General features: G+C 43.0%; 3 protein-coding genes, 1 long non-coding RNA gene and 1 pseudogene across 11 annotated transcripts; 2 read left to right on the top strand and 3 right to left on the bottom strand.

Annotated features, from left to right (window-relative positions):
- Nucleotides 1-2,080, top strand: part of LOC140636427 (V-type proton ATPase subunit d 2 pseudogene) — a 9,287-nt pseudogene extending 7,207 nt beyond the window's left edge.
- A 20,365-nt stretch (nt 2,081-22,445) lies between these two features.
- Nucleotides 22,446-28,075, bottom strand: LOC140637235 (HLA class II histocompatibility antigen, DM beta chain). The gene is made up of 6 exons (XM_072833523.1): nt 27,587-28,075; nt 26,661-26,942; nt 24,906-25,190; nt 23,346-23,462; nt 23,155-23,190; nt 22,446-22,804 (listed from the first exon to the last, which is right to left on the bottom strand). Exons 1-6 carry the CDS (start codon nt 27,639-27,641, stop codon nt 22,788-22,790), a joined length of 792 nt encoding a protein of 263 aa, XP_072689624.1. The 5' UTR covers nt 27,642-28,075; the 3' UTR covers nt 22,446-22,787.
- Nucleotides 28,076-36,344: 8,269 nt separating this feature from the next.
- LOC140637234 (HLA class II histocompatibility antigen, DM alpha chain) lies at nt 36,345-53,538 on the bottom strand. 3 transcript variants are annotated; one of them, XM_072833519.1, is made up of 6 exons: nt 53,310-53,534; nt 39,788-40,364; nt 38,218-38,502; nt 37,323-37,601; nt 36,965-37,091; nt 36,345-36,610 (listed from the first exon to the last, which is right to left on the bottom strand). In XM_072833519.1, coding segments are annotated over exons 2-6 (798 nt in total). In that variant the 5' UTR covers nt 39,894-40,364; nt 53,310-53,534; the 3' UTR covers nt 36,345-36,609. The 3 variants fall into 3 exon arrangements, with proteins under 3 accessions (XP_072689620.1, XP_072689622.1, XP_072689623.1); XM_072833521.1 differs by lacking the exon at nt 39,788-40,364 and having other exon boundaries at nt 53,310-53,538; XM_072833522.1 differs by lacking the exons at nt 39,788-40,364; nt 53,310-53,534 and adding an exon at nt 39,040-39,142.
- On the bottom strand, nt 46,468-53,291 carry LOC140637237 (uncharacterized). The gene is made up of 2 exons (XR_012034471.1): nt 53,075-53,291; nt 46,468-49,824 (listed from the first exon to the last, which is right to left on the bottom strand). It is a non-coding gene; the product is annotated as an uncharacterized lncRNA (long non-coding RNA).
- On the top strand, nt 53,342-65,380 carry BRD2 (bromodomain containing 2). Of its 6 annotated transcripts, none has more exons than XM_072833515.1 (14): nt 54,850-55,218; nt 55,351-55,423; nt 56,340-57,649; nt 59,255-59,558; nt 60,164-60,301; nt 60,800-60,938; nt 61,040-61,254; nt 61,347-61,721; nt 62,219-62,347; nt 62,544-62,795; nt 62,912-63,177; nt 63,780-64,084; nt 64,399-64,521; nt 64,633-65,380. In XM_072833515.1, the coding sequence occupies exons 3-14, from the start codon at nt 57,621-57,623 to the stop codon at nt 64,767-64,769; spliced, it is 2,412 nt and encodes an 803-aa protein (XP_072689616.1). In that variant the 5' UTR covers nt 54,850-55,218; nt 55,351-55,423; nt 56,340-57,620; the 3' UTR covers nt 64,770-65,380. The 6 variants fall into 6 exon arrangements, with proteins under 6 accessions (XP_072689615.1, XP_072689616.1, XP_072689614.1 ...); XM_072833517.1 differs by lacking the exons at nt 54,850-55,218; nt 55,351-55,423 and adding exons at nt 55,716-55,955; nt 59,813-59,904; XM_072833514.1 differs by lacking the exons at nt 54,850-55,218; nt 55,351-55,423 and adding an exon at nt 53,342-53,792.
- Nucleotides 65,381-70,523: the final 5,143 nt, after the last annotated feature.

Below are 70,523 nucleotides of genomic sequence, written 5' to 3'. Positions count from 1 at the left end.
GGTAATAAAATAAGTTTTAAATTAATTCTGTCTAGTTGTAACATAATCAGGTTTGTTAATTATGTCTAGTTCTTTGGGCAATAACAATTGACTTTGTTTCAGTGCTTAGTATTTTTTAAAATTCATTAGTTTGCTCATCTCTTTGATTTTTATTTTAATGTACCTTAATCATGACCTATTTTAAACATAAAGATTAATGGATATCCATTGCCCAAGCACCCAACTTTATTAAATCTTAATATTGTGCCTTGTTTCAAATCTATTTTTTAAGATGTTAATGTCTATAATATAGTTGATGTCTCTGGACCCTTCCATTTCTTTTTTTCCTTTGCCAGATATGACGACCCAGCATGAAGTCAATTTTATCATTACTATGCATGTTTTAATACTTCCACTAAATATTTGTGAATCCTTAGACATTATAAAGTATTGTTTTATATAGAGTTTTAAGTTTTATAAATTGATATCTATGTGTATTCTACAGCCGTTTTTGTTGTTGTTGTTGTTGTTAACATATTTTTTAGTCTTATGTAGGTTGATCAGTGTAGTTCAGGTTTATCCACTTAAAGTGCTGTAGTGTGTACTATTGTATGAGTATGCCACAACTTATTAATCCATTCCAATCGTAATGGACTTTAGGTTGGTTTCTGGATTGTGGTTTGAGTGTGTGTTTGTCTTGCTTTGGCTTGGTCTCACTTGTTTTTGCTACAATAGACATTTATGTACATGTCGATTTGGGTATAAGAGTTTTATTAGGTTAAGTTTTGTTAAACATTTTTCTTAAATTTCAAGGATAATTTAGAAGCTAGTATTATCAACAGCAAAGAAACATTTATCTGGATTTTGGCAATTCTTTAGTGCCATTCCTTTTTTCTTCCCGTTTGAGTAACAAACTTTTATCCCATTTACTTCCATATCTATATATCCATCCCTCATTTCACCTAGGAATTGGGAGATGCCTGGAATAATAGTCACCTTTTCAAGTAATAATAGTAACAATTTAACAATAGTTGTTTCTGAGTGGAAGAATTCAAGGGGAGTATTTCCTCTTATCTTGATACTTACCCTGTGTTGCTTGAATTTTTAGTTAACAGGCAGGTATCACTTTTTAATAAAAATAGTACATTATTTCAAAAACTAAATCCATGAGTCTGAGTTAGAGTAAGTGATATGGTAGCTGGGCTGAACTCCTAAGTGGTGGCAAAAATGAGGGAGCTGAAAATTCAAAAGGATAGAGGAAAGGTAGGAATTTTCTGGACCCTGAAATCAATGGCTATTGCCACACTTCTCTAAAAGTTCTATGTGAATATATAGGAAAAGAACCCTGGGAACTTTGGTAACTGCTCCAGAGAGAGGCTTGTTGTTTTATGAAAACCTGTAATAACTCCTTATGGAAAAGAATAATCACATATCATTTGCTATGTATTGGAATAACTGCCTCTACATAGTGGTGTGGTCTTGCGCAAGCCTTTTCTAGTTTGTCTAAGCTCTAGCTTTCTTTATCTATGATAGGATATGAGACTATATCTGAGGTGACTTCCATATGTAAATCTGCATTGAACCATTCTACTCAGATACCCCATTGGTTTGCTTAAAGGATAATTTTGTCCATTATTAAAAGCGTTGTTTCACCAAAATAGTAATTTACTGAATATTCATTGGTTTTAACTTTATTAACTTTAGTAAATGGTTCATCACAGAGTTCCTTTAAATGCTAAGATTTTCGAGTATTATTTCAACCATTCGGAAGACATTTTTGAATATCCACCATGAATCTGATGCTATTTGAGTTGCCAGAGATACAAGAATGAGCAAGACAGATGCAGTCTCTTTATCACAAAGCTTATAGTTGAATGCATCTTATTTAAAATATGATTCAAGCGCCCCGCCCCGTGGCTCAGCGGTTTAGCGCCGCCTCCACCCCAGGGCGTGATCCTGGAGACCCAGAATTGAGTCCCACATCAGGCTCCCCGCATGGAGCCTGCTTCTTCTTATGCCTGTGTCTCTCTCTGCCTCTCTCTCTCTCTCTCTCTCGAATAAATAAATAAAATCTAAAATAAATAAATAAATATGATTCAAGACTTTAAGGAACACAGCCAATCCATAAATCAATAAAGAGAAAAATTTCCAATATCATGTCATTGACAGAGATGAATGTATATATATTTAAATTTTAAAACTTTTTTTTAAAGTAGACGGAGGTAGGGGGTTTGGGGGGGGTGGGGGGTGGGGATAAGCATAGTAAAATCCTTAAATTATTTTTTTTAATCCTTAAATTAAAAAAAAAAATCATTGGCAAATTTTAGCCCATAGATGTCAGCAAAGACCCACCTGTGGGCAAGAAAACATTTTGCCAGAGGATGTAGTGTTTAAATTTGTCTTATGTTTCTTTCCCTTCTGTTATATTCATTTTTGTGTTCTCTGTAACTTATTTTTTAAGATTTTATTTATTTATTTGACAGAGAGAAAGAGAGCACAAGCAGGGAGAGTGGCAGAGGGAGAGAGAGAAGCCCCCCTCAGCTCCCCACTGAGCAGGGAGCCCAATGAGATGCAAAGCTGGATCAGAAGGTAGATAGATGCTTAACTGACTGAGCCACCCAGGCACCCTGCCCTATTCTCTGTATCTTAATAGCCTATAGCATGTACCCAAAGCAATGTTTCCTATTATTTCATCTATTTATTGAAAATATATCATTTTCTTAATTTCATTCAATTAATTTACTAGTTCTGGTAATCTAGGTTTGCTCTTCTCTCTACTTTAAAGGACCTTTTGTCTGTAATATAAAACCTAGTGCTTGATTGTATACAGGCACAAATTGTTTTCTGAAACATTGGTTTCCAAAATGGAGTATGCACACTACAGTGAATGCACACAAAATCCTTCAGAGTATGAAAAGGAAATATTAGGATTTCTATTTATATATATTTGGCAACTTTTAAGCTTTCTATTTGTGTATGTTATGGTATGTATAATCAAGTCATATTACTAGTACATACGGATAAGTTATGATAATTTATAAATAAACATATGGATATAAGTACCAAAATATTTTTTACTGAGAGAGCAGTCTTAATCCATTTGGGTTGCTATAACAAAATATCAGAGACTGGGTAGCCTATGAACAACAGAAATTTATTTCCCATTGTTCTGGAGACTGAGAAGTTCAAGATCAGGGTACCAACATGGTTTCATTCCAGTGAAAGCCCTCTTCCTGGTTAATAGCCAGCACCTTCTTACTGTGCCCTGAAATGGTGCAAGGGCCGAGAGAATTCTGGGAAGGCGTCTTTCACAAGAACACTCATTCAGGAGGGCTACATCCTCATGACCTAAGCACCTCCCAAGGGCCTCACTTCTTAATACAATCACATCAGGCAAAAGGATTTCAAGGTGTGAATTTGGGAAGACACACACTTATAGACCATAGGAAGGGCTTTATGCTTAAAAAACAATGTGAACACCATAGTGCAAATGTGTGTTTTGTCTTGCCTACATAATCGGAGTGTGGGTTCTTCCAGCGAGTGATGGTGTCTTCTCTTACCTTTTCCAAGGGACCTTGTGCATGTAAATGCTAATATTTATGGGACTCCATTGACATACAATTCAGTTCTTCAAACCATCAGTCTGAGGACCATCCTCTGAACATGCTTTGGAAGCATTTTCATTAAAGCTAAGGCTATCTTAGAAAATGTTAATTAAAAATTAAAACGAGGACACCTGGGTGGCTCTGGGATCAAGTCCTGCATCGGGCTTCCTACAAGGAGCCTGCTTCTCCCTCTGCCTGTATCTTTGCCTCTTTCTCTCAGTCTGTGCCTCTCATGAATAAATAAATAAATATTTAAAAAAATAAAAATTAAAACGAAAAGTATAACAAAGACATTTTCCTTTGTACCAGCAGAAAGAAGACTTAACGAAAAACTTCATTAGTAAAGGTAGAAGTCATACTGTAAGATAGCAGGGCACCTGGGAAGGATTTAAGCGGTGCCAGCAGCCTTAAATCAAAGAATGTCTGGTTGCCCAATTAATTCACGTTTGGTGTAATTTTTTGTTGATAAGAATAACTCATAACGAACCCAACCAGCTTACCTTTGATTTTTACACCTCGGTGTACAAAGGAATTTCTAGGATATAGCTTAGGTGCAAATTCAGTCTCACCCCCAGGGATTCTGAGTCAGCAGGTCAGAGGGTCCAGCATTTTCATCAAGTACCCCAGAAGACTCTAAGCTGGTTATCAGAGACGCCACTTCAAGGAAATGTCCTAGACAAGCGCATTCTTCCTTCTCAACCAGCCATGAGAATTTGATTAAAAAAAAAAAAAAAAAAAAAACAGATCTAAGGGGCTCCTGGGTGCCAGCTAAGCATCCAACCATTGATCTCAGCTCAGGTCTTGATCTCAGGGTCATGAATTCAAGCCCCACATGGAATCAAAAAAAAAAAAATAAGCAGATCTAAGAATTCATTTAGCAGTCTGTTACTCTCACCACCTCTTATTGCCAACTATGATCAGAAGCATGAAACAGTATTTGTTCTTCTTTCAGAGGTTATCACATTGCTAGCTGTGAGATGGTCCAGATCCCTCGGGACTGGGCATGGCCTATGATCCTGGCACCCCAAGGCCAATCGCTGTTCCTTCGTGTGTCAGCTGGGCATTTTATGATATTTACTTAATAAATCATTACTCAGTCCTGAGCCTCCTTTCCTTCTGACCCAATTCATGTGGTATGGTTGATCCATTAGGTAGCCCATCTTCTGGCTTTCCTGTTTTCCCAATGGATGTGGACAAAGGAAATCCTGGAGCAGAGTGAGATGCCTCTCTGTGAAAATAGCAGACTCTCCTCTCCTAAGATCTTTAATAAAACATGCCCCAAAAGCCCTTCCCCTATATTTCCCCTTTCAGTGAATTAAACCACTCTCCACCTATTGTCCAAACCAGAAACCTAAGTCCAATCAGTTTTCAAGTCCCATCAAGTCTTTTGCTTTGAGTCATTTCATTGATTTTTATCTCCTTTGCTTCTAATTGTAATGGTATACATGAGTACTAAGTAGGAGGTTCAAAATTGGAGAGATGGGATTTGAATGAATGTTTTTGTATGTATAATAAAAGCCATGATAGATAGAGGAGAGAAGATAGAGGGAAAGTAGGACAAAGTAAAAAAAATGTCCATGAAAGCACCTCGGAAAATTCAAAGCATTACACAAATGTAACATTTTATTATTAACCATGATTTCATTTTTGTTCCAATTCTGTCCAGAGAAATTTGGATGCTGTAAAAGAATTTTAAGGCTTTGGTCAAAAAACACTCTATGGTCTTCTAATTACTACTTGTTTATTTATAATAACATTTCAACAACAAAGTAAAAGTTATTTTATAGAAAAAAAACCTGCAATGCCCACCCTGTATAACTCAGCTATGGTGTTGGGTTCAAATTAATATGCACACTCAAAAAGCCATATGAGGGCAGCCCGAGTGGCTCAGCGGTTTAGCGCCGCCTTCAGCGCCGGGCCTGATCCTGGAGACCCGGGATCGAGTCCCATGTCGGGCTCCCCGTATGGAGCCTGCTTCTCCCTCTGCCTGTGTCTCTGCCTCTCTCTCTCTGTGTCTCTCATGAATAAAAAAAAAAAAAAAAAAAGCCATAGTGAATACTAGACCAGAACTTAGAAGGGTATAGGACATAAAACAACATTCTTGTTTATCAGCCTGATAGCATTAAACATGTCTTCTCAGGAGTCTTTACAATAATCTAGGTATTGATTATTGTCCCCATTTTGTGTGGACATGCTTGGCTGTAACAGACAAAACCACAGGGGTGGATAGGACCCATCCCAGGATAGAAAATCCTCACAAATTACAGGAACCACATCGTATAAGCCTGTGAATTCACATTCAAGCCAGCAAGCACATTCAGTTTCAAGAAACACCATACACAGAATCCAAGGTCTGTGTTTCCTGACAGGTTTTTATACTTTTTTTGTCACATAAGCCCACAAATTTAATGCCTACTCCATCTTCCTCATGCAGATATAGTTCACCAAAAGGGGTCATTTCTACATTTAAAAGTGTTGCTTTGTAACACAATTGACATTCCTTGTTTATCTAAACCCAAGACATTCCAAAGAAACAGTAAAGATAAGATAAACTCGAGTTCATCTTCCTGTGGGAGAAAAAAAACTGGTCTAATATTGCTATTAACCCTTGGGCCCCCCAACAAACCTGGTTTGTTCCCCCTCAAAAGCTTATTCCAGTGAAGGCACTTCCTGGTAGCAGCTCCTGAGCAAGCAGGGGGAAGAAATGAAATGGGTGCCCAAACAGGGAAAAACCTATCTTTTTTAACCTTCAGATACAAAGAACACAATGAATTCAACATGTATTTGATGTAGATCTTGTGCCAAACATTGCCACAGAGGAAGATTCATCTGCATCCAAGATAAACTGAGGAGAAGAATGGGAGCAGAGGCCAATGGGAAGATAGGAAGCCACAGGACCAGCTAGAGATGGCTGCAGCAAATTGCTTGGAGGGCTCTGATATGTGCTAGGGAGACTTAAAAGAGCTAAGTTGAAAGAATTCATAAATTCTACAGACGCTTCTAAGTTACAGAAAAGGAAGACACAGCCAAATACATCTTAAAGACCACGAGGCTAATACCATCTATCAGGGTGCTGTCGCCTCATCATACAGCTTCCCTCAAAACTAACCAGTATCTTCCTAGAAAGGAATTGCTGAAAGTCTTTGTCCTGAATTCTGCAAAGTAAAACATCCCTGAAGATGCACCCAGAAAGGGCTCAATGGAGTACACAGTCAGTGCTCAAACACAAATATATCTCTCTCCTACTTGATGCCACACACACTCTTACCTCATGAATCTCCACATCTCCTTTCTCTCCTGCCACTGGAGCAGAGACAAATCAGAATTCCCACTCACCAGCCCATCTGGCACCAGGAAGAGAGATTCTTGGCACAGGCATGACAGCACACAAGTCCTGGCCACAGGTGTAAGACTCTGGTGATCAGGAAGCTTCTGACTGCCAGCCATTGGACGTCACCTGTCACTTTGAGAGCCAGAAATGAAACTTCTATTTCCTACTGAGATGGCAAATAAATAGGTTCAGGCTCTCCCTCACCCAAAATTAATTTTGCTAAAGCTATAGAAGCAAAGGGAAGCAAGCATTTGGAGAACCAGAAACAATGGCCACAACAAATATAAAATGTTTAGAACTTGCCAAGAAAGAGAGAACTGCCATCTTGAAACTGTGCGTGTAGGGAGTGGGGAGGGCTGCATTCAGGGATAGAAACAGCATTAGGAGGACAGACTGCAGGAAGATCTAAATTTTAGAATATTTTAAATTCAACTCTTATCTCCTTCATAATTGTCTTGAGACATCACTGCCTCCCCTTTACACATAAACAGAAATTAGAGCAGCACCTGTGCCTTGCTAAGTCAAGGAACTAAAGAAAATAGGTGTTAGCCTGGGGTATTCACTTCTTCATTATTTGCTACCATGGCCCCAGCTCCCAGAGAGCCTGCCTGTTCCCAGTTGTGCGATCCCTTAGAACTGACTAGTAGAGCGTCTGCAACCATGGAGAGTCAGTGTTTCTGAGTTCTCTGCCAGGACTGGATCTGGAAGGACACAGACCTTCATGGTCAGACCTTCATCCTTTCCCCACTATACATCGACCATACAAACTAGCTGTTATCCCCATGGAGACATAAGCTCAGAGACCAACAGAATTAGACCGCTAAGGACTAAACCCGCTATAAAACAGAAATAAATCAAACACCATATACTGCCTAATGCAGAAGTGAGAAAAAGATGAAACAAGAACTTAAAATTAGATGGTAAATACACCAGCGCCTGGGTGGCTCAGTTGGTAAGCATCTGGCTCTTGATTTCAGCTCAGGTCACAATCTGAGGGTCATGAGTTTGAGCCCTCGACAGGCTCAGTGCAGAGTCAGCTTGAGATTCTCTCTCTCCGCCCCCCTACTCATGTGCACAATAAACAAACAAACAAATAATCATTGGGGGCACCTGGGTGACTCAGTCAGTTAAGCATTTACCTTTGGTTCAGGTCATGATCTCCAGATCCCGGGATTGAGCCCCACGACAGGCTTCCTGCGTTAGTGGGGAGTCTATTTCTTCCTCTGCCTCTTCTCCATCCCTCCTGCTCTTGCACACACACTCTCTCCCTCTCTCTGTCTCAAATAAATAAAATCTTTTTTAAAAAAGTAAAATAAATAGGGGTACCTGGGTGGCTCAGTGGTTGAGCGTCTGCCTTCAGTTCAGGTCATGATCCAGGAGTCCCAGGATGGAGTCCCACATCAGCTCCCCACAGGGAGCCTGCTTCTCCATCTGCGTATGTCTCTGCCTCTCTCTGTATGTCTCTCATGAATAAATAACATATTTAAAAAAAAGTAAAATAAATAATTTTAAAAAAATAAAGAAGTGTGTGTGTGTCTGTGTGTGTGTGTGTGTCCAGATTTTAAAATCTTCACTTGGTTGTAGGATTGGTATTTGGGTGAGAGAAGGAAAAAAATCAAAAAGACATGGCTCAGCGGTTTAGTGCCGCCTTCGGCCTAGGGCCTGATCCTGGGGACCCAGGATTGAGTCCCAGTCAGGCTCCCTGCATGGAGCCGGCTTCTCCCTCTTTCTGTGTCTCTGCCTCTCTGTGTCTCTCATGAATAAATAAATAAAATCTTTAAAAAAAAAAAAAAGGACATGTAATGGATGTGTTAACCAATTTGATTGTGGTAAACATTTTGCTATGTATACATATATTAAATCATCACATTGTACAGGTTTTTATTTTTTTAAGCAGGCTCCACACCCAATGTGGAGCCCAACATGAGGCTTGAACTCACGACCCTGAGATCAAGACCTGAGCTGAGATCAAGAGACAGAGGTTCAAATAACTGAGCCACTCAGGACCCTTATACTGTATAGTTTTTTTAAAGTTACACACTGTAAGGGGCATCTGGGTGGCTCAGTCTATTGAACATCTGACTCTTAGGCTCAGGTCATGACCTCAGGGTCATGAGATCAAGCCTGACATCCAGCTCCATGCAGAAAGTGGAGTCTACCTGAGATTCTCTCTGTTCCTCTCCCTTTCCCTCTGCCCCTCTCCCTTGCTCATTCACTCAAATGCTCTCTATAAAATAAATAAATAAAGTCTTTTTAAAAATATTACACTGTGCAGCTTAAATATATGTGATCTTTATTTGTCAATCATATCTCCATAAAGCTGGAAGAAAATTTTAAAAATAAATGCATTAAAAGAGAAAATCAGAAGGACATAGAGTATGCTAAAGAATCTGGAGTCGGGGCAGCCCTGATGGCTAAGTGGTTTAGTGCCACTTTCAGCCCAGGGCCTGATACTAGAGTCCCAGGATTGAGTCCCACATGGGGCTCCCTGCTTGGAGCCTGCTTCTCCCTCTGCCTGTGTCTCTGCCTCTCTCTCTCTCTCTCTGTCTCTCATAAATAAATAAATAAAATCTTTAAAAAAAAAGAATTTGGGGTCAATACATAAATATTAAGATATTTAAGAAATTTATAAAGGCAAGTAAACATGAATATATGTCTTAAATTAAAGCCAACCATCATAAGAACTGAATCAGTAAATGTAACTTCCAATCTAGCAGGAAAAAAATCAGTCTATCAAATGGAAAGTGAGAAAAAGAAGGAAACAATATACATTAAATACAAACTCTGAAATGAGTTATAAAAATAAGTCTCAATATATCAGCAGTTATAAGAAGAATAAACTATATATATATTTAAAAAAAAGAACAAACTACGAGTCATTTAAATAAATGCACTTAAAGTGGGAAGATATGTAAAGGTTGAAATTAACAGGAGGAAAAGATTTACCAGGTGGCAAATATGACCTCAAAAAAGTTGGGCAACAATCTCAATACACAACAAAATACATTTCAAGGTTTTAAAAAAGTGCTTTGATAAAGGACCAAAAAAAGATTCTTATATAATTAAAAAGAAACAAGGAACAGTAATCATAAATGTATATAAAATAAAAAATACAGCCTCCAATTTATATAGCAATAACTGAAAGAACTACAAGCAGAATTGATTTTTTTAATTGCAGTGGTAATTTTAACAAACCCATGTCAAAAACGGATATATAGAAAAATAAGCAAATATCTTAAAGACCAGAACAATACAAGTATTTAAGCTCAGTTATTAATCAAGCCTTAACAAATAAGAAAATGAATTCTTCCAGATTACAAATGACTAAAGTAACAAAACAAGTGGCTGGAATGATTCTGGATTGCAGGGCAGGAAGCAAAGGGAGCAGGGAGACTATGAGGATCTTTACTGAGAAAGTTACTGAAATTTGAATATGTATTGTGGCTGAGAATCGTATTATATCAAAGTTTAATTTCCAGGGTGTTACCATTCTCCTCTATTTATACAAAAGAATGTCCTTGCTAAGAGCAAGAAACACACTGAAATACTTAACAGGAGAGGGGTTTGATGTCTGCTACTCTGAAATAATTAGAACAAAACATTAGAGAAACAGAAACAGAAAAAAAGACAGCAAACATAGAAAAATATTAAAAATTACTGAATCTAGACAAAGTGTCATAGGAATTTTTTTGTACTATTCTTATAATTTTTCGTAAATTTGAAATCACTGCAAAATTAAAAGTTTTAAATTTTCATAAACAGCGTTTGAATTAAAACCAAAATTATAAAGAACATAATAATTAGAACTGACCAGAAATTAAAACACTAGCTATCAAAATTTGTTAGATACAATTAAGGCAGAACTTAAAGGAAAACTTTTTACCTTTAAATATACTTTTCAGGAAACAAACAAACAAAAAAACCTACGTAATAAAATTACCTAAGCATTCAATTCAAAATTTAGGTAAAGAGGAATAGAACAAACCCAAAGAAAGGAGGAAGGAAATAATAACGTTAAGAATAGAGATAACAAAATTGAGAGCTAAAGGCAATTAATGGAAACAGAAGCTTGCCTTTGAATATATATATATATATATATATATATATATATATACACACATATGAAAAGATACATATATCTTTATATATACATATATATATATATATGTTGTATGTGTGTGTATATATATATGTTGTTCTGGAAAAGAGAATGAAAAACAAAAGCTGCCCAACTATTGTATAAAGGAATTTTTATTACAAGAATAAATAAGGAAATACAAGAAAATGTCCATGCTTTTATAAAAGTAAACACAACACCCTAAGTAAGATATTAACTAAACAAAACCAACAGTAAATACATAACTATAGGATAATCAAATAGGGTTTATTATAGGAATGCAAAGATAAGTTTCACATAAAAAAAAATCTCTCTCAGTGTAATCCCCATATTAGGATATTAAGAGAGAAATGTATGTATAATGTAACAAATCAATGATGAAAAATGATTTTTTAAATTTCATAATCTACTTATGATTTTTTTATAAAATAAACTCTTAGACAACTAGGAATAAAAAAAATTATTTAACTTAATTTAGTAAAGGTTGTACATAAAAACCTACAGTGAGGATTTCTGGGAAGATGGAGTAGACCTATTTCTCCCTATTCCTCTCACTAAGTACAACTAAAAACCCTGGACATTATATATAACACAAACATAAGAAGACTCTGAAAGGTAGAGATAAGAAGGCAGACCATATGGGACACAGGACCTGGAGGAACGACACAATGGTGAGCAATTTGGGCTTTCTTTTTCCTGATACATCCCAAACTTGGAGCTGAAGAAACTAACAACTTGGAAAGGCCAACTGGCATAAAACAAAGAAACAAAAAGTCCCAAAAGCCTGATATGACTAGCCCAAAGGCTGATATCACTAGCCAACAGTCTAATTATCACTAGTCAAACATCTGATATCACTAGCCAAAGACCAGGACAGAGGCAACCTATCAAGACCAGAAACTTTTACAAAATAAACTGCTCTGTTCCAGGCAAACACCGTAGAAATAACTATGGCCCCATTCCTATTCACACCAGAAAGGCAGAATGGGATACCTAGGCTTCCACCCTTCTAAGACTATAACAGGGCACCAAACATCACCCTGCAGTAGTATCCAAAAAAATCAGTTGGACACCAAGAATTCATTTCTTCAGACCAGTAATGAGGGACTCTCCCCAATACGTTAGAGGAATGGACTGTAGGAGGAGAACTCTTACCCCTGTCCAACAATGATGAGAATGGCCAAAGTTCTCCAAACACAATGAAAATTATAAAAGAGGAATCTTGAAACATTGAGAAACAAGAACAAGATAAGCAAAATATATGGGTAAATACAATAAATCTTCTCCTCTTGAGTTTTCTAAGTTACATTAGATGAAGCAAAAATTATAACAGTCTGATATGGTTCTAAATGTGTGTACAGGAAATATTTAAGACAATTATACTACATATGAGGGAGGAGAGAGGTAAGGCTTCTACACTCCACTCAAACTGGTAAATGATGACACGAGTAGACAACAGCTAATGTATGCATAATGTAATACCTAGAGCAGCCACTAAAAAATGTTATACAAAGAGATACGCTCAAAATGACTGTAGAGGGGCAGCCTGGTGGCTCAGTGGTTTAGCACCACCTTCAGCCCAGGGCCTGATCCTGGAGACCCGGGATTGAGCCCCATGTGGAGCCCCTGCGTGGAGTCTGCTTCTCCCTCTGCCTGTGTCTCTGCCTCTCTCTGTGTGTCTCTCATGAATAAATAAATCTTTAAAAATTTATTTTAAAAAAACACTGTAGATAAATAAAAATGGAATTATAAAGTGTTCAAATAAGCCACAGAAAAGCAGAAAAAAATAAACAGAAATGACACAGAGAGAATAAGTAGAAAACAAAAAATTAAGTGGCAGAATTAAGCCCTAGCATATTGCTATGAATTGAATTATGTCCCTAAAGTCATACACCGAAGCCCTAACCCCCAATGTATTTGGAGATAGGGCCTTTGTGGAAATAATTAGGGCAAATGAGTTTGTAGAGTAGAGCCCTGATCTCATAAGATTAGTGCCCTTATAAGAAGAAATATCAGGCAGCTTATTCTTGTTCTCTCTCCCACTCTCCCTCTTGCATATGAAATAAAACCAGAAGGCAGCCATATGCAAGCCAGGAAGAGAGAACGCTTACCAATCATGCTAGCACTCTAATCTCAGACTTCCAGACTCCAGAAATATAAGAAAATAAATTTCTTTTGTTTAAGCCACCGAGTCTAGAGTATTTTGTTATGGCAGCCCAAGTAAATGAATATACATATCAACAATTATATTAAATGCAAATGGTGTAAAATTGTCAATTAAAGGCAAAAATTGGTAGAGTGGATTTTTAAAAAGTGAGCCAAAGATAAAATATCTAAAAAACAACAACAAAAAACCCAACTCAGTTCAATTCAAATATATGCAAGTTAAAAGTAAAAGGATAGAAAAAATATATTATTCAATCATTAATCAAAGGGAAACAAGTGAGCATACTACTTCCAGATAAAATAAACTCTAGATGAAAGAAAATTAACCAAGACCGTTTGGGACATTTTATGATAAAAGGGTCAACCTACCAAGAAGACAAAATAATCCTAAATGCTTACACGTAAAAAACTGTGCAAGCTGTAAAATATGTGAAGCAAAAACATAAAATCCACAGTTATAGGGACATCTGAGTGGCTCAGTCAGTTACGCCACTGACTCTGATTTCAGCTCAGGTCATGATCTCAGGGTCCTGGAATTGAGCCTCGCATTGGGCTCCCTGCTCAGCAAGAAGTCTGCTTCTCTCTGCCCTTCAGCACCTCTCCCCACTAGTGCTCTCTCTCTCTTTGTCTGTCTCTCTTTCAAATAAGTGAATAAAATCTTTAACAACAAAAAAGTAGTAATAAAATAAAATAAATCAAAGCCTATGAAACATAGGTAAAGCAGTGTTGAAGAGAAGTTATAGCATGAAAAGCATATATTTTTTAAAAGGAAAAGCCTCCAATCAATAATCTAAAGCTCATACCTCAAGAATCTAGAAAAAGATCAAAGCCAAAGCAAGCAGAAGAAAGGAAATAATAAAGATGAAAGCACAATTCAATGAAATTGAAAACAGGGGGCACCTGGGTGGCTCATTTGCCTTTGGCTCAGGTCATGATCTCAGGTCCTGGGATAGAGCCCCAAGTTGGACTCCCTGCCCAGCAGGGGTCTGTTTCTCCCTCTGCTCCTGCACCCTTGCTCATGCTCTCTCTCTCACTGTATCTATCTCAACTAAATACATAAAATCTTTTTTAAAAAATGAAATTGAAAACAGAAAAACAATAATGAAATTCAATGAAACAACAGATTCTTTGAAGAGATCAACTAATTGAAATTCTGGCAAGACCAACAAGGAAAGAGAAGATAGAAATCACTGATAACAGTAATGAAACAGGGAATGTCAATACAGACTCTGCAGATACCAAAAAGATAATAAGGGAATACTACAAACAACTCTATAAATATAAATTTGAGAATTTAAACAAAATGGATCAGTCTCTCAAAAAAGACAAACTATTACAACTTACCCAATAGGAAACAGGTCATTTGAATAGCCCTATATATTGAGTTTGGAATTTGAAATTTAAATTCCCGAAAAGGGAAACTCTGGGCCCAGATGGTTTCATCTGGAGAATTCTACCAAACATCTAAAGAAGAATTGACAGAAATTCTATACAGTCTCTTACAGAAGAGGAGGAAACACTTTCCAATTTGTGTTATGAAACTATTACCCTAATATCAAAACCAAATGGAAAAGAAAACTGCATACCTATATCCTGCATCAATATAACCACAAAATCCTTAACAAATTATCAGTAAATATGATTCAGGAATATGTATAAAAAAACAGTAAACACTACAATTATTGAGGTTTTTCCAAGGATGTGAAGCTGGTTCAAAATATTCAAAAATCAATCAATGCATTCTATCATATTATCAGGCTAAAGAAGAAAAATTATCAAATCAACATAATTATATCAATCAATGCAGGAAAAGCATTTGATTAAATTTAATGCCCATTCATAACAAAAACCCAGGAAAAGAATGGGAATAAAGCTAACATTCTCAAAGTGTTTTTTCAAAAAAGAGAAAAAAAAATGAAAAAGGCCTACAGCTAACATTATACTTAATAGCAAAATACTGAATGTTTTTCCTGTCAGACAGGGACAAGGCAAGATATCCACTCTCACCACTCTTATTTAAGATGGTGTTAGAAGTTCTAGCCAGTAAATAATGCAAGAAAAGAAAAATGTAATCACATTGGAGAAGGAGAACAGAAGCGGCAGCAGCTCAACCTAAGATGGATTATGGACTTAAATGTAAACGATAATTTTTTTTAAATAGGGGAAATCTTCAGGATGTAGAGCTAGGCAAAAAATTCTTAGAGTTGACAACAAAAGCATGATTAATAAACAGAAATATTAATAAACTGCACCTCATCAAAATTAGAAACATTTGCTCTGTGAAAAACCTATAAAGAGGATGAAAAGACAAGCTACATGATGGAAGGAAATATTTGCAAACCATGTGTCCAAAACAGAATCAGTATCTAGAATATACAACAAATTGAAAATTCAACAGGAAAAAGCAAACACTCTAATTAGAAAATAGGAAGAAATGAAGAGACATTTCACAGAGTAGGATACACACATGGCAAGTAAGCACATGAAACAATGTTCAACAATAGCCATTAAGGAAATGCAAATTAGAATTGCATTTGAGATATTGAAATTGAAATTGAGATATCACCACACACCTGTTAAAATGGCTAAAATAAAAAAACAGTGGCAATACCAAATGCTGGCAAGGATGTGGAAAAACTGGATTGCTCATACATTGCTGGTATAGCCACTTGGGAAAACACTTTCGTAGTTTCTTTAAACATTCAACTCCTGAATGATTCAGCAATTACACCACTGGGCATTTATCTTAGAGGAATGAAGACTTATGTCTACACGAAAACCTGTACATAAATGTTTAGAGCAGATTTATTCATATTATCTAAATACTGGAAACAATCCAAATATCCTTCAACCAACTGTGTTATATCCATACCCTGGAATACAATTCAGAAATAAGAAACTGTATATTTGCAACAACCTTGTATAATCTGTAGAGAAATATGTTGAGAGAAAAAAAACCAATCCCAAAATGTTATATACTGTATGTTTTCATTTATAAAACATTTTTAAAATGACAAAATACAGAAATAGAGAACAGATTAGCAACTGCCAGAGGTTAAGGAAGTTGTGGGGCAATAGGGAAGTGGGTGTGGCTCTAAAAGAGCAATATGAGGGATCCTTGTGATGATAGAAATGTTCTGTATTTTAACTGTATCGGTGTATCCCAATTGCTATATTGTACCAATGCTTTACAAGATGTCATCATCAGAGGAAACTGGGTAAAAGATACATGGGATCTGTTTGTACATTTTTTTTTTTTACAACTGTGTGTGAATCTATAGTTATCTCAAATAACAAGTTTAGTTTTCTTTTTTTAAAGATTGTATTCATTTATTCATGAGAGACACACAGAGAGAGGCAGAGACACAGACAGAGGGAGAAGCAGGCTCCCTGCAGGGAGCCCATTATAGGACTCAATCCCGGAACCGGGGATCAGGAGCTGACCCTAAGGCAGACACTCGGCCACTGAGCCACCCAGGCATCCCAATAAGTTTAATCTTTTAACAAGCCTACAGCAAACATTGTAATTAATGAAGAACATTTAGTTGCATTTCCTTTAACAATAATGCTCATTGGGATGCCTGGGTAGCTCAGCAGTTGAGCTTCTGCCTTTGACTCAGGGTGTGATCCCAAGTCCGGGGATAGAGTCCCATATCGGGCTCCCTGCGTGGAGCCTGCTTCTCCCTCTGCCTGTGTCTCTGCCTCTCTCTCTCTCTCTCTGTCTATCGTGAATAAAGAAATAAAATCTTAAAAAAAACAACAACACAATAATGCTCATTGTCACTGCTTCTATCTGGCATAGCCTTAGAGTTCCTGGTCAATGCTATGAAAAAGAAAACTAATTAAGAGTTTTAAGGATTTGAAGGGATACTCTCAGAGTTTGCTGATGATGCTATTACCTATCTGGAGAGAGAGGGAGAATATCAACAGCAAACAAACCACTGAAACCAGCAAGAGAATCCAGCAAGATTGTCTCATGTATGACCAACCCACAAAAATTGGTTAACTTCTAATGTTTGCAAATTCTACATATGATAAGGCATTAATATCCAGAATAAATAAAGAACCTCTGTAACTCAACAGAAGCAACAAATAAAACCACATGGAAAAACAATTTAAAAGTGGACAAATGACATGAATAGGTATTTCTCTAAAGATGATATGCAAACGGCTGACAAGTATATATAAAAAGATGTTCAACATCACTAATCGTTAGAGAGATGCAAATCAAACCCACAATGAAATACCACTTCACACCATTAGAATGGCTACTATCAAAAAAAAAAAAAAAAAAAAAGCGGGCACTTGAACAGATATTTGCATACCCATGTTCATAGCAGCATTATTCACAATGACCAAGAGGTGGAAGCAACCCAAATGTCCATCGACAGGTGAATACATAAACAAAATGTGCAATATATATACAATGGAATAGTATTTGGCCTTAAGAAGGAAAGAAAATCCTGTCCCATGCTACAACATGGATGAACTTTAAGGACACTATGCTAAATGAAATAAGCCAGTCACAAAAAGACAAATACGGTATGATTGCACTTATATGAAGTATCTAACATAGTTAAATTCATAGAAACAGAAAGTGTGGTGATTACCAGGGCTGAGGAAAGAGGGAAATGGGGAGTTGTTGTTTAATGGGTACTGAAGTTCAGCTTTGCATAATGAGAAAGTTTTGGAGATTTGGTGCACAACAATGTGAATGTACTTAACACTACTGAAAGGTACACGTGAAAATGGTTAAGATGGTAAATTTTGTTATGTTTTTAATACAACTTTGTAAATGTTGGTTACACTTCCCTACACCAGAAATAGCTGCTTTGAAAATAAAATTACAAAATATAACCAATCACAATGACAGCAAAGTCCATAAAATTTCGAAGAAGTAACTGAGCATACAAGGACACGATATGAAAAAGTAAATTTCAAAAAGCATAATAAAGAGCAAACAAGTTGATCTGAATACATGGGGAGATACCCTCTGTTTTTGCATTGGATGACTTATATTTTTAAAAAGCCAATTATCCCCAAATTGCTGAATAAATTCAGGATAACCTCAATCACAGTTCTAGTTTAATTTTGAGGAACTTGAAAACCTTACAGTAAGATATATCAGAAAAAATAAAGATCCACAGTTACATAAACCTTGGCTTAGGGCAGGGGAGACTAGAAATGAGTATTTTCTCAGGTCCCCGAGCAGTAATATTAGTCTTCTGTTATTACTGAGGTCTTGTCCCTGCATGAGGCCTGAGGCCGAAGCCCAGGTTTTGCATCTTTCTACCCCTACCACCACCCAATGCCACAACTTTGGTTTCTTTCCTTCAAGTCAAGTCAATGTGCCAATTGTCCTACACCTGTCCTTCTTAAGATCCACATTTCTCCAAGCCAAGGTCTGTCCCAAGCGCTGGCATGTAGGATATCACAGTTTCCAGAGCTCTGTGGCTTCCCTTTGCTTTCAGCCTCGCTCTGAGAGCAGAGGGAGGCAGAGAGCGAGGCCAGGTTTTAACTCCTTTAGCCCCCTCTCAAGGTCACCTTAGACTGGCTGTGTTCCTTGACTGAAGGGCACTGTTGCCAGCAAGGTAGTGACACTGAATCCTGATAACCCCTCTAATCTCTTGCCTTTTTGGACTTTGGGGTAGTGACAGGTCAGCTGCTACCTCCAGTTTATACTGCACTACCCTCTACCTACTTCTTTGTAAATACTTCTTTGTAAGTAGACTCTCCTTGAACTATCTTATTCTGAGTGTGCCATTTGTTTTCTGTTGACGCTCTGGGATAATGAAAGTCATTTCTTTCTTCATTCCCTGCCTCTGACCAGCCTGGCCAAGGGCTCATTTGCAATGGAAAAGTGCAAGAGAAAGGTTCTGGAGAGTAGGTCTAGTCTCCCACTGGGGAGCAATCCTTTTCGGTTTGGGGCCTTTCTGCTTTCTGTAGCCCTTGGGGATTGGTGTGGCAAAAGTAATTTTCCTAAATAAACATTGAGATCAGATACCAATCTTTTTCTGGCCTTTTCACATGACTATGTACATGAATAAGGAGACAAAGAGAATCTGGAATGCAAGTGCATGCTGTCACTCAGGAAAAAAGCACTGAGGATACACCCTCCCATGGTGTACTTGAGCTTTATTCCATTGCCTTTATTTTTTTTTTTTTAATTTGAGTATAGTTGACTCACAATGTTGCATTTGTTTCAGGTGTATAACATAGTGATTGAACTCCTCTATAAGTTATGCTGTGCTCACCGCAAGTGTAGCTACCATCTGTCACCACACAACGTTATTACAATATCATTGACTATATTCCTCATGCTGTGTCTTTGATTCTCATGACTCATTCACTCCATGACTGGAAGCCTGTATCTCCCACTCCCTTTCACCCATGTTGCCCAGCCCCCCAGCCCCGCCCCTCTAGCACCCATCAGTCTGTTCTCTTGTATACATAGGTCTGATTCAGCTTTTTTTTTATTCATGCGTTGAGGCTTTTTTTTAGATCCCACCTATGATTGAAATGATATCAAAAGAAGAACCTCAAGCTTGAGGTCAACACAGTTCTCTGAAGTATTGCTATCTGCTCCAAGGGTTGAAGGGACTCCCTGCATTGTGCACGCCCTCATGAACACTTTTATGGGTGGAGAGTGGGACTAGATGACCTTAAAAGTCAATTCCAACTCCAAGTTCAGCTTTTAAAATGAGCTAGACATTGAGAGAACCATGTATTATACCACCTGGATTAGATATAACCCAATAGCCCAACTACCTCTCTCCCCCCTCTCTCCCTCTGTCCCGGTCTCTGTCTCTCTCATATACACACTCCTCTTTTTGGTATTTGATTATGTTTAACATTCTACTCTCCCCACACAGCCCCAGAGCTGGCCTACCATTACCCTACTTCTACTTTCTATCCAAGCACCACTCATTCTCCCATGTAAGGACATGTAGTTCCTCCCTTTTCTCCCTAATCTGGCTTCTTGGATCCCAGGAGATCTACCCAGCACTTTTTCCTACTCCTTATCTGGAAGGGGACAGCTTTCCAAACAAAAACACACCAAGTTAGGGCAGAGGGAAGCCTGCCAGGAACCTCCAGAGGAGGACTGGAAGCTATCCAATTAGCTGACTCTCTCTTTCCTTCCCCTGGGGTCCTGTCACTTTGATTCCCACTGCTGTGACCAGACCCAGACCCTTTGGATATGCAGCTTCTTCAAAATTAGCCAGGCATAGATACCACCCAAAGCCCTACACAGACCAGACTAGCATTTCAAAAGGAATTTGCTTTGTCAAACAAACAAAAACAAAAACCATGAATGGAAAAACGAAAATGAAACCACATACAACTTTAAACAGCAAGTTTTTAAATCAAGTCAAGCAGAGATGGAAGATTATTTACATGATACACAAGCTCATCCATTACATGCTATATATAAATGCAAAAAAAGGGAAATACAAATCTGATAAAATTCCTAGAGATTAATTTCTGAGCCTACATTTGCCAATTAGCACAGTGCACAGCACTTCCCTCTTCCAACCTTATATGGCCTTGCTCAGAGAATAATCATTTTGGTTTTTTTTTTTTTTTTTTTTTTTTTTTTAATTTTTATTTATTTATGATAGTCACACAGAGAGAGAGAGAGAGAGAGGCAGAGACACAGGCAGAGGGAGAAGCAGGCTCCATGCACCGGGAGCCCAACGTGGGACTCGATCCCCGGTCTCCAGGATCACACCCTGGGCCAAAGGCAGGCGCCAAACCGCTGCGCCACCCAGGGATCCCCAAGAATAATCATTTTGAATTCATGAGGACCGTCCCCTCCCATTGATTTCTCCAGCAAACTCTTTCCAGAACAAATGCTCTGATCACAAGGTTCCTTCTGGGGGAGACCATGGATGTAAAGGAGATCAATTCACTGGTTGTACAAACCCTGAGCACCTACTTTGGACTTAAAGTCTGTAAGAACTTCCTATCTGTAAGTCTATAAGTCTGTAAGTGCTTCCCCCATTCTTCTGTAGGCCCCCATCAGCACAGAAACAGTCCAAGGATGAATAGTTTCTAGCCCCCATGACCACTCCACACACACACACACACACACACACACACACACACACACACACACATACACTCATGGATACCAGCACATAAGAAGGTTCTGCAGTCTTCTGTCTCTTCCCCCAGCTCACCAGAGTCTGACTTTGAGTATTCCTACATAGCTACCCACATGCAAATGTACATCAATAACCCCTCGTTTTCCCTCCACAATATTCCATTAGGCTAAGGTGCTTCAGTACTTGTCTTTACTTCTGGTTTCTCTTCCTTGCCTGAAGTCTCCTGTCCCACTGGGATTCCAAAAACAATGCCACGCCCCAGCTTTCTGTGTCCAGCAGGTGTCGCCCCTCACTAGAAACAAAATGCACCTCTCTTCTACAGTGCAAAATTTGTACCCCAACAGTGGATGTCCCTTGGATTAGGGGTAAAAGGGAATGAAAGCATGGCTCTGAAGAGTGGCGTGCTCACTAGAATAAGGCCATCTACTTACTTCCAGTTAAGGTAGACAAACATCCTATATAGAGAATTTGTTCTTTGATCTTGGACAAGTTATTTACCTCTGAACCTTGCTTTCTTCATCTGTGACATGGAAGGAGACAATCTTTTCCTCTTGGCATTATTGGAAGAAGTAAATGAGATACAAATACAAAGCCTTAGCCCAGCACCTAGGTCATGATAAGCACTTGAGCTATGGGCTCTTCCCCATTTAGGGTATGGAAGAAATAACTGCCCAGAACTCCCATCCCAAGTTAAGCTCTGCCCTTTGAGTCCTATCTGAGGATGTGTGTCAAGGCTGTGATGAGGATCAACAAAATAATACACATAAGGCACTTGGTCCAATGCGTGGCCCAGAAAGTTGAGTAAGAGGTAATAACTACCATCACTACTGTGGGCTCAGTGTGTGCCAGCAACACTCTTAGCCATCTGTGAGTATGAACACATTCAATCCTCCTAAGACCCCTTATGGGGCAAGTAAACTGTTAGCTCCCTGCCTCTCCCTTATCCTGTGACTCCATCCAACCACAGTTTAATTTCTTCTTATGAGTTACAGATCAGAAGACTACCCCTAATTCTGTCATGTCTAGAGGGAATAACTAGGAGGAGGTACTGACTCCTCCAGTCAAGTAGGAGAGAATTAACCCCAACCCATAACTCTGCTCATGGGCCTTCCCCAGGGCCTCAGGAAAAAGCATAGAAAAACAACATTTTCACTGGAGTTTATTCCTCAGAGATGATCACCAGTGACTCACTGGCTCCTGTGGCACAGTGTGGCCCCCGGAAGGGCCTTTAACCTCCCTCCCCAGATGATATTTGACCCAGAGATACAGCCTTGGACAATAACTTGATTACAGAATATTCCCAGCAGTGAGTTCCCCCCAACTTGCTAAGGTCTACATGGGATGGGCTGGGAAGTTCAAAGATCTGGATGGAGAAACCATAGGATCCAAGAAAATTTGTAGGGTCTGAGGATGTTGGGGGGACATGGCAACATCATTAAGAGTTTGAATCTCCTCACTGGGGTAGAAGTTGTAGGATTCTGCCTCTAGGAGACATGTTGACCTGCAAAAGAAATAGAAAGGAGATAATGAGGCTTCAAACCAACTTGACCCCATCATCTGTCTCTATAACCATCCATGCAAGCCATACAGTGGTATCAAAAATTCTAGATCACCAAGGAGCCACTTTCAATCGTCTCCCCATAGATGCTCAATCAGATAGAAGAAAGGGGTGTAGGTGCTACTATTCCCTGCCCCTAATACCAACAATGGCAATTTAAATTATGCTCTTGGCTACATCCTGGTGGAACCTCACTCCTACTATAAGCACCATTAGCTGAGCCCAACACAGACTCCTGAGATCTCTCACTCCTCCAAAGGACCTATAGGCAAATGGACCAATAGAGATGTTACCTTCTGGATAACTGGTTCCAGGGAGAAAAACATAGCCTAGGAGAAGAAAATGTTTGATTAGAGGACAGTGGATAAAAGTGCCTGGCATCACTCACAGCAAATGAGGTAGCAATGGGAGAACCACTCACCAACAGAAAGTGAGCAGAAACTAGGAGCAAGATTGGCAACAGGAGATTAGGGGTGGCACTCACCAGAGGAGCCAGCTCTCCGCCAGCTGAGCAAACCAAGAGAGAAGATGATGAAGCCCAGGCCCAGAGTCACTCCAGACACAGAAACCTTCACTGTCTGCATTGGGGACAGCCCAGGTGCTGCAAAAATAGAAACTTACTATAACCAATCTGTTGCTCATTGCCAGAGAAACTTAATTTAGTACAACCTCCACCTAGTAGGTGCAAAGGTGTTCTAGCCTAATACCAAGGGTCTAGCTCACACCAACCTACTCCCAAGGAAACAGACTTTCCTCAACATCCCCATCCTGTAGCTCTCTACTCCTAGAGTAGCACTGGGGGACCCCTCTCACCAGAGTTGGCACCCTACCTTCCAGGTCCTCTCTAATACAGTGGGACCTCTCAAGGCATCTTTTTTCCTTTCTTCACCCTGAAGTTCCCTCACCAAAGAATAAAGGACTCCTCATTCCCCTTTCTATTTACCCCATAGTGACAATTTCTGCTCCCTTATGTGCTCTACCTGAGTATTTGTCTATTAAAATGTCTTTCCACCTTTCTTAACTCTCAATGATCCCATTCATGAGTTACCTGAATACTGATGAATCTTTTCCTGTCCACATCGAGATTTCCGGAACCTGGCTCCATCCCACTCCATAGCTCCCACCTCCTGAAACCCATTGTATTCTGAATCCCACCCCACCTGGATTCCTTTCCCATGCTAAAATAAATATTCCATCACCAAGGGAAACTCTGGTGCATGATGAGAAGACTCCCAGGAGAGTTCAGGTGTGCTTGTAGGTTCCTCTCTCTGCTCTTCATGCCCTTCTCAGCTGCCCAGCAAGACAACACTCCCCAAAGGGGGAGCCCAGTCTCAATAGCCAGGCTGGGATTCTGTTCTCTAGCCCTCCATAGATATCCCTCTTCATTTCTTCCCCTTCTCTTTCCCCATATATGTGTACCAAATCTCTTGGTACGTTTAATTACTTCCAGTCCTGGGGTTCAAACAGTGCTCATTGATTCCTTGTTCATTAGCCTCCAAGCATGTAAACCAAAGTGTTTGCCAGCCATGGTTTTTACTTCCCTAATAGAGTAGCCCAAATTCAGTACCACCCCCACACCAAGAGAAAGTCCTGTTTCTTCTGAAACCTTTTTTATTCCAGTAATGGGATGTAGCCAATTCCCATTACTGATCAGACAATACAATAGTTGGAATCTGAGGATCCTAAAATGTTGTATCACAATTTTTGGTTTTGAAAAGAAGGTCACCAAATCATATCCCCTTTTCAGGACAGCCATGCTGCTCCCTGCCACCCTCGGGCACACATAAAACAGCATCAACCACACCACTATGCCATCAATGACAGTAACTCTTTCTATTCCTGTATCCCATCGCTGCATTTCTGGTTATCAACCCTCTACCAGTTCCTCCAGACTTGCTTCCCATTCTCAGCCTCTCCCTCCCTGCTATATACCATGGACCTGTCCATGTCACTCCCTGTGCCAAAATGTTGGTGTTCCTTTTTTAGCCACCCTCTCGCAGCTCTCTGCTTCAACCCTAATTCCTCCCACCCACCATACACTTACTCCAGTCCTCACAAACAGGCTCAGGGGCCCCGATGTGCTCCACAACACAGGTGTAGGTATCCTCATAAGAAGGGGTTGTAGCTAGATGGGAGACAGTCTGATATGTCCAGTCTCCATTGGGCTGGGCCATATTAAGGGCACTACTGTGAGAAGGGACAGGCTGCCCATTCTTCCTCCATGAGATGGTCACATCAGCTGGATAGAAGCCCCACACGTAGCAGGCCAGCATCACACTCTCCTTCGTGTTAAAAGGAGTGGATTTGGCTACTTGTACAGTTGGTGGTCCTGCATAGGGGGAAAACATAGTCAGGAAAGAGGACAACATTCTGGCTTTTTCTCCAACCTGGTTTCTTTCCTACTTCAATTTTTCCTGGCTTCTGCCAACCTACCCTCCCCACCCCCACTCCATGCCTCCACATCCCTTTGGAAAAGAGGAGTTAGGATTTACTCCTGCTTTGCTCTTTCTTTCCTCCCATTCTTTCACTGCCCTTTCCTTTCTTTCCTGCTCCAAAATTACAGTTGATCACATTAAGTAGAAGCCAGTTCTGAATTGCAGGCTGTTCCAGAAGTCGCTGTATTTATCTCAAGTATATAAGCTAACAGTTGTCAAGAGTTGTAGGTTGAGGTTTGTAAAGGTAGGGAAAGACATCTGCTCTCAAATCTAATTTAACAAACTAAGTGGCTTCAAATGAAGCAGCATTTTTTACTTCAGATAGTTTAAGGAAACGAGCCTAACTCAGATCTAATGCTCTTAAATTTGGAATTGTGTAATGCAAATTTATGGAATTGTTAATATTGCCATTCTCTACTACTTTATTCGCCTAGATGACCCTCTTGCTTGCCTCTATCTTGGTGCTGTTCAAAACAGAATCTTATATAAAAATCCAAGAAATTGTGTTAAAATGCAGATTCCCTAGGTTGCTTCCCAAAATATTTTCACCAAGTGGATCTGTAGTGACATTCAAGGGCTTGCATTATTTTCTTTTAAGAATGAAATTTTTAGAAGATTTTATTTATTTATTTGAGAGTGAGGGACCGAAATAGCAAGAGAGAGCACAAGCAGGGAGGAGAGGGAGAAGCAGGCTTCCCACTGAGAAGGGAACCCAACATGGGGCTCGATCCCAGGACCCGTATCATGACCTAAGGCAGACACTAACCAACTGGGCCACCAAGGCACCCCAAGGTCTTGTATTTTTAACAAACATCTTCCCTAGGCAATTCTGAGAAAAGTGGCCCAGAAATCACACCTTAAGACACATTACTCTGTCTTGTGGAGGTCTTCATTTTTCTTTTACCAATCTCAAGTCATTCTCAGTGGAAGGGCTTTGGGGCAAGAAAGCATGTTGAAATCCCCTGGAAAGCTTTCTAAATATTCCTATGCCTGGGCCCATCCCAGACCTAGAATATCAGAACCTATGATAAAGAGGCATGAGCATTTGGAGAAAAGGCATTCTGGCTATTCTTACACATTCCTGGTTGAACTTAATTCTGCATCCTGAGATACCCTGAATAGAAGGAAAGCATGCTTACTCTCTCAATAGCTCCCTAGTGGCCTCTTTATTCACCCATCCCCATCAACAACCTTTTGAGGGTCAACACTCACTCTTTCTATATTCCGGGTCCATACATTTTCTGCTTGTTTCCTCCCCAAATCTCAAATCTCTTACTTATGGAGGGATGGAGCGATCCTCCCTGGCCTCCCTCCCCTTTCCAACTGTGCTTCCCAATAGCCCCTTTGCACCCCTCTCTCCTTACGTGTTCTGTGGGTCAGTGATCCCCAGAAGGACTGGGTATGTGTGGCACAGTCCTGGAGCCCATTAGACAAGCGCTGGTGCAGGTATTCCTGTTGGTTGAGGTAATCTGAGAGGTAATTGGCCAAGACATTCAGTGTCCCAAATTCATAAGGGACCATTTTGGCCTCATCTGGATCCCAGCAGGTCAGCAAATCCTTATTGAAGGAGACACAATATGTGAAATCCTTTGGAGTCCCATCATCATCCAACAGACAGGAGCTTTCCACGTGAGCTATAAAGCCACCTACAGAAACCACAGAAGGACGGCAGCTCAAAGACCTCTGCAGGAAGCCCAAGCCTCAGTTACACCTAATGAGTGGGGTGTAGTTTTCCTGCCTCAGGTAGCATCTAGAGACCACACTCATGTACTGGAGTCTCTGAGAGCACAAATTAAGGGAATAGGTGGTAGTAGCAGAGAAGTTTTCAGATGCTATTTCCTCTTTATGAGACTAAGTATGGGAACAAGAATAGACCAAAATTATTAGCTAGTTCAAGCACAGCTTACCCAGGACAAGGCCATCAGTAGAGCAAATTATTGAATGAGAAAGGGGTCAAGAGAAAGAGTCAGCTTTGTTGTATGCTGTATATATTAAATATTCACTCCAATATATATTTATGAAGCACACACACATATTATGTGCTAGGAGCTGAGGATGCATCAGTAAACAAGACAGATATTGCCCTTGCCCCCACTCCAGGAAATGATATGTATTACACAAATAATTATACAAGCTTAATTATATTAAGATCACTACAAAGATAGAAAGGTACAAAGTGCTATCAGAGTACATACTAGAGAGACAAACTAGTCTGGGATGTCTGAATCCAACTGACCCCCCTGTCCCAAAGGAGCAGAGGAAGGGAAGGTCCCAGGCAGGAAACCCTTACCTTCTCCGGTAGAGCCCAGACTGAGGCCCAGCAGCAATGGTAGGAGTGTGGTCATGCTTTGCTCTAGGAACACTCCAGGAATTCAGTCCCCTGGACCAGTTCTTCCAGGGTCCTTGGGTCCTCGCCTGCTCCAGTAGCCCAGCCTGGGTAGATGTTCTCCAGACCCTGAGTGGAATACCGTATTGCCCCGGCTCCTTGATCCCCACTAAATGAATGATTTGGAGCCACCCATCCCCTAGATACTAAACCCGTTCCAACCACCTCTTCTAAGTCAGTCCCAAACTAAGAGTTGTCAGATTGGTTAGAGAGGCGAGGACAAATACAGAGACAAATCGCTGAGTGCTTTAGCCTAGCATCATCAGTTACCAGGTAAATCTTATCCTGCCTTAGGCTTTAAACAACTCCTTCTCTTAACTCTTTCCCTGTGAGAAAGACCAGTCTGTAGGTGGATTTCCTTAATCAGTGAAAAGAATAATCCCAATATTCCCAGAACATTTGTAACCTGGGCAGCCCAATGGTTTAACTGTTTCCTTTCAATATCCTTCCAAAAGACTGGGACTAGATAACTTCTCTTGTCCCTTAGAGTACTCAGATTTTGAGCAACCCTTGGTCTGTCCTGTTACCTGGAGATGGAGGTGGGATGGTGAAAGGCCCTTCCGGAGCTGTGGCAGAGCCAGGAATACTAAGATGGAAGGAGGTATTAGGAGAGTACAGAGTTATCTTGCCTCAAAACACAACTGCAGAATAAGGGAAGCAGCTCCACTTTAGAGGTTGGAGACAGACTGGAAAATCCCTCCCTGGGATTCCATTGCTTTTTTTGTTCTAGCCAGCAGAACTTCATTTCATCCTTTCTGCTTTTTGGAGCCAGGAAATCCTATCCTCCACCACTCTGAGCTATCTTAGGGCAGACCACAGGACAACTCCACTTAAACCCTTGATAAATAGCTGGTAATGGATCAGTTCCCGAAGCTCAACAGCCTCCCCAAACTCAACATTCAACAGTGTGTCTCTCCCACTGAGCCTATCTGTCCCAGAGCAGGTCCCTGCATATGAAGCCACTAGAAAAATAAGACCTGGAAAGGCAGATTTTAACTGGCAATTCATTCTCCTATTCCACTGCGAAGTATATAGCTGGTGGCTTTTTCTATCACAAACTTAAAACCCTAAATTGGCTTCTCTCTATTCCCCAGTGGCTTCAGAGCTGTGTCTCCTCACCTTAGTTTCTGCAAGCTTTTGGATTTGATTTAGTAGTGAGCTAAATGAAAGAGGATTAGGAGACCCTTGATACCACACTTACCTGTTCTCCTCCCCAAAGTCCCTAATCTCAAGAGAGTCAATATTTATGAAGAAAAAGAAGCATGTACCAAAAATGAATAGAAAGATGAAAATAAGAAACAAAAGACTTGTGTAACTAATCAAGATTAACTGAAGTCGTGTCCATGTTTCCCAGCACCCCCACTCTCAACCCTACCTTCATTATAAGATGTTTCTATACTCTACTTCCTCAATAAGCCATCAGGTGAGCTAGAATGGGCAGAAAATTGGGTGGTGGGTCCAAAATGTGTTGAGCTTCAACTTTGGAACTGATACTATACTAGGTAGGCCCTTCCCATGTCATCTCATATAATCTTAAAAGACCTAAGTGTCTTCATTCTTACAGTTTTGAAAACAGGTCCAAAGATTCACACACAGGTGCACACACGCAAGCATGCCCACACACTCACTACATCTTGAGGCTGAGGTGACCCATGTAAAGGTGGCCAGCGCTGACCTCCACTGAGAGAAAGATAAAGGGAAAGCCACTTGATCTGTTCAAGTCTTAGCTTCCCTGTTCTCAGAATTCCTTCTGTTCTTAGAACAAGTGTCTCCTGGCTTTCTCTTTTAACAGTTTCAAAACTGTGCAAACTCTTCCCCCCAACCATCTGCATACACACACTTCCCCTTTACATTCTTCCTCCTCCCCCTAGGTAGGCGGTGAGCCTAACCTTGCAGGAACCAGGGCTTGGGATCCTTTTCAATGTCTACAAAGATTGCACTGGCACAGGAATGCATGCGGTGAGGTCCCGTGCCTGCACAGGGTTGGCCACCTGCCAGGGAGCTGAGGCCACGCAGAGTTCCCTCTTGAGTCTGAGTGTCTGCCCCGGCAGCCAAAGGAGATGTGAAACCATTTGTGAGGCAGCAGCAGGAAATGCAGAAGATTTCACTTCTCTATTAATAAGAAGACTGAGAGTACTTTTTAGAATAAAGCAAGACAGAAAACCCAGAGACCTGTGCTCAGTGATTTCTTCATTCTCCTCTTCCTCCTAATTTTACGGACATAGGTAACCCATCAACCCAAAAGAACATTTTAGGTGCCCTGTCCATTGTGATTGAATAACTATTTCTGTAGTGCCAGGACCACCAGGACCATAGGAATGAGGGAGCTGTAGCCGCGTTCCCACATGCTGTCCCTCTTTTACTGGCACTACCCAAGCTCCAAGAGCCAGTCCTCTCCTTTCACACACCTCTCCCCCTGGGCTGTTCACCACGTGCCACAAGTGGACTAACTATGGTGTTCCTGTGCAGAGCATTACAAGAAATACCCAGCTAGGAGATATGGACTCTGCCCCCACGCCATTTGCTTTTAGGTCAATTGGTGAATAAGAAAAAACATTTGTAAAGAGAAGAGTTGATGTTAAAGCAAGTAAGCAATAAGGCCAGTGTACTTCAAAGAGAAAAGAGAAACCATTGAGGGCATGGTGGACAGAAAGTCCTCTCCACTGAGGGGTGCTGGAGGTGAGAACCAAATACTGGGCTGAAGCCACGTCCAGAAGAGAAAGGCAGTTGGCATCGCAGTCCTGACATATAACTCCACAAGCTTGGCAATGTTATGAGGTGCTGCTGGGGGTCTACCAGAAGCTTGGATTGACTAAAACAAAAAGGAACTACAATAACATCATGGGCATCACACACTGAAGGAAGTCACAAATGTGGTCTCATGCTCTTCCTGAGAGCATGGACCTAATTATAAATCCCTTCTAGGTACTTCCTTATGTTGCTCCCTGTAAATTCTCAGGTTCCTCTTCTGGACAGATGGTTTTAACTCAAGCCTCAATTTCATAAACTCAAAAATTGTTCAACTCATCAATCATTTGTGATCTGCAACCTGTAGTGTGAGACCACATTTGTGACTTCCTTCAGTGTCTTCTCAAAGAACAGTGTCTTCTCAAAGACCTGCACCCTGCCAGGATTTCATTATCTCCCAGTCTGTCCAACCTCATCCCTACCCACCCCCACCTCACCTCTGTCCTCCCACTCTCTCTTCTCTATGGGATTCACTGCTCCAGACCCTGACCTTGGGGTTACAGTTGCTCTAACTAGCCCATTATCCTTCCCTCCTGCAGCCGAATGACTTGAACGGCTAGGGAATATTCTACCTCCTTTGCTACCGCAACTCTTGAATAATATCATTATCTCCATCTTAACTATGATAAAATGGAGGCAGAGGGAGGTCAGCAACCATCCAGATTTATCCAGACATGAATAGAACCATGATTTGAACTGAGGATTTAGGATTCTAAAATCTATACTCCTAATAATCAGTTAGAAAACAACTGAACATTGCTAGCCATTTATAATAGTAACAAAAACCATAATGTGTTTAGAAATTAACATTAAAAAGTATAAGAACTTTATGAATAGAAGGGAAAACTAGGGGATCCCTGGGTGGCTCAGCGGTTTGGTGCCTGCCTTTGGCCCGGGGCGCGATCCTGGAGTCCCGGGATCGAGTCCCGCATTGGGCTCCTGGCATGGAGCCTGTTTCTCCCTGTCTGTGTCTCTGCCTCTCTCTCTCTGTGTGTGTGTGTCTATCATGAATAAATAAATAAACAAATCTTTAAAAAAAACAAAAGAAGGGAAAACTTTATTAAAGTACATAAATGAACACCTCAGAAAGTGAAAACATATTCATGGATGGGGCATCCTAACATAACAAGGAAGTTAATTTCTTCCCATATCACTAACCTAAATGCTGTCCTAACCAAATCATAGCAAGATTTGGGGAGAACTTGGCAAAGTGATTCTAAAACATACATGGAAATCAAATCCATGAATATCTTAGACAATTCTGAAAAGAAGAGCAAAATAGGATTTAGGGAGAGGTGAAGTGATAGAGAAATGAAACCAGCCCTGCCAAATATTAAAACACGTGAAAAGCCGTAATAATTAAGACAATATGACACTGACATAGGAACTGACAAAACAATGGACTGAATAATTCAGAGACAAATCCATACATATACGGAAATTTGGTATAAAATCCCTGGGAATAAAAAATAAAATAAAATAAAATAAAATCCCTGGGAATAAATGGAATATTTAGTAAGTGATATTAAGAAGATCAATTTACTATCTGGGAGGAAAAGAAAGTTGTGTCCTTATTCCCAACATATAGAAAAACTCCAGAGCAAAAAATATCTGAATGTGAAAGGAAAACAATAACATGAATGGAAGAAAGCATCGTGAAATATCATATATGGCCAAATAAATATAAGGCAAAGGTTTTCCACCCAAAACTACTCATCAGAAAAAAAGACAATTACCTCATACATAAGTCCTCAGGTTTTTTTCCTTTTCAGACTAGGACCACTCTTTCAAAGCTGTTTGGAGAAGACACATTATCCTAAAATGATGTCAATAAATATAAGAAGGGGACTCCACACTGTTTTCTATAGTGGCTGCACCAATTTACAGTCCTACCTACAGACCACACACCGGTCAACAACAATATGGAGATTCCTCAAAAAATTAAAAATAGAACTGCCACATTATCCAGCAATTCCACTTCTGGGTATTTATTCAAAGAAAATGAAAATACTCACTCAAAAGGAGATATGCACCCCTATGTTCATTAGGCATTATTTACAACAGCCAAGGCATGGAAATGACTTAAGTGTCCATTAGTGGCTAGATGGACAACATATCCATATGGCTGGACACACATAAATACACAATGAAATGTGATTCAGCCTAAAAAAAAAAAAAAAAAAAAGGAAACCTTTCCATTTGTGACAACATGAATGGAACCCAAGGGCATTATGCAAAGTAAAATAAGCCAGGCAGAGAAAGACCAATAACATAATTTCTCTTATATATGGAATCTAAAAAAAATGAAAAATTAAAATAGAAAGAGTTCGGGACAGCCCGGGTGGCCCAGCAGTTTAGCGCTGCCTTCAACCCGGGGTGTGATCCTGGAGACCCGGGATAGAGTCCCACATCAGGCTCCTTGCATGGAGCCTGCTTCTCCCTCTTCCTGTGTCTCCGCTGCTCTCTCGCTCTCTCTCTCTCTCTGTCTCTCGTGAATAAATAAATAAAATCTTTAAAAAAGAAAAAAAGAGTTCATAGATGAACAGGTTGATAGTTGTGGGGGGCAGGGAAGATAAATAATGAAATATTTTTGGTATTTATTTTATTTAAAGAAAGTATTTTTAAAAATAAATAAAGAATTTGGAAGTCATTCACATAATCAAAAAATACACAAGAAGAATAAAAATAAATTCATTTGGGGTGCCTGTACAGTGCTGTAGGTTGAGGGATCGACTCAGTTTTGGCTCAAGTTGTGATCTCAGGATGTTGAGATCAAGCCCCACATGGGGCTCCATACTCAGCAAGCATGGGGTCTACTTAAGACACTCTTTGCAAATTAATTAATTAATTAATTAATTAATTTTAAAAAATTTTTAAAAGACACTCTTTCCCTCTGTCCCTCCCCCTTGAACACATGCACATGCTCTCTCTCTCAAATCTTTTAAAAAATGAAAATAAATTTGTTTTATGACATTCAAGTGGAAACAGCACCATTTTTATATTAATACATTGAGCAATAAAATATGTGATTTTAATCTCATGAGTTAGTAACTAAATAAAGATAGCTAGCAGACGTTTTACTAACTTCTACATCCCTCAAATTTTATATATTGAATTGGTCAAAAAACTTCTAAAATATTCTCATTGAGAAAACTAAGTATTGGGGCTCCTGGGTGGCTCAGGGGTTGAGCATCTGCGTTTTGTTCAGGTCCTGATCCCCAGGCCTTGGGATTGAATCCTGCAATGGGCTCCCCGCAGGGAGTCTGCTTCTCCCTCTGCCTACATCTCTGCGTCTGTGTGTGTGTGTCTCTCATGAATAAATAAATTCTTTAAAAAAAATAAATAAAACTGAGTATCATTTTATCACTTTATATTCCAGCAAAAATTGTAACTTTACTGCCTTGGGGTTGGGAAGGATTTCTTAAGATTATAAAAGCACAAATCATGAAGGTTCTGACCGTTCGTCAAAATTAAATAATTCTATTCAGGAAAGAAACATATACAAATTTAACTGATAAGCAGCAAACTGGAAGAAGGCATTTGCGATATTTATACTGACATAAAATTGTTACAAAGACTATATAAGAAATTCCCACGAATTCACAAGAAAATGCAATTTTTTAAATAGACAAAAGATATGACTCAGCAATTCACAGAGAGAGAAAACCATGAAAAGATCCCCGACCACAGTAGTAACACAGTAGTAACACGAGGAAGGCAAATTAAAATACACCCACCATACTGCCATATTGCCAACATTTGAAAGTTAAATAATTTCAAGTGTTAGTGAATAAATGAAAATGAGACCCACCTTCCCTGTTGATGGAAGGATAAATTGTTTATAATCCCTGAATTACTTAAATTACAAACTAGTTAGGTGAAAAAAATTAACATATGAAACAAGGCAGTATATCCTTGAAAGCAGTCTGGATCAAAGTGCATTAAGTCTTAGTAAAGCTCAATAAAGATTATTTAAGGCTGCAGGGAGGGCACTTGGCTGGCTCAGTCATAAGAGCATGCAATGCTTGATCTTGGGGCTGTGAGTTTGAGCCCCACATCAGGTGCAGAAATTACTTAAATTTACTTAAATAAATAAGCTTTTTTTTAAAAAAGTCTGCAGGATGAGGGATAAGTTCATGGAAGAAGTTGAATTTAGGTGGGATCTATAGCATTGGTTAAGCTGGGAACAAGGGGAGCAGAATAAAGAAGGAATTACAGTGAGAGGAAGCCTGTGTGCCCTAAAGAGAACACAGACACAGTACAGTCAAAGAAGAGTGGTGAAACCAGATTCATTCAAGAGTAAGGATACCTGTTGGGAAGGGGGACACCAGACTAGAGAGGGTCTTTAGTGCTTCTTGAGTATTTCAAGTGACAGTATCATAGAATGTTTGACCAGAGAGCATCTAATGTGAAGCCCATCATTTTACATATGTGGGAATTGAGGTCCACAAAGGGGGTGTAACTTGTCTAAGGTCACACAGTGTAATAAACGCAGTCTGAAGACATGACTGGCAAGAAATTTCTAGATAAGTTGGAGAATAGATAAAAATCAGGAAGAACTACAAAGGAGTAAGACACATGTAGAATGGTAAAGAGAAAAGAAAAATAAAAATATCTCAAAGGGAGAAAATATAATACTTGAATGTAGATTCGAAGTAGGTTCCAGAAAAAAAAGAAAGAAGTCAGTCATGCTGCTAAGTTTCCCTATGGAAATCCTTGCTCAATTATTGATCAGCTTTTCCATGTGCCAAACACTGTTCTAAAGCATTCTACGATATTGCCTTATTTAGGTTTCACAACAACACCTTTATTATCATCCTTTTACAGAAAATAATGCCAAGGCACAGAGAGGTTAAGTAACTTGCCCAAGGTCACACAGCTGAAATTTGACAGTCAAAATTGAATCCTTGGCAGCCTGGTTCCTGAGCATACTATTAAGCAGTAAGCATGCTGCTATTAGAAATGAGATGGGGGAGGGGCACCTGGGTGGCTCAGTGGTTGAGCATCTGCCTTTGGCTCTGGTCATGATTCCCAGGTCCTGGGATTGAGTCCCGCATCAGTATCCCTGCAGGGAGCCTGCTTCTCCCTCTGCCTATGTCTCTGCCTCTCTCTTTATGTCTCTCATGAATAACTAAAAAAAATCTAAAAAAAAAAAAAAAATGAAATGAGATGGGATAGAGGAGGTGCCAACTCCTAGGAATTGGATCTTTCCCTTAGATTCTGGTACAATGTGAAAAACAGAGACTCTCTGACCAATACCAAAATAATTTCACTCTTAACTTTAATGCCACCCCCTCCTCCAAAGTAACCCCCAGACCCTAAAGAAAGCAAGAAAAAAAGAGCATGCAAAGTAATTTACCACCAGTAGTCACGTGTCCCCTGCCCCCACTATCTGCTCAGGGCAGCACCACCATAGTTCTCCTTGGATGATCCACTCTGGCCAAAGAACAAATTGTTTGGAGGGACACATGAATTGTCCCTTCAGGCTGTTTCAGGAGCTTGAATATACGGTTTTCACAGAAACAACATGATTCAGTTAGAACAGCATTTGAAAGCTTATTTTTCCCATTCCTGACCTCCCATTTTCCCAGCTACAGTGAAGGTTGAAAGGAGTTATATATTTCCCAAGGCAGCTTATACTAGCCATAAACATCTTCACAAACAGTAAAATGAAAAAAAATATCCGCAATCAGCTTCCTCCACGGTTTTGTGAGCAGATTATCAGAAAATAGCTCTGCCTTCATTTTTCATGTATTTTGCACAAACGGAGAGGAGTAAAAGCCATTGTATGGTGCTGAGACCAGGGAACAGGAGTCAACTGAGAAGCTAGGGGTTTTCCCATTTCCCTCCCTAATGAGGGCAAGCTGCATTCAAGTTAAAGCAAGTTGAACTTGAAATGACAACCCATGCAATATTAAGAAATAAGATTTATTGCCCTGAAGTGGGAAGGAATGTGGTTGTGATAAGTAAGCTGTTCTGGGTACCCCTGGGTGCAAGTCCAGGGACAGTAGAGCCCCAGCTGAGAAACTTGTACACATCCTCACGCATACACTCCCAGAGGCGTCCTGGGGACTTCTGCTCTGAGAAAGGGAGATCCTGGGCAGGATGCCAGAAACGTGAGTTCCCACTGCATGCATGGTTGACCCTGCTGGCACCAGATTCTGGTCAGGAACTATCGATCTGAGGAGAGAGAAGGATGGAGGAAAGCCATCAGGAGGACCCCCCCTCCTCCACAAAGGCCTCTCCCTGCCTGGTGCATATCCCATACAAGTTGATCTCTCTTTGGCCCCAAGTTATCTCCAAGCACCCCTCCTATAGTTCCCCATATCACTCCTCTCCCACTCAAAGCCATGCCTGTGATCCTATAACTGTGTGTATGTATGTATGTACGTAACTGGGATTCCAACCAGGAGGATGTCCATGGTGCCGACACAGGCCTCCCTATACCACAGGATGACCTTGGGCATGCCCCCACATGCACCACTGTATGTGGCTCCCATGGTTTGCCCACCCACTCCAGACACCCCGATGTACCATGAGCAAGGCTTTCGGAAGTACACGATGAGGACTAAGCCAACAATGATGCCCAGCATACCCAGGCCAAAGGCTACACCACACAGCACATTCTCCAGAAGATCAGAGGGCAGCGCATCATGGGGCACTGGAGAAAAAGAGGAGCAAGTCATCCTGGAGCCTTGGTCGGTGAGTCCCCACCCAGGGGAATGACTTGGGGGGCAGGGATTAAACAGAAGAAACAGAGGCATGAAAAATTGAAGTTGCTCAGGGTGAGAATGGACTTAAGCAAAGTGCAAGTAGAGAAAGAAAGCCCTCCCATGGGTCCATCCTTTTTTGTCCCCAAAAGAAAGCAGGCTTCCAAGGAGAAATTTCTCACCCCAATAGGCAATTGCCGTGTAGTTGTCAATCTCATGAGTCACCACGCAGGAGAAAAGATCAGAGGGTGCCGGTGTAAAGTTTAAGTAAGAAAAGGCCTGGAAGCTGAATCCATCAACAGCGGACACAAAAGTGGGCCCGATTCCTTCCACAGGGTCCAAGTGATGCCACCAGTTCACCGTCAATGTGGGTGGGAAGAGATTACTGATAAAACAGACCAGCATGTTGGGTTTGCCAAACTCCAGGGGCTTCAACGTGAACACGTCGACCATAGGAAACCCTGGTGGGAGGATTGAGGTGTGAGGGAAAGAAGTAACTAGTTTACATGGTACCCCTGAGTTTGGAAGGGATGTGGTATACAGAGGGGAGTGTAGAGACAGTGTCAGTGGGAATGGGCTTTGGAAGGAGAGATGAGGGAGGAGCTTGGGCTCTGACGGAGGTCTTCTTCCAGGCAAGTACCAGACCTTGACTAGAGGCAGAGCTAGATCCAGGCTACTCTGGGACCCTCCATCGTGACTTCCTGCAGCACTTCCTGTCTACAGTTCACACCATCATCTAATCACATGCTATCTTCTCACTGAAGCACAGGCACATCATTAGATACTTCCTTTCTCCCCTTCCATCCTCCTGAGCATAGCAACACAAGCTCTAATATTCCGTAGGCATCAACTAGTCCCTATTGCATTCATTAAATTCAATAAACAGTTCTGAACACCTACTATGTCCTGAGCACAAGTCTTTGTCCCACAACAAAAACAGAGGGCAGACCATAGCTGGTAAGGGGAGACCCAGACGACATTAGAGGAGGGGACTGGTGTGAAAGGGAATAATTCAGTGTACAGGTTGAGGAGGTTAAGAATGTAGCCCCTCTCTCTGCCCCCCGAAACACCCCTGACCTCTAGACACAGGGATTTGCCCTTCAAGTTTTGGTCCTATTTCCTCAATCATAGCTTGGCAGAATGCTTTGTCAAAGGAAATGGTGGGCATATCTCCAGACTTCTGAGCCCAGTCAGCAAATTCAGGCAGGCGAGGCACTCGAGTGTTCTGGGAAAAGTTGAAGGAGAAAAGCTGATCCCCATCATAGGCTTCCAAGAGTCCGATGCTGGGACTCCAGTTCTGGCAGTACATCGTGTGCAAGAATGTGTGGTTTTGCAGTTCATCCCGCCATGCTAGAGTAGGAGCTGCAAAGGAAACAAGGTAAGTCAGGAAGGTGGGAGTGTCCTCCTCCTCCTTAGCTTAGAAGACAGCAAGGCCTGCTTCAGGCAGAGGGGTAGGATTGGGGTGTGACCCCTTCTTGTGTCTGTTATTTAGGCTCTCCCTCCCAATAAGGGTGAAGAAGAAATCACAGGATCTCTCCAAACTTCCCCTGCCCATAAAAAGGCCAACTGTCTAAAGTTGTAAAATTAAAAAAAAAAAAAAAAAAAGGTCTAAAGCAACAAATTTGGAGTCACAAGGTTGGGTTGCCTGTTTGCGTGTTACATGAGGAATCTGGCCAAGGAAGTAATTGAAAGTTGAAATCTAGCTTGCACTCCGCTCACCAAGCATGCCACATGGCACAGGGCTGCATCCTCCCAAAAAAGATACTTTTGTCTAAATCACAGAAGGCCACTATGTTAACTTGTGAAGGGCTTCGATGGGTTCCCCCATCTTAGAAGGGAGGGTAAATTAAGGAATGGTCATGGCCTCCCCAAGCCACACATGACACTGCCCCATCTTACCCCCAGAAAACATGGTTAGCTAAAAAACCAATCTCCAGGTTTCTCTTCAGCTGCTTCATCAGCACCAGACCTCTCTGAAAACCTCCTCATCTCCCTCAGCCCTCCAGCCCCTGCAATGTCAGGAGTGGGAGGACCCAAAGTTGTAGGCAATAATATCTATCCTTTGGAATTCCTGGCAAGAATCTCCCCACACACAGGAGCAGGAAACTTTCTATCCAGTACTCAATATCTAGAATAATAGATATTTAGAGGAAGAAGGATCTTCAGATTATTCATCCATTCCACCCGTCCTTTACAAGGAAGGAAACTAAGGACCAATAAAAGTTAAGAGACTTTCAAGAACCACAAGGTGAGTTGATGACAGAGTGCAGAGCAGATACCTAAATAGGACAGTAACATAATATTTACTTTGTTCAAATCCCAGCTCTGCCACTTTCCAACTGCATGAATTTGAATACATTACCGAAAGTCTCTTAGTCTCATTTTTTTTTCCATTTGTAAAATGGATATAATAATCTCTTTCAAGAGATTGTTTCGAGTGCAATATATAAAGCACCTCTGACATTGTTTGGCCATCCATCCATAGTTGATCTCTTTCCCAATTCTGCTATTGTTTCCACTACTCCATAATACTTCCTGCCACTTACAAAGCACAGGGCTTCAAATGCAAAGAAGACTTCAAATGCTCTGGGCAGTTTGCTAGGCTCTGACCTGTCAGGATTGAAGTAAAGGCGAGGTATTGTCATACCTTCAGGGGCGGTCCGGGAGTAGGGCAGCAGCCACAGGAGGTGTAACAGCCTTAGCAGTGCAGCTCCCTGCCTCTGCTCATGATCCATATCTTCACACCACACCATGGGCTAAGACCTACCAACCAGCTGACCCAGGGCCCCAAATTCCTTCCCCAGATCATGTTCCACCAGCTAGTTCCAATAGTTGCCTTTATCACTTGGTTAAACCAATCACAGAAGTGTAGGGTTTAACATCATCAGTTGCTGGGGAGAGACACAGTGCCAGCAACCTCTTCTAAGACTTGGCTCTTTCACCAGGCCAGAGTCGGGTGTGTAACTGGGCTGGGAAGACAATGGAGGGATGTCTGCCTCCTGCTGGGGATCCCTCTGTAGTACCAAACCGTCAGCTTAAGCTGGTAACCTAGGCAATGGGCTCTTCAGAGCAGCACCACCTCCTGGCAGTTGGCTGCAGTGGGGAAGCTCCTCTTCCCACGGCAAACTCCCAGGGCTCTTCAGACCCCGCCTCCTCCTCCCTCCAGCCCTCCTTCCTCTTTTTCTCTCTGAGAGGTGTTCTTCGGGCATTAGCTCAATTTCATTCTGCAGAAATACATGGAAAATTTAATAAGTACTAGTATTGGGTCCAGTGCTAGAAATACAAAGATGAATAAAGGGTATTCCTGCTTTCAAAGAGCTTAAAGTCTAGTTGGCGGGGTGGGGGAGTCAATGAATAAATAATTACACAACAATGTAATGTTTCCAACAAGAATGTGCTCAGTGTTTTAAAAGTATTAACTTTATGAGGATGGAACATAATCCAAGCTTCTGAGAATCTTGAAAGAAAAACAATTTGACCAGCAGAACCCGAAGGAAGAGAAAAGCATTCTAGGGCAAGGGCCAGGCGAATATGTGAAGGCAAAGGCATTCAGAGCTCCTTCCCTTGGAGACATCTGTGTGGTTGGATGTGAATGGTGTGGAGACTACTGATTGTGTCCCTGTTTGGTAGTAGTGCATGGAGGAGTGTCAAGATGAGCTGGAAATTTAAGCAAGAGCCAGATCACATAGGCCATGTTATAACACAAAGAGGGTCTGGCTTTTAGAGGTATTAAAACTGAGGAGTGACCCAATTATTTTAAATTTTAGAAAAACTGGTCTTCAAAAATTTCAAAGGATGGACTGGAGCTTAGAAAAAATTGAGCTAAAACTGCTGGTCAGAGTCTATATTACATTACATCAAAATAAGTTGCACACACCCACATACCACTCTTTTTTAGCAATATAGCAATAATTTAGTTGAGAATTGATAAGAACCTGAATTAAGTCATGAACAGAGGCAATGGAGGGAATAGAATATTGAGATAATTAGGAGACAGAATCTAAAGGGCTTGGCTACTGATTAGCCAAGCAGAGGAGTCAAGGCCAACACTAAGATTTCTAGATTAGCTGGCTGGGTGGGTAGTCAGTAATGAAATAGAAAAGGAGCCAAAGAAGCAGATTTGATGAAGAAGAGGATGAGTTTAGTGTTGTACATGTAGAATGTGAGATGCCAGTGAAAGAACCATGCAGGAGACATGAGGTATATGGGTATAGAACTGAAGCATGGGCTGAGAAACCTCAATTTGGGAGTCATGAGCACAAATGTTGAAGCAGAAGCAGTGGATAAGATCATGCAAGTAGACTGTGCAGACAGAACAGGAAGTGGCATGATGTAAGTCTGCATGGATTCCAACCCCAACCCTCTTACCAGTTATCATCCAGGATCTAGTTGGGAATATAGAACCACTCTAGGTCTTCCAGACTCAGGGAATTTAATACAGGAAATCAGTCACAAAGGTGTTAAAAGGGCAAGAAGTACAAAAAGGAAAAGGTGTCTGGAGGCACAAATAGAGGAATATCTAGAAATCAGAAGCTATTCTTCCCCTGACATGGAATCCACGTCCATGCCTGCTGTTGCCCTGGGACTGACACCATCATAGCTAGTTCTGGATCTGCTGAAAAGGTTCCATCTTCTTCAAGGCTGGATAATTGAGAAGATGCTTTCTCTACCTAGAAGGCTTACGTCCGGAATCACCCATTCTTACTGCTGCCATATCTACCAGCAACTGTCACTCTGTTAGAAACTAAAGCAGGAAGCTTCTCAGTTTCCCCTGCCTTCATATCCCTTGCCAGTGCCTCCTATTGGGAGAATATAATGGGAAGCCAACCAGCTAATAAGTCTAAGAAGTACATGCTTTACAGACGCCTTGGCCAAGCAGTTCAGAATACAGTATAGGAGGGCGAGCCTGGCACTAACACCAGAAAATAACCAGTACATGGACATGGACCAATTTGTAGAGATTTGGTGACACCAGGAGCATCCAGATAGCCATGAGAGCTAAGAGAAGAACAAGGAAGGAGCAGATTCAGAGAAGCAGAGGTGTTCCATGAAGAAGGACAAGGTCAGCATTATAAAATGCTACCCAGAAGTCAAGGAAGGACTAGAAGTGTCCTTAGATTTGGCAATTATGAAATGGTTGACAAATGTATTGAGAGCAGTTTCAGTGTTGTAGTGGGAGTTGACTCCAGATTGTGGTGGGCTAAGAAGCAAGTGGGAGGTGAGGGAGAAAACTGTCACAGTATATGCTGGGAAGTCTAATAGAGAAGAAAAAGAGAGAAAGACAGAAGGGATGGGGGAAGAAGCAGTGAGAAACATCTAATGTGGCAATTAAGTAACCTTAGAAATCAATCTATGTGAATATAATCCCTCAGTATCTCAGACTTTCAAAATCCATACTCCCCTTTGAAAAATAAATATCAGCAGCAATAATAGCCAAAACCCAAAACAACCCCATGATCTCCTGGATATTCTGAAACACTAATGTGTATATATGTGCAAGCACATATATGAGTTTGTGTGGTGGGGGGCAGGCAGAGTGGCAAGGCTGGAGTAGGGTTTGGAAATCATTGTGTTACGCTCCGAAAAACAGAACATTTTCCCAATGTCCCACTCTTTGTAGACTTATCCATCAACAGTTCCTGCAGTGGGAAGATTCAGGCCTTTTAGGGCAGCAGAAAGGAAGTTTATGACATCATCAGGACCATAGGGGGAGACATAGTGCACACAGCCACCTAGAATCTAAGGCAGGAGAATCCGAAAACCTCTGTGAAGGATCAGATAGGAAATATTCTAGGCTTTGTGAGCCATTCATCTCTGTGTTATGCACTCAGCTGCAAGTGCACAAACAGCCACAGACAACATGTCAATGTTGAAAGAGCATGGCTATGCTGGATTCCTCCCAGCTTCCTCCCACACTTCCTGGGCATCTCCTCAGTCTCCTTCGTGGACCACTTTCTTTCAGTCATTCTGAAAACACCATTTAGGTGGTGTTCCCTGGAGTTTTGTTCTTAACCTTTTTTTTACTTATGGACACTGGAATTTAAATTTCATACAATTTTCATGACATCATTCTTTCGCTTTTCTTCCAACCATTTAAAAATGTAACCATTTCTCTTAGTTCTTGGGCCACTTAAAAGATGGTGGGCTGGATTTTGCTCCATACTATAGTTTTCTGAACACCATTCTCTGTATGTGGTCAGAATTGAGATGGGGACTCAAAATAAACCAAAGAAGGGCTCCATTTCCCCTTGGGGGTGGCTATTGATTAATGATTGTGGCCCAGATAGGACAGACTGTTTGGAAGGAGGTCTGAGGGGACATGAGGAAGAAGACTAGGTAGGAAGGCTAGGAACAGGTAAAGCAGTCACTGCAACTACTCTGCGTGAGAGGAAAGAAATAAAAGGGTACAAGTTCTTCACAGATTAGAGTGTAGACAAGATCAAGGTGAGCAGATATATAACCACCCATCATCAAGACTCTGGCCAGGTGTGGTCAACTCTTCTCTCCCAGTAAAGAGTAACAAGTTCAAACAGTTAGGACTATCCTTCCCTCTATGCAATCCTGTCAGTACTCTTCAACAAGTTCTGTAACAGATATCTCAAAGAGTCTCTAATTAGTTTGCAGAAGTAATTGCATGCGAGAGGAGCAAGGCAATTGGTTCTGTATCCCAGTAACTCACTGTATATTTTGGTCATTAAATAGGAATGTCCCTGAAAATAATGGCACCTGTGAATCTAGTAGCTCATGGCTTTCTAACACAGCTCACTCATCCCTTTCTAGCCCCATTTATTTTTCCTAGAAGGCCAAATTTCCTGAAAAGGGCATGGGTTTCCATATTTCCATTTTTATACTTGCCATTTATGCTGTAACTCTCAACAATGAGACTGTTCATCAATATTTTTGAGTTGTTAAATCAAATGAACTCTTTGCAACATTTGACACTGTTGGCCATGCCCTCCTTCCTAAAATGGCCTATTTTTTGGCATCATGAATCTCTCCTAGTCTTTTTGCTCCTACTTCTTTGGCGTCCTCTTCTCTGTCTTCTTTGTGGACTCCTTTCTTAACAGCTGGTGTTCCCTGGAGTTTTGTCCTCAACCTTTTCTCTTCTCACATTTGTCCTGGATGGCATGCCTTCAGATGCCTCCTATTTGCTGATGTCTTCCAAATTTACTCCTTGAGCTCAGTTCTTTCCCTGAATTTCATACCACCCATATACTCAACTGCCTTTCAACATCTCCACTTGACCTCCACAGCAGTTCTCAAACTGTATTCTCCACAAAAGTGTCCCTCAAGAAATTTTTTGGACTGTAAACTTGATAGTAGCAATTTTTAAAAAGATTTTATTTATTTATTCATGAGAGACACACAGAGAGAGGCAGAGACATAGGTAGAGGGAGAAGCAGGCTCCCCCTCCCCCTGTCCCCCTGGGACAGATCCCCCAGTCCGGGACTCTGGGATCACGCCCTGAGCTGAAGACATGCTCAACCACTCAGCCACCCAGGCGTCTCGATAGTAACAATTTTTTATTTTTAAATTTACCTCAACACAGAGGTAATAAGATGCCAAACACATAATAATCTCATTATGTAATCATTTATTATATTGAATAAAACTCTTCGAGATGTAGGCAATAGACACCAATTCTGGCTAACTTAACTTTTAAAATGGCAATTTACTGGAAGGATACTGAGCTAAATTCATAAAATCAAAAGAAGAATGGAATAAGCTAGCCTCAGGAAGGAAAGCCTCAGGGGTCTTAGCAGCAAGAGCTGAGCTGCTGTTAATTACGCCTCACCCTTAAAGACCTCCAGCCACCATCTCCCAAGTTTCACATTGCTGGGAGAGATGATCTGATTGGCTCAGCTTGTATTAGTGTGTATCTCTGGATCAATTAGCTGTGGCCAGGCACAATATCACCCCTATGTATCACAGTTATTCCCAGAGAAGGGAGAATCATCATGAACCAAAAACCACCTCAATACGCTATCTTCAACAGATGACATGCTGGACAATTGCATGACATCATCTGAGACATTAACACAAGGTTAAATCTGTGTATTAATGCTCAGATAGCATTTTCCAACTAACTGCCTGAGTGATATATGTCTTCCACTTGATCTCTGGTCTGTCACAAGTCTTGGCACAAATTCGAAACATACTCATAATATGATTCAGTGCTGACTTAGTAATAATAAAAATTTTACATTCCACTAATTGATTTCTTTTAGATCTATGACTAAAATATATATATTTTTAATTTTATGGTGAAAAATTTCAAACAGGGGCGCCTAAGTGCTCAGTTGGTTAAGCATCTGACTCTTCTTTTCAGCTTAGGTCACGATCTCAGGGTCATAGGATGGAACCCTGTGTCAGGCTCTGCGCTCAGCAGAGTCTGCTTGTCCCTCTCTCTCTGCTCCTCCCTCTGCTGTCCTCCCACCTCTATCTCTAAATAAGTGAAAACTTTTTTTAAAAATTTCAAACAAACATAAAAGAGAATATAATAAATCCTCATTTTACTCTCATGAGCTTCAACCTTCTAAAACTCTTCCATTCTTGTTTCATCTATTCTGTTCCATGTCCTTTTTTTTTTTTTTTTTTTTTTTTTCCTTTTCTGGGCTATTTTAAACAAATTCTGCCATTATATTTCTCAGATAACTTTTCTTTTAACAGAATACAATACTATTACCACAACCAACCAAATTAAAAACAATTGTTTAATTTCATTTAAACCAGTCTGTGCTCATTTTTCCCCAGTGATCTTCAAAAATGTCTAAATTCTAAATGAAAAGCAGTGTGTTATGATTTCCAAACTGCATTCATTTCAAAAGTATTGACAAGTTTTTTCTTTCTTTTTTTTTTTTAAGATTTTATTTATTTGAGAGAGAGAAAGAGAGGGAGGGGGAGAGAGAGAATGAGCAAGCAGAGGGGAGAGGCAGAAGAGAGGGAAGAGGAGACTCCCCGCTGAGCAAGGAGCCTAATGTGGGGGGGTGGGGGGGGACTTGATCCCAGGATCTGGAGATCATGACCTGAGCCACAGCAGATGTTTAACCATCTGAGCCATCTAGGTCATTTACATTAGGTCTCAAAAACCTCTGTTGATGGTTCAATAAAGAATTCTAATAGGCAAATGAAGTCTAGCAATTACAATCTTGAATACCCTTCCATCTCAAAATTTACAAAACTAAGCTCATTACCCTCCTTCCCAACAAGTTCCAACTCCTATATTCAAGACCTCAGTAAATAACTTGACTATCCAATCAATCATCTAAGCCACAAATCTATGAGTCAACCTTGACCACTTCATCTTCCTCAAATCTTCTCATCCAATTGTTTAGCAAGTCCTATCAATTCTACCTTGTTAATATCTCTTGCATCTGTCCTCTTTTCTTCCCATTCCCACTGGCTCAGGCCTTCATTGATTTGTTTGCTTTTCCCTGGATTACTTTAACTTTCTTCTTCTTGATCTGTCTCCATTCTTATTTTCTAGTGCTGCCAAAGGAATCTTTTTATTATGCATATTTCATCACATCATACTTTGGTACAAAAACCTTCAATGATTGTAATCTGCTTCCTTAGTATGATCCTTAATGACCTGAACTCCATTTAACCTATGTCTGTATGTCCTTTGAGATGAAATCTCACTTCCCTCAGGAAGCCTTGGAACCTGGAACAGGGATTAGTGGCTTCTTCTGTATGCTGCCACAGCTCCCTGTGCCTGCCATTACCATCATTTTTCTTGTACTACTCTCTCTATATATGTGCTTCACAGTCATCTCACCCTCACTGCAAGATCCTTAAGGAACCATGTCCTATTCTTTTTTTTTCACACTCTTAGCATCCACCAAGAAGATACACCAACAAGTAACTGTTCACTGGATGAATGTGTGGTGTTACTGAAGATGATGAAACCGAGACTAAAGAGCCCTCAAGCATTAGATGAATGATAGACAATCCCTTCAAACAGTCAACAGTAGGTCTTACCAGTCATGCCTATAGGCTACCCTGCAAATACTTTCACCTCCACTGCCTTCCCTGTGCAACCCACCATTCTCCACACTCTTCCCATTCCATTCTAGGTCCTTCCCAAGCTACATGCCAACTGCCATTTTCTTCCTACTCCCTTCCACCTCCTGTTTCAGAGAGTGAACCTAGTCATCCATCTCCCATTTACCCTCATTCCCAGCTCAATATCTCTTCACATCCACGAATGAATGTTCATTCTTTCTTTTAGCTACTTTATTAGGATGTAGCAACTCTGTCAACTACAAGGTTGGAATTTATTATTCCATATATAAATAAGAAAACCATGGCTCAAAGAGGTTTGTTTGTTTATTTATTTATTTAGCAAGTATGTATTGACCACCTTCTATCTGCCTGGCAGGATGCTGGACACCAGACACCTACCATCATCACACTTATAATCTAGTGAAAATAGAGATATTAAACAAATCTAAAAATGCAAATTATAAAAGGAAGGGAAAAAAACTGAGATCTGTTAGACTAACTGGAATGGGGAACCTAATGATACGGAGATGAGATCTGAAGGGTGAGTAGGAGTTAGGCAGAGTGGGAAGAATGCTCCTCTTGGAGGGAACAGCAGTAGCGTAAGCCATGAAGACAGGCAAGAGACTAGCTAGCTCCTTCAAGGAAGTGAAAGATCAGTGCGGCTGGAGTATAATCAGCAAGTAGAAGATGGTAGATGAGGCCAGAGTCGGGCAGAAGCAAGACCACGTGGGACCTTGTGGACCACAGGGAGGCTTGAGCCCCCTTCTAAGCATAGATAGTCCTGAGATTGCAACTACTTTATTCCTTCTCATCTCACATGTGAATGCATGCTAGCTGACCTACCTCCAGTCTCTCCGAACCCAATCCATGGTGCATCCTGTTGCCAAATAGATCTCCCTATAAAGGTAGCTTTCACTTCTCCTCTTAGAAAAGTTAAATAGTTCCCTTCTTTCTACTATATTCAGTCTGGATTACTTGGCCTGGGTTTTCAGGTTGCCCATGCTCTGTATTCTTTTTTTTTTTTTTTTTTTTTTTTTTTTTTTTTTTTTATGATAGTCACAGAGAGAGAAAGAGAGGGCAGAGACACAGGCAGAGAGAGAAGCAGGCTCCATGCACCGGGAGCCTGATGTGGGAATCGATCCCGGGTCTCCAGGATCGCGCCCTGGGCCAAAGGCAGGCGCCAAACCGCTGCGCCACCCAGGGATCCCCATGCTCTGTATTCTATCCCCAGCTTACAGAAACTGCTCTCAATATCAGTAATGACCCCCAATTACCAACCCATGAGTTTTCCTTCTTTGTCTGCAGAATATCACTTTCTCATTCAATCAGAACAAGGTTCTTAACTTGCAGTTCCACAAGCCACAAAATTCAGGGGTCATGAACGTGGATGGAATTTTTTAAAGTCACTTTTATTTCCAATAACATCAAACTGAAATTTAAGTTTAGGAATGTAGAAAGCAAATCTTTGTAGTACTAGCAGTACCTGCAATGTTTTCATCAATAGAAATCAATTAATATTTTCATGTCACATACAGATATCTCAAAATATCTCTATAATTTAATAAGTTGTTAGACTTGCCAATAAATCATTTTATTTGTTACTTAAGAACCACATGTATTATATTAACATGGAAGCACATATTACTGGATCATCACACACTTCTTTAAACATAATTCTGATAATTATGTGTTTTATTTATACGTTTACAAATGGTATTGTCAAACAAGGTCCTAAGGCTCTAGCAGACTGTCAAAGAAGTCTATGGCACAAACAAGCACAACTCCTGATTAGTCATTTATTCAACAAACATGAAGCCCTTACTGAGGCCTTGTCTTGTTCTGGCATCTTCATATTATGTAATTTTGCTTTTCTTTCTTGTTTAATACTCTTCCATTGGTTCTACTTCCTATTCTGTTCCCTGAATAAGGATCTAACCCAAAGTTCAATCTTCGACTCAAAACTAAATTCTATTTTATACTTCCTTATAAATCTCATCTACCTGCATGACTGAATCAAACATCAATTCAAAGATGACTCCCAAATCTACCTCCCCTGATCTTTTTTCTCAACTTTAGTCCTAGATCTTAAACTACCTGCTGTGTTTAGCAACCAGAAAAACAGATCATCCATGGGCAGACTACTTGGGTTCACATCCCAGCTTAAGATCACTTACTAAAAGTGTGACCACAAGTAAATTATTTAACATCTATTGCTTCAATTGCTTCATTTGAAAAATGGGGATGATAATAATAGCATCTACTTCATAAGGTTATAAGAAAGGAATTAAAAGAGTTAATACATATAACAGCACTGGGGCACCTGAGTAGTTCAGTTGGTTAAATTTCAGACTCTTGGCTTTGGCTCAGGTTATGATCTCAGGGCCATGAGACCTAGCCTTCATTGGGCTCGTGCTCAGCAGAGTCTGCTTGAGATTTTCTCTCCCTCTCATCTCCCACCCCTACAAGTGTTCTAAATAAATAAATAAATTTTTTAAAACATTTTTTTAAATTTATTTATGATAGTCATACAGAGAGAGAGGGAGAGAGAGGCAGAGACATAGGCAGAGGGAGAAGCAGGCTCCATGCACCGGGAGCCTGACGTGGGATTCGATTCCCGGTCTCCAGGATCGTGCCCTGGGCCAAAGGCAGGCGCCAAACTGCTGCACCACCCAGGGATCCCTAAATAAATTTTTAAAAAGAAAAAAAAATACATGTAAAGCACTTATAACAGCCCCAAACACATTTCAAGTATTCAACAAATGTGAGCTATCACCGGTCTCATCTCCTTTCAACCCGACATTTGTATTCGGTGTTTATTAACAGGTATCATGCTAGCTACTGCGAATATGAAGACAGGGTTCTTATCTAACGACATAACATGGGTCAAGGAATTGCTCAAATGACTCCCCAGCTAGTCCAAGCTTAATGGCACTAGAAATCTTTTTACAACACTGCCTCAGATAAATTTATCTTCCAATCTTCTCTTCTCTTGCTTTACCTCTTATGGCTTATATCCTATTCTGGCCAGACTGGAGTGCTCTGCTCTCCGTGAAGATGGCCTGTGCTGTTCTGCTTCTGTCTTTCCTCACACCATTCCAATGTCTCAATTATATACTTGACAGAAATGATGACTTACAATGATTATTTCCCCAATACTATGAATGATGCCCCATAAACATACATTACAATTTCATCTAAGTCACATACTTAAGTATTCATTCCCTTCAACATTTGCTCACTTTGTGAGCACCTCACATTGACCAGTTACTCTGCCAAGAGCTGTGAATATTTTTTTTAAAAAGAATACAATATGGGGATCCCTGGGTAGCTCAGAGGTTTGGCGCCTGCCTTTGGCCCAGGGCGTGATCCTGGGGTCCTGGGATCCGCGTCCCGCGTTGGACTCCCTGCATGGGACCTGCTTCTCCCTCTGCCTGTGTCTTTGCCTCTCTCTGTGTCTCTCATGAATAAATAAAATCTAAAAAAAAAACAAACAACAACAACAACAATATGACCGTGTTCTCAAGATCAAAGTCTAGTAATGAAACATGTAATCACATAAACACCACTCACTATGAAAGGTGCAATCATAAAAGGAAGGGACACCAAGGAATGAGCAGTCAGCTCAATTTGGGAGGCAAAAGTAGGCTTTTTAGATGATGGATTTGGGGCTTTGATTGATTGGAGAAGTTTATTCCGTATAAGAGAGCAGTATGTGTAAAATACAGAGGTATAAACCAAAATGGTCTGTCTGGGGAACAGTTCATTATGGCTGGAACATAGGGCCCAAGGGAAAGTGGCCACACACAAAACTAGACAGGACTTTCTGGCAAGCATAGGCATTTGGGCTTTATCACACAGGCAATAAGGAATTAATACAGGATTTAAGCAGTAGCATATGGCCAGAGCTGTGTTTCAGAAAGCTCAGTCCTGGCAGTATTGTGGCAGAGGCAGGGAAGAAAATCTAAAGCAGTACTGTTGAATAGAACTTTCTGCAATAATGGAAATGTTCTATCACTCCTGCTGTCCAATATGACAGCCACTAACCACATGTGGCTAATGAGAACTTGAAATGTGACTAGTGCTACTGAGGAACTTCAGAATTTAATATTAATTTAAATAGCAACATGCGCCTAGTGGCCACTATACTGGACAATACAGCTTTAGAGAGAGGGAAATCAGTTGGGAAGCTGTTGATGTAGCTCAGGTGATAGGACTATGACAGAATGTGATTCAGTAAATACTTAAGAGGCAAAATAGTAAGTTTTGTGGGTATAAAGTTGTGTGTGTGTGGGGGAAGAACCCAAGAATGGGTTCCTAGATTCCAGGCTTTGTGACTGAATAGCTGCAATTAACCAAGGTAATACAGAAGCAGATCTAGCATGCATAGACTGCATCAATTTTAAACTGGTTTAAGTGCCCGAGAGTTAATCAAGAGGTAATATTTAGTTCCAAGTTTAACTCCGACAAATCTTTTGAACTTAAGGCTCAGCATGTGTAAAGACACACGTTTAAGAGGCTTAGAGCCACTGAGTGAGATTAGAGAAGATGAACAGAACTAGAAGCAAACTAAGGCAAAAATCCTGACAAACATCATCAACCCATTAGAAGAAGCTAGAGTCCACAAAAGAAATGAGCAGTTGGACAAGCAGGAAAAGAAACAGGTGAGAATGGCCACAGAAGGGGCATCTGGGTGGCTCAGTTGGTTAAGCTTCTGCCTTCAGCTCAGGTCTTGATCCCAGGTCCTGGGATCCAGGCTGTAGTCCCTGCTCTGCAGGGAGCCTGCTTCTCCCTCTCCTGCTTTCCAGGTTTGTGCTCTGTCAAATAAATAAATCTTTAAAAAAAAAGGAATGACCACAGAAATCAAGGGTGTAGAGAATTTCAGGAAGAAAATATGATCAAATGTCTAATGTTTCAGAGGTCAAGTAAGCTGAGAACTGAAAAGTTCATCGTGACTGCCAATCAGGTCCTTGGTGACATCTGCCAGAACACTTTCAATAATGGAAGAAATGGACTGAAGAGTGGGAATGGGGCTTAGAAAAATTTAGATGATATTTTCAGGTCTTGACTGTGCAGGATAGCTCAGAGTAAATAGTCTACAAAGGAACACAGTATTGGTAGGGTTTTCCTTTTTTGAGGCTGGCAAACCAATACAGGAGGAAAGTTTAAAATACTAATGGGAACGAAATGGAGGATAGCTTTAGAGTGACAGGCTAAAGTTGACCAGGTCTAAAGAAAAGGAATTCCCTTACATCCAAGAGAGGATTTCTAGTACAATACTAAAGGGTTACAGGCAAGGCCCAGTTTATAGGACGGAGATGGAAAATCCCGAGTCCTCCCGCAGATTGGCTCTTCTGTTCTGTTCTTTTGGTGGGGAATAGAGGTTATGAACTACAGTGAGGATTTGAACCCATACACTGAGGGTCAAGGGAGAGATTACTGGCTATAAACAAGTAAAATGTTTGCTTTAGGTGGCAATAGAATCACCATAATATCCTTAATTTTTATGAGATTGATTTAACATTTATAGAACAGAGGGCGAAGCCTCAGGAAAAAGTAGTTTTAAATGAAATAGAGCACGAGATCAGTAAAGAAGTGAAAGTGATCAGAAGGCTCTAAATTTTGTGGAAGGAATGAGTCGAGGCTGGCAGGCGTCAGTGAAGCGATGAAGTAAGTCTAGGTAGGTTCAGGGGAAGTAAGAGGCTGTAAGGCTGCTTAAGACAAAGATGCCGGAAAAAACGCCCCCATCTACCGTTCTCAGCTCATTTCCCGCCCGCGGCACCAGGAAGGTGATAAACCCCCTTTCCCTTTGTCGAACTACACCAGGGGAAGGCCCCACCCTGCAAGCCCTCACATCCCCTCCCTCACTGACAAGAGCTTCGAGGCGCGCGTTTTTTCTAGACTGTACAGCGCGAACCAAGCGGCGACTTACACCTGGGTAAGAGGAACCAAAGCAGGCTGCCCCCCGGCGAACGGTGAGGCCACCGATACTGAGGGAGGAGGGGCCGCTCAGACCAGAGATAAGCGCGTCGCGCCCGCTTCCGCCCCACCCACTGCGCGCGCTCTCAGGCCCAGCGAGGGAGCGGCCGTGCCTCCGGACGCATGCGCTCTGTTGCGCTCCCCCGCCGACTCCAATGCTCCTTTCCCCTCCCCCAATCGGAGCTCACCCTTGCGCCTGCGCAGTGCACGTTCTCGGGCTGTGGCAGCCATGCTGAGCCCGTACGGAGAGGCTAGTGGGGGGGACGGGGTCGACGACAGCGGGATAGGAAGCCGGGGATGTGGAGAAGCAGCGGCATTAGAGCGCCCCGGCTCTCTGGAGATAGGTCAGGGCCATGCAGCCTCTTTGGCCTCTTGCGCGACCCCCAGAAACCTTCGGAAAACTGTTCCTCGTGGGGGGGGGGGAAAGGGACGGCTGGCACGTGACCCGGGTCAGCCAATCTGAGTGTTGCTGACGTGGCGGCGCAGCCCCGACGATCTCCCCACCCCCCCAGCTCACTCGGGAAGGGAGGGGCGGGGGGTTACGCCCCCTCCCCCAACACAGCTTCGGTGTCCCGGGGGGGTGACACCCCGGATTACGTCCTCTTCCCCCCCTCCCCCCGCACCAAGCCGAGGGGAACGTTGGCTCCCCCCTGGAAGATTCCAGGTTCCAGGTGAGAAGGGGCCCTTGGGGGGGCGGGGATGTTGCTAGTTATTTAGAAGCTTAACCAATGGTGGGGAGTCCGGGGGATAATTCTTGGGGTTCAGAGAAGAACCTGAGGGTGGGAGGGTTTGTCCTTCAAACAGTTTACAGCCAATGGGAGCGTGAAGGGGGGGCGAGCGGGAGAGGGCCCCTCAGATGGGGGAGGGGAATGGCCAACCTCGTGCCTCCGTACCAATTGGAGGGCAAAGGGGCGTGGGGGCGGTGTGTCCCCCCATTCCATTCGTCCCCTGGGGGTAGAGGAGTCCGGAGCCAGGTGAGGTTTCTTTTTGGCGGCCGGAGGAGAGAGGTGACCTAGAGGGCTGAGGAGTGGGAGTGGTGACCGTATCGCCTACTCTTGGATGTGAATGGGCAACCTAGGTTGTGAACTGAGATTGTTCCCGGGCGCCCACTCCCTGTCTCCCCAGACTCCGGAAGGAGCGTTTCTGTGCTTTTGTGTCAGCGGTAGGAAGCTCGCAGTCCCCACATGGCATGCTGGAGGTTACGCTTCGAGTCGCTTATCGAGTTTGTGTGCATTCACGTGGACACGGCCTGTGGAGCCTTCTGCACAAACCGTTGCCTCGGCGGGGTCTTAGAAGGCTCAGCATGTGTTACCCCAGGCCGGGGAGGGCTTACAGGCTGAAAGCTTGGGGTTCGCTTGGGAACAGAAACCAAGCCCAAGGTGGGTGCGGGGAGGGCTGTAGAAAGCGTGGTTCAGACAGGAGCGAGTGAGTCTTAGGACCTGAAATGATTTCACAGCTCACAAGGTTTCGGGTTTCTCCAGGGTGGCGTCTTCTGCCTCCTCCATCCCCTCCCCCCATTCCTGAACAGTTCTCTCCTTGTGTACTGCGGGGGAGGGAACGAAAAGGAGGAGAGTTACTTTTCCAAATTCCTGACTAGCTGTTAGCCTCCCCTGTGACTCATGGTGGGGTGGGGGGGGGGGGGAAGGGAGGTTGGGAGGGAGCAGGGAGCAGTGATTTTCCGGAATGCGGGAAAGTAAGCCAGAGTAAGGTCTGGCTGCCCTTTGGCTTTCAAAGACCCAGCATTTTCGCGACCTCCTAAGTTTTTCTTCCCGGCCGGCCCCCCTAATGGGCCTCTGCAAACTTGCGAGGCCTCGGGTGGAGAACTGCAGATTTAGGAGGCTGGGCCACTAGGGGGAGGGGTGGGGGGAGGGGAGCAGGCCTCAGCAAAGTTGCTGTGTCATTGCCCTCCCTACTGCAGCCACCCGCGCCATCCCGCATGTACTTGTGGGGCCGAAGCCTGGTCCCTGCGTGGGGGAGCGCGGTGGTACTAGGGGAAGAGGCTTCCCTCCCGGTGTGCACTTCTCCCCGCAGGGTTTGCCCGACCGGGCTGGTCGAGAAGACGTGAGGTTGGCGGCCATTTTAGACGCAGTGACCGAGGTTAGGGCTCAAGAGCTCCTGCGAAAGGAGGGTGATGTGGTCGGAGCGCAAGGACCTAGGCCCTCACGAGCCTTTCCGGGGTGGAGGTGGAGGCGCTTACGTTCGTTGATTTACATTAATTTCCTTTCTCAGATATGCAGTCAGTTTTCTATCTTCGTATCCAGAGAAGGGGAGCTGGAGAGGGAGACCTCCCGCTAAAGCCCAGGTTGGGGATAATTCTCCCAGAAGGGGTGCGGGGGTTGGGCGGGGGGCCCAGAGACGGCTCGAGAGATCCGGGTCTTGCATTCTCGGTCTTGACTCCAACATAGTCTAGCCCTGTGCGGGTAACCGAATTGTGGGGAAGAGTTAGTGAGTGGGTTGGGGGAGGGGGCGAGACTGAGCTCCCAAAATGGCTCCTGCCCCTCCTCGGAGGCGGACAGCCCGGGGGGAAGGGGAGGAGGGGAGAGAAAGGAGGGGGAGGGTTAATCTGAGCTGCAGCCGCCGCCTCCGCTCGCCCTCCTCCCTGGCGCTGACCGATGGACCAGCCGCTCCGTGGGGAGGACTCCGGACCCTCGTGGGGGGATGGGGGGCCCTGCCGCCCCCGAGGCGGAGGGACCCTAAGAGGGGGGATTCGGGCCTGCCCTCGGGGTTGGGGAGGGCCGGGAGCTTGGGAAGAGGTCTGAGCTCGTCAGAGGGGACTTCGCAGAACTTGTTTTTTCGGCTCTGAGCCGGACACCGGAATGAAGTTTGGGGCGGAGGTGGGTTTCATTTTACAGAGAAATGGGTATGTTTGGAGATTTTGCCTTCACTTTAGGGCTGCTGGGATTTTGCCGAGCAGGCGGATACTTTATGGGCAACTGTGAAGGGATTGGAGAAGTGCTTGGGTGTGCGTTTGGGGAATATCCTAGACTTGGTTGTCTTGTGGGTAAGCTAAGCCTTTGAGAGCCCGTGGATTCTTTGTGCCTTTGTCTTCCGATTATTTGACCTGGGGAAAGGGAAGGATTTTTTAGACTGCAGCAGGCCTGTATTTTTTATTGTGGAGCTCGGGAACGTTAGATCCTTTTGCTACGTTCGGGAGCCCTTAGTTCTCCGCCAGAGAGCAGGCCGCGGCTTCTAAGATGGCGTCTTCTTCCTCCTTTCAGATTGCTCACAGCAGCGGCCTCTTCGCCGAGAATCACCGCCCGCCAGGCGTCCTGCGGCCACACCCTGGCGGGCCCCGGCTGGCTACGCCCACGCGGCCCCTTCAGTCCCGTCGGCCTGGCCAATGGAGGATCTGCAAATGTCACGACCTGCCCGGGCTTGGCAGTCGCCGGTCGCACCGGGCCTGGACGCCTGGGAAGACTTTGTTGCAAGGGGAGGCGGGGAGAAGTCGCTGCACCCATGCCAGCCTCTCTTCCTGGAGTCGTCGAACCACAGCGCAGCCAATTGGCTCAGAGATGTGGCGGTTTGCCGGTTCCCTATGGGTCTATGCGGTACTCTTCTGCCTAGTGACTGACACCTTGGAAATGAAGCCTATGACGTCATCGCTCCAGCGAACCAATAGGAAACGCTCCCGCGGAGAGGTGTTCCGCCCCTTTCGACTCTGCTTCTTCACGCGCGTGAGCGAGCGTGCGCGCGCGGAGGGGGTGGGGGAAATCTCGAACACGGTGGCGCGCATGAGCGGCGAAGCTCCTCCTCCCTGCCTATATATAAAGGGCTGGCGCGGGGCTCGGCGGCGCCATTTCGCGCTGGAGTGGAGCATCCTCTAGAACGAGCTGGAGGATTCTGCCTACTGATAGCCTTCGAGTCGTCGGGGGCCGCCATTGCAATCCACGTCCATCCGTTTGGAAATGGCCTTCGTCTCGGCCTATGACCGGTCCCGGCGGACAGTACAGACCCCATAGAAGCCCCCGACGCTCCCCTTTTTCGGGCCCCGCCCAATCCTCGGAGTCTGTCCACCCCCTCTACTCCGCCCTCAAGAGGATTTCAAAGATGGAGGCGGCGGCTCCCTAAACCACTTTTCGTGTTCATCCGCCTCCATCCGAGATCGAAACGGGACCTCGTCCGCTGCGGGCAGTCCCAGCAGGAAGAGGGGATCCTTGCAGATCAACAGCGGGCAGTATTGACGACGGTGTCCGGGATTGGGGGCCGTCCTAGTGTTTGAGGAGTCCGTCCCCCCTTGCCCGCCTCTGCTGAGGCCGCCGCCATTTTCTCGCTGTCCGCCTCCCGCGGAGCGCGCCAAGCTGCTGGGAGCTCTCCGAGAAGCAGCGGAGAAGACTGCTTTCGTGCCGGCCCGACGGGGGCGGGAGTTGTCGACTGGAGGGCCAAGGGCAGGGGCCCTCCACCCCCCCACTTCCCGGGTTATGCTGGAGCGGGCGGTAAGGGGAACCGAGGCCACCCGGACTTTCCGCGGCTGAGGGCAGCGCCGGTTCCCCGTGGTCAGGATGCTGCAAAACGTGACTCCCCACAGCAAGTAGGTTCTCGCGATCCGCGTGTGGGAAGATGTTGGGGGCTGCGGCACGGGGACGTGGAGCGTCGGGTTCGGAGGGAGGACGGAACCGACTCGGGGCTCGTTGCTATTCCATGGCGCGACTGTTGGCTTTTGGGCTCGCGGAGGGGGTTGGGTGACGGTTTTGGAACGGTGGTCGAGAGCCAGGTACTGCGTATGGAGGGAGTACAGGTTGTCCATTTATACGTTACTTTTCTCGCCGTGGTCCAGTCTAACCTAGTCGAACAGAGCTGGGTTGGCGGCGGAATGTAATGGGAAAGGACAACGTTGAGTGGGGTAGCCGGTCCTGCAGGTGGTGGGTCTGGTGTGTAGCAACGGTTTATCATAGGTCTTTCAGGGTGTTGAGTGGCCACATCAAGCACCTTATAGGGTTGCCATGGTGATAGAGCCTGACTGGCGACGGAGATGGCCAGAGTGGGGCAAAGGGATTACTTTTCGTCTATGGGTTTGTGTGTCCAGCTTAGGTCATTGAGTATTCTTTCAATGACTGAGTCAGTTTTGTGTTGTGTTGAGGATTTGTTTGCATGCGTTTTCTTTGGAGGGGATGTTTTGGATAGCTCTGAGAGTTACATTCGGGGCAGGAGGGTGGAGCTAAGGATTTTAGTCCAGCTCTGCGGATGTAAACAATGAGATCTCCCATGTAGTGTTTGTAGTTCTGGGCCCTGGGATACCCCTGGTCGTGACTAGTAGAGAGAATGTAAGTTTGAACCACTTTGGCTGTCGATTCCCAGAGTCTGGTGCTAGAGTGGGAGCCGTTAATGTAATTTTTTTGGCGGGGTGGTGGGTGGTCCATCACTATCCAGCTGAAATGTGCTGACCTTGACTGGGGACTGGGCCGGGTCTATTTTTGAGTCTTTTGGAGGAGGGAGAGGAATTCGAGTAATTTCTGGGGTCTGGCAGTTGGATTATTCCAGGCCCTGAAGTCTGACAAATGCCCCCCTTGTCTCAAAATATGTTGGTAAGGTTTTCCGTTAGGTTTCTGATTCATTCTCTACTAAAAATTAAACAGAGCTTGTGGGGAGGATGATGGTGTGTTCTCTTGTGCCCAGATGGATTCTTAGGTGTCTCATCAGCATTTTGTAAAATTTGCTTCCTATTTTGTTCCGCTTTTCACTCGTTTCCCTCAGGCTCAACCACCATGGCAACCACCAAGCCCCTAGTGAGGAGGAAGCTTGGGGCTTGTGCTTCTTTGCTCCACCCATTTTGCTTAAGTCCCATCCTGTAAAGCTCGTAGATGCTTTGCTGTTATTCTATATGAGAAATTGTTTTGGGGCTTTACTTTTAAAGGAGTGATTTAAAAAATAATAAATAAATAAATGAATAAGTGAGTGGTAAAGCTTGTCGGAATCTGGATAAGTGTACTCAACATAGGGAAATAAAAAGTGGGGGAGGGGCAAGAACAAAATCTCCACTGATTGTTGGGATATGCTGGCTGTGGTTAAGATCCACTTCCGTAAGCTTGATTGTTTCTCACCAAATTCAAAACCTGGATTTATTGAGTATGTAGTATAAGTGGCAGTACTGATTTTCATAAAATTACAACATCTAATTATGCCTCCCATTTCACAGGCTCCCTGGGGAGGGGAATGCAGGGTTACTGGGGCTGGGCCCAGAGGCAGCAGCACCAGGGAAAAGGATTCGGAAGCCCTCTCTGTTGTATGAGGGATTTGAGAGCCCTACAATGGCTTCAGTGCCAGCTTTACAACTGACCCCTGCCAACCCACCACCCCCGGAGGTGTCCAATCCCAAAAAGCCAGGACGGGTTACCAACCAGCTTCAATACCTGCACAAGGTGGTGATGAAGGCTCTGTGGAAACATCAGTTTGCATGGCCCTTTAGGCAGCCTGTGGATGCCGTCAAACTGGGTCTGCCGGTGAGTAGGGATACTGGAGTCGGGAGGTATTGGGAATGAAGAAGAATGTGTGTGAGTGGAGGTGGGCTGCTTAGTATAGGTGCTGCGGCCCCTAGGGAGTTCCCATCTCTCTCCTGTAGGGCAGGTAGCCACCAGATATCTGGATTCTTGGTCCTTTGTGATTATTGATCCAACCGCTTGCTATCTTGGCATCTCTCATTGTGCCCCCTCCATGTGTCCTTCCTTAACTTTTGTGCCCTGGCTCCATTTTACAGATTCCCACCCCAGGTTGGGAGAGGACCACGGTGGCCAAAATTCTTAGCTTCTTCCTCTCCCTCATGCAGCCCATGGATAGCCAGCCCCAGAGGTAATGTTTCAGGATGGGAAACCTTGCAGAGTGGGTGGGAGATGGGTGGTTAGGGAAAGGCATAGATAGGGGCCTCCAACCGGGTGTTAAGAATCTCGTTCCATTTTTTCTCTGTCCTTAGTTTAATTGGGGCCGCAGTTTAGGGGAATACATATTTTGCATAGGGGATGTGTATGTGTGTGTGTGTGTTTGCTGGGGTCAGTAGTTTGTCTAGGAAAACTGGCATTTTCAGTGACTGATCTAGCGTTTCTTTCTCTAGGATTATCACAAAATCATAAAACAGCCTATGGACATGGGTACCATTAAGAGGAGACTTGAAAACAACTATTACTGGGCTGCTTCAGAATGTATGCAGGATTTTAACACCATGTTCACCAATTGTTACATCTACAACAAGGTGAGTTTTTTTATGTGTTTATTAATAGGTGGAGAGAGAGTGCTTATGTTATTATTTTATTGGTATAATGTTTGAAGGTGTTTTCAAAGTAGGTAGGATCTAGAAAATCTGAGCTCCAAAGGATACCCCTGAGCACAGTGATGGGATGTAGCTTCAGAAATCTGAAGGTGAAGGTTATTTAAGTAGAACATTTTCATACTTGGGGATGATGACCCTGTTTCTCAAAAGAAATCTCCAGAGAGATTTTTGCTGAGTAGAGCGGAATGTATTCTCCTTGAGAATCTCATTCCCTTAGATTTGAACTTTCATTATTTACTGCATATTGATGGACAATTGGGAGGATATGGAGATAAGTAGCCCAACCAGTGTGGTGGTTCTTAGTAATTATGACAAAGTTGGAGAGGTGATAGTAGTATTTGGACCTAGGAATAGGAATGCCTTTGAGAAAACTGATGTGTCTGCCTTTAACTGGCATTTGAATCTTTTTGTTTCCTGTAGCCCACTGATGATATTGTCCTGATGGCACAAACATTGGAAAAGATCTTCCTACAGAAAGTGGCATCAATGCCACAAGAGGAACAAGAGCTTGTGGTGACCATCCCTAAGAACAGCCACAAGAAGGGGGCCAAATTAGCAGGTAGGAAGAGCCGCAGTTTTCCTAATGGAGATAAGATGGGGAAAGATAACAGAACTAATCTTTTTTTTTTCTCTCTCCCACCCCACCCCCCCCACCCCCAGCACTCCAGGGCAGCATCACCAGTGCCCACCAGGTGCCGGCTGTTTCTTCTGTGTCTCACACAGCTCTATATACTCCACCACCTGAGATACCTACCACTGTCCTCAACATTCCCCACCCATCAGTCATCTCTTCTCCCCTTCTCAAGTCCTTACACTCTGCTGGACCCCAGCTCCTTGCCGTCTCTGCAGCTCCCCCAGCCCAGCCCCTTGCCAAGGTACAGATGTGTGGATTTCTTTGGGCAATGGGAAGGGAAAGGTCTTGAATGAGGTGGACCCTAAAAGGCTCACATCTTATTTTTCTCTACAGAAAAAAGGCGTAAAGCGGAAAGCAGATACTACCACACCTACTCCTACAGCCATCCTGGCTCCTGGTTCCCCAGCTAGCCCCCCTGGGAGTCTTGAGGCTAAGGCAGCACGTCTTCCCCCTATGCGTAGAGAGAGTGGCCGCCCCATCAAGCCCCCACGCAAAGACTTGCCTGACTCTCAGCAACAACACCAGAGCTCCAAGAAAGGAAAGCTGTCAGAACAGTTAAAACATTGCAATGGCATTTTGAAAGAGTTGCTCTCTAAGAAGCATGCTGCCTATGCCTGGCCTTTCTATAAACCAGTGGACGCTTCTGCTCTTGGCCTGCATGACTACCATGACATCATTAAGCACCCCATGGACCTCAGCACTGTCAAGGTACCCACTGCATGGGGCAGATGGGATGCTCAGGCAGTGATTGGAACTTTGGGTTCAATAAAACAATCAGTGACTTCTTACAGGCACACGGCGATCTTGATTCTTGGTATTTTATTTTTATAAAACAACGGGACAGGAGGTTAAGTACTTGATAATAGTATTTTTTTGGGAGTTGAAAACTGTATGGTGAGTTTTGTTTTCAAAGCAATATTAATGTCTAAGTGCTACTTAAGAGAATTGGGTTAGGGGAGTAAGGGGTTGGAAGGATAGGCCACCCATCCACCCCTATCACTTAGAAATGGTTTTTTTTTCTAGACGTAGATATTTCTTCAACCCACCCAAATTCCTTTGACTTCACACTTGAACCCCAGAGCATAGATCTTTAAGGTCATCCCTACTGTGCTCTCAAGAGAGGGCTACTCTTGCGGTGTCTGGGGTTGGCAGGGAAAGGTGAGTCTTCCTGCCTGTGCAGCTTCTGATGCTGCCTCCTTCTGCAGCGGAAGATGGAGAATCGTGATTACCGGGATGCACAGGAGTTTGCTGCTGATGTGCGGCTTATGTTCTCCAACTGCTATAAGTACAATCCACCAGACCACGATGTTGTGGCCATGGCACGAAAGCTACAGGTGAGTGTCACAGTTGGAATTTGAAGAACAAATGAGTCTGGGGTAGGGAGCTTTTTGTCCTCTGCTGTACCACCTTATTGTGAGGCTGTCCCAGTATATACAGTTTGTAAATTGGAGCTGTACCTTAACACTAGGTGGCTGGGTGTAATCGTGGGACCATTCACTAGTGTGGTTCTGAGGATGCCTTTTTCCCTAGGATGTATTTGAGTTCCGTTACGCCAAGATGCCGGATGAACCACTGGAACCAGGGCCTTTACCAGTCTCTACTGCCTTGCCACCTGGGTTAGCCAAATCCTCTTCAGAGTCCTCCAGCGAGGAAAGTAGCAGTGAGAGCTCTTCTGAAGAAGACGAGGAAGAAGACGAAGAGGAGGAGGAGGAAGAAGAGGAGAGTGAAAGCTCGGACTCCGAGGAAGAAAGGGCTCATAGACTGGCTGAACTACAGGAGCAGGTATCTTGTCACTCGGTTTATTTTGTGAAGTTGTTTATTTTGCCCTAAAATTTCTTTTTTACTCCTTTTATTCTGCTTTATTTTTCTGATTATACCTCTGAATTTTTGGTCTCCAGCTTAGGGCAGTACATGAACAACTGGCTGCCCTGTCCCAAGGCCCAATATCCAAGCCAAAGCGGAAGAGAGAAAAAAAAGAGAAAAAGAAGAAACGGAAGGCAGAGAAGCATCGAGGCCGAGCTGGGGTTGATGAAGATGACAAGGGATCTCGGGCACCCCGCCCGTCTCAGCCCAAGAAGTCCAAGAAAGCGAGTGGCAGTGGGGGTGGCAGTGCTGCTACACTAGGCCCCCCTGGCTTTGGACCTTCTGGAGGAAGTGGCACCAAGTAAGTTATAAGAGAGTAGGAAGCAGAGACCAGCTTGGCTATTATAATCTCAGGGTGGGGGGTGTGTGTGTGAAGTTTTATCTAAGCCAGAGGTCAACAAATGTTTAATTGGCAAGGTAACAAGTACTGATTTTGAGAACTGTAGAGTTCCAAAGTTCCACCCTGGTGGAATAATGCAAAAGCAGCCATAGATATTATGGAAGCGTGGGTTTAGAACTATTCTAATAAAACTTTATTTACATGAAAACTAGTGACTAGCTAGATTTGTCTTCTAATTTGTTCCTTCTCTCTGCACCAATAAATGCGTAGTTTTTCTTGTTTTCCACAAGTAGTAGTTTAGGGAGCAACAAGATGAGTTTCTGTCAGTATACCAACATCTAGTTCTCAAAGCCCAAAATAAATGTAAAGTGCTTGGCATGTGAGAAGGTCTGTTTTCCTGAGGAATATTCTAGTATCTCAACTCTAGTTGGCTCACCATTACCCTTGTGGGAAAACTGAAGCTTCACTCTGGCAGGAAATTAAGACTTCTGGATTTAAATACTGGGAATGTGTCGGGAGAGATTAGTGATGCTTCCCTAATTGATAATTTTTTGCCTATATAGACTGCCCAAAAAGGCCACAAAGACAGCCCCACCTGCCCTGCCTACAGGCTATGATTCAGAAGAGGAGGAAGAAAGCAGACCCATGAGTTACGATGAAAAGCGACAGTTGAGTTTGGACATCAACAAATTACCTGGGGAGAAATTGGGTCGAGTTGTGCACATAATTCAGGCCAGAGAGCCCTCTTTGCGTGACTCAAACCCAGAAGAGATTGAGATCGATTTTGAAACCCTCAAGCCATCCACGCTTAGAGAGCTTGAGCGATATGTCCTTTCCTGCTTACGAAAGAAACCTCGAAAGCCCTATAGTGAGTATGAAATGACCCTTTAGCACATTAATCCGGCAATCCTCAAGTAATTCTGAGGACAGTGCGGAAGAGGGTACTAGGGTATGCTTGCAGTCCGGATTGTCCACTTCTGAAGGTGTGGGGATTTGTTGGTTTCCTGATCAGGAAAGGAACTTTGCCGAAGGGAAACTGGGGGAAAATTAGGAAGACAAACCACGAGAGACTCCTGACTGGAAAACAAAGGATTGCAGAAGGTGTGGGGGGGGGGGCATAGGGTGACTAGGTGACGGGCACTTTATGGCAATCCTTAGACCTGGAGTGTTTCTTACTTCTAGCCATTAAGAAACCTGTGGGAAAGACCAAGGAAGAGCTGGCTTTGGAAAAGAAGCGAGAACTAGAAAAGCGATTACAAGATGTTAGTGGGCAGCTCAATTCCACCAAAAAGCCCCCCAAGAAAGGTAAGTATTCCTGTAAGGTACTATAGATTTACCACATCCCCCTTTCTTGACTCTTTCCTTGACAAACGGAGATCAGACTTGTACAATTTACCCTTCAATTTTGTTACGCAGCAAGTGAGAAAACTGAGTCCTCGTCAACACAGCAAGTAGCAGTGTCACGCCTCAGCGCTTCCAGCTCCAGCTCAGATTCCAGCTCCTCCTCCTCCTCATCCTCTTCTTCAGACACCAGTGATTCAGACTCAGGCTAAGGGGCCAGGCCAGATGGGGCAGGAGGCTCCGCAGGACCGGACCCTTATACCACCCTGCCCCGCCCCTTCCCCCCCTTTGCTGTGATACTTCCTCATCTCCTCCCCCCTCCCTCCCACTGTAGGAGAGCTGGCTCTGCAAGGGGGAGGGGTGCAGGGACATTTACTGAAGGAGGGACTTAAATGGACAAAGTTAAGATGGAGTTCCCAGCCCCATTGAGAGTGACCTCTTGGGCATAGAGCCCCCATTCGAAATGACTGGGGCGGGGCACGGGTACAGGGTGAGAGTGGGCAAAGGCCCTGATCCAGGGTTAACCTGAGGCCATAGCTGCCCTGTTCACTTGTAAAGGCCCTGTTTTGAGGTTGTTTGTTCTAATTTATTTTAAGCTAGGTAAGTCTGAGGGGTGTGGGGCCATGGTCCCCTCGGCCTCCATGGGGAGGGAAGAAGGGGGAGCTCTTTTTTTACGTTGACTTTTTTTTCTACTCTGTTTTCCCTTTTCCTTCTGCTCCATTTGGGGCCCCTGGGGGTTTCAGTCATCTCCCCATTTGGTCCCTTGGATTGTCTTTCTTTGTCTGTTGATTCTAACTTGTAAATAAAGAAAATATTATTCAAATTTTGAGTTACCTTAATAATGTTTGCTTTGTAGTGTTTCAAAAGGAACGTAATAGAGTATTGAGGAAAGTATTTTTGAAGTGAGGAAAAGGGAAGAGACCTCTTGTGGTTGGATTGCCTTAGTTGTTACCCCAGTAGTAGGCTGTTAGCTGTGCTGATAAGTCAGTTCATCTACTTTTTATAAAGTGAATCCTAAATAACACTCAGGTTCATGGTTTGTTCTGGTTTAGTGTTTGGTTTTGTTGTTAAGATTCATTTATTTAAAGAGAGCACAACAAAAAAAAAATAATAAAAATAAAGAGAGCACAAGTGGGAGGGGCAGAGGAAGAGCAAGTCAATCCTAAGCAGACTCCACACTGATTGCCAAGCCTGACTTAGGCTCAGTCTCCCAACCTGAGCTGAAACCAAGGGGTGCTTAACGAATTGCACTGCTCAGGTGCCCCTGGTCTGGTTTAAATAGAGGAAAAGCTAAGAGGTGTCTGGCTCATTTGATACTTTGATCAAGTTTAGGATTCAAGGTTTAAGATGGGTTCTGAGGTTTTTTCCTTTACATAAAATTATGTATGTATGGATTGTCTCCTGAACACACTTGAACCAAATGTGAATAGAATGAAACCTAACCACAACAGCAGGTGTTTTTGTGTTCTGCATCTGACTTGAGAAGGCAGTTGTGCTTACTTTTATAAGCTTTGGCCTCAAATTCCAGATTTATGGCCCTCGGGCACAGTACATTAATAGAACACAAAACAGCAATTTTTTGCCAAATCCAGATCACAATTCCTCTCCATAAATTTAACCCCTTGTCTTGCTGAGGAAAGAGTCTAGTTCAGGGAACTGGGACACGTGGGTTCTGGAACTGGGGACTTAGAAGACATTATAGCCTAGTAAAACAGGCCACTGCAAAAAATGAACTTGGAAGTGTAAGGGCTAGGAATTTTTTTTTTTTTTAAGATTTATTTATTCAGAGAGAGAGGCAGAGACAGGCAGAGGGAGAAGCAGGCTCCATGCAGGAAGCCCGACGTGGGACTCGATCCTGGGTCTCCAGGATCACACCCTGGGCTGCAGCGGTGCTAAACCGCTGCACCACCAGGGCTGCCCTAGGAATTGTTAATGTAGAGAAAATATTCTGCTCTGAATAATGTTGCCAGAAAGGAGAAAGTACAGGGTAGAATCTGATTTGGAGATGGTAGTAAAGATTTTGGAATCAATAAATTGGACTGTAGCAGGGATTCTCAACCCTTACCACATGTATTAGGGCTCCAGTAAAGCTTTTTAAAAATACTGCAGTAATTTCAACTTTCTGTCTTTATGAATTCTAAGTTGAAGCTTGGGCAATAACTACCCAAAAGTTCAGGAGATGGTAATGTCTCACCAGGGTTGAGAACCACTGAAGTGTTTTTGGAAAGCCCTTAGCTTGAAAAGGGACAAAGAACCCTCAGTTGGGCTTTTGGGCCAACTTAACTGTACAATTCAGAGAATGAATCTTGGAACTTTTGAGCTCTGATCTTGAAGAATGATAGAAAAGATTGAGGATGTTTTTGTGGCTCCGGCATCTAACTTCAGCCCAGGTTATGATCCCGGGGTCCTGGGATCAAGCCCTGCATCCGATCCCAGCTCTGTGGGGAGCCTGCTTCTATCCCCTGCTAGTTCTCTTACTCTCTAAAGTGAAATCTTTAATTTAAAAAAAAAAAAAAAAAAAAAAAAAAAAAAAAAAAAAAAAAAAAAAAACTTGGCATACTTTTAATAGAATTTGTTGTGGGGGTGGAATAAAATCTAAAAAGGAGTAACATGGTTTGTTAGAGGCATGTATATAATATGTCCAGGATTATATCTCATTTCAAAAAGAATACAAAGTGAGTTGGATTAGTTGAGGGTGGAGGCTAGCTGCAGAATCTTAAGGTAGTATGGCTGCGTTGCCTTGCATTCGTATACTCTTAAAGACTAGTCTGGGAAAGTGAATTTCAGCTATCAAAATGGGAGTTTCTGATGTCTTTGGCAGCTCCTTAGAAGTATAACCTGAACTGGGAACAAGTGCTGTCAGAATGGGCAGATTGGCTCATCCCCTTGACTGCAGAACCACTTGAGACGGAAAGAGTTTCCAGACCTGTGTTAGACTTCCTACTCTGCCATATCAGGCCATTTTCAAGTGTACATGGATTTCCTGAGACTCAAAGTTTTTTGGTAGAGTCCTTGCTGTGGTCTCTGACCCATAGTTTGGTAAATCTGTCCTTTGATTTACTTTCTCCCCTCAGTTGAATTTTTCCTGGTCCAAGTCCCAGCTTTATCCCATACGCTTTAGGCATGGTAATAGTTTTGAAGAGGCAGAGTGGTAGCTTGGTTCAAATTCCTGTCTTCCAAAGTAACCAATCTGTAGCCTAACAGGACACAAATGTGGAGTCCTGTGGGTATCCCTCCCATGTTCTTCCCAGCTCTTGAAATCATGGGTTCCACTGCCTGACTCTTAGGCCATTTGCTCTAATGTCTCCTGTGGGAGCTTTTTTAATCAGTCAACACATTTTACAGAGTTCCTTGGTTGCCTTTTATTTTAACAACCACGTCAATAGACCAGACACGGCTAAGCTCTGCCAAGTCGAGCATGGGGTTGAAAATTATAGAGCACAAGCCCTGCCCTCAAGAAGCTTGCTCTGTCAAAGTTGAACTCTTAACACGATCCATATATGGTGCTGATGGTCTCCAAGATAAAGGCATGAATTGGTCTTCCCAGATACTTCCTGCTTATTAGAGTATGCCAATGTGTGGATCCCAGTCTCCACCCCTGCCAACCTTGCTCTCAGAACTATCTTGATTGGAGTTATTCTCCTGGTCTGGCCCCAAATCACCTTGAGAGAGGTGTTCCTGAGCAGTGAGAGGAACTGGTAGAGTTGGGTAGGGGATGGGAATGGTGGTAGGGAACTGAACTGATGTCTCCCAGGATCTCCCATCTTTGTTTCTTTCCCCTTTACTGGATCCTAAGTTTAATTCAAGCTCTGCAAAACCCCACTAGCTGGTCTCTAGCACTAAATGAGACAGCTTGCTGCACCCATAGTGTGTGGGAGGACAACATTAGGTAATCACAGTTTTTAAGAAAAAGTGTACTTCTAGCCTCACACATGTAAAGGTTTTTATGAGCTTAGAGAGATTTATAGATTTTATTTATTTATTTATTTATTTATTTATTTATTTATTTATTTATTTTTGAGCTTAGTTCTTATTCTGAGATCTCTCATCAGATCTGTTCTGGCAGATTTCAGAAGGATGAAGTGTTAGGCTATATCCAGGAGGAAGGGGAGCAAATGAGGCCTGCAGAAAAAATAGTGGAGGTAAACTGCAGAATGCAGGCAGTGCTGAAGCAGGAGTGAAAGGGTGAGTGCTTCTAGGTAAGACCAGAAAGGCAGAACTAGACCAAGGAGAGCAGTTAGCCATGATAAGGATTTGAATTTTTATCCAAGACTTTAATCACAGCTCACATTTAATTGAGTACTGACTATGCCAAGCAGTATGCACAACTCATTTTGTCTTTTTTTTTTTTAAGAGTTTATTTATGAGAGACACAGAGAGAGACAGAGACGCAGAGACACAGGCAGAGGGAGAAGCAGTCTCCATGCAGAGAGCCTGATGTGGGACTTGATCCCAGGTCTCCAGGATCATGTCCTGGGCTGAAGGCAGCGCTAAACCGCTGAGCCACCAGGGCTGCCCTCATTTTGTCTTCATTATAGTCCTGTGAAGTAGATCTAATCTCCAACAGATGAATGAGGCACAGACATGCTAAGGAACTCCCCAAAGTTGCAACACAGCTGGTGAGTGCTGGGGTGGGACTCAAATCCAGCAATCTGGCTACAGGAAATACTACCCTGGAATTCCAGTACAACAGGCTGGTAGGGTCCTCACATCCTTTGAAAAAATTGCAGTGAGAAGGATCATGTTGAGTTGGTGGGGTGTCGAGAAGGGATGGAGAGTGATTATTTAGAAAGCAGCTCCTACAAATGAGGATGGTGGTTTGGAATGGAGAGGCAGCAATGGAGGTGAAAAGTAGGTAAGTTTGAAAATTGTAGGAGATAGAACACATGGGACTATTCTCCACACACCACAGGAAGCGCAGTTGTGAATAGCTCCGTATTCCTTGGAGTCCAGAGTGTTCCAGCCCTGGAAGTTTGACAGTTTGTTAACTAAAGGAATGCCAGCTGGCTGACTGGCAAGAGTGAAGGAAACCCCTCAAGGTTGCCCCTGGGTGTTGGGGTTGGGGGGTGCTAGGTTTCCGAGGCATTTGTTGAGCATCCCAGAGGGTCTTTGGCGCCACCTGGTGAGCATGGTGCCCAGGACCTCGTGGATATTTCAGGTAGTATTGTGCGTACCCTCTCATCTTTCAGTTCTTACTTCCCTGTACTTCAACTTTTGAAACATCAGCCTCACTTTTATGACCAGGAGGTCTTTATTTGTCTTGGCCTCTGAGGCATCCCATGTGGCTTCGCCTGGCTCTCTCACTTTTTAGGCAGCCTCTCTTAGTTTGCTTCTCAAAAGTCTCTACCTCCACCTTCCATGAGATGTTGTCATCCTTCATGTTACCTTCCTTGGTCCTCTTCTTATTTGCACATTTCTAATCAATTCTACCCATTCTTCTGGAGGCAATTCCCACCCATACAATCTGTCTCTGTCCAGACCTTGCTCCAAAGTTCCAAGTCTGTTTTCAACTGCCAAATAGCAATGTCCCAGGAGCACCTGGCACTCAGCATATGTCCAACAACGATCCCATCCTTTCCCACATAGATGCCTCTGTGAGTTACCTGTTTATGGAACAAGCAATCATACAAAACTCACTAATGTCCTGGACACTTACAAGGGCCCTTGCCGTCAAGTCCTTCCAAGAACACTAGGACTTAGGTACCCAGCACACTTTTATAGATGAGGACACAGAGCTATCCAGGAACAGTTCTACAGTAAACAAGTGGCACAGCCAGGATTATTAATGTACCACCATTCCCTTAGTCACTGGAGCCAGAGCCTGGTGATCAGTCCAGATTTCTACCCCTCACTCTCCCCTTCTCTGTTCACCCATCAAGGCGTGTGGAGCCTTCCTCCATCACTTCTCTCCTATCAGTATGACCCCCTCAGACTGGACTATCACAACTCCCTGCTCACCAGTCTTC

This window comes from Canis lupus, chromosome 7, assembly GCF_048164855.1.
Source record: "Canis lupus baileyi chromosome 7, mCanLup2.hap1, whole genome shotgun sequence".
Classification (NCBI taxonomy): Eukaryota; Metazoa; Chordata; class Mammalia; order Carnivora; family Canidae; genus Canis; species Canis lupus.
The sequence above is the reverse complement of the archived record's forward strand: the minus strand, read 5'-3'. Positions and strand labels throughout refer to the sequence as shown.

Excerpts from the sequence above, each read along its gene's own strand:
- LOC140637235 (XM_072833523.1), bottom strand. The coding sequence starts at position 27,641 with ATGACCACACTCCTACCATTGCTGCTGGGCCTCAGTCTGGGCTCTACC. Across the intron at positions 26,943-27,586 it reads TCTGGGCTCTACCGGAGAAG|GTGGCTTTATAGCTCACGTG; the intron begins GTAAGGGTTTCC and ends TGGTTTCTGTAG. Across the intron at positions 23,463-24,905 it reads GCCTGTTTGTGAGGACTGGA|CACCTGGGCTGTCCCCAATG; the intron begins GTAAGTGTATGG and ends CTATTTTTGCAG.
- LOC140637234 (XM_072833519.1), bottom strand. The coding sequence starts at position 39,893 with ATGGTGTGGTGTGAAGATATGGATCATGAGCAGAGGCAGGGAGCTGCA. Across the intron at positions 37,602-38,217 it reads GCAAATCCCTGTGTCTAGAG|GGTTTCCTATGGTCGACGTG; the intron begins GTCAGGGGTGTT and ends TCCTCCCACCAG. Across the intron at positions 37,092-37,322 it reads CACGGCAATTGCCTATTGGG|TGCCCCATGATGCGCTGCCC; the intron begins GTGAGAAATTTC and ends CTTTTTCTCCAG.
- BRD2 (XM_072833514.1), top strand. The coding sequence starts at position 57,621 with ATGCTGCAAAACGTGACTCCCCACAGCAA. Across the intron at positions 57,650-59,254 it reads AACGTGACTCCCCACAGCAA|GCTCCCTGGGGAGGGGAATG; the intron begins GTAGGTTCTCGC and ends CCCATTTCACAG. Across the intron at positions 61,255-61,346 it reads CAGCCCAGCCCCTTGCCAAG|AAAAAAGGCGTAAAGCGGAA; the intron begins GTACAGATGTGT and ends TTTTCTCTACAG.